Source organism: Nyctereutes procyonoides, unplaced genomic scaffold (assembly GCF_905146905.1).
Source record: "Nyctereutes procyonoides isolate TBG_1078 unplaced genomic scaffold, NYPRO_anot_genome, whole genome shotgun sequence".
Classification (NCBI taxonomy): domain Eukaryota; kingdom Metazoa; phylum Chordata; class Mammalia; order Carnivora; family Canidae; genus Nyctereutes; species Nyctereutes procyonoides.
The window spans coordinates 13512956-13585044 of NW_026575048.1; positions in this window are offsets into that span (position 1 = coordinate 13512956).

Below are 72089 nucleotides of genomic sequence, written 5' to 3' on the forward strand. Positions count from 1 at the left end.
TAGTGACTACACATTGGGCTTCCTGCATGGAGTCTGCTTCTCCCTCTGCTATGTCTCTGCCTCTCTCCCTGTGTCTCTCATGAATAAATAAATAAATATTTTTTTAAATGGCAACAACAGCAACAAAAGATTACCTGCAAATATATTGTGTAATAGGTCCAATTCATCGATCAGATTAATCAATCAGTATAAGTTAGAGTTGAGAAAGAGGAAGGCTAACACTTACTAAGCAACACACTATACTCTTATTTAACAATAAATGTGTGTAATAAACATTGTTATTTATAGATATGAATGATGTATATATGTGTATATGTGTATATATATGCCTATAGGCATGTGTATATATACATATATGTATGTACATAAGAATATAATATTTTAATAATCTGTCAATATATGTTTATGAATGAGGAAGTGAAAGCTAACCATTTGTTCTCAATTTTTTGTCCACCAGTCTCCATTGACCCTTCTGGGAGGCCATGACAAATGACTATAATAAACAAGACTTTTCTCAAGGTCACATTATTAGTAAAGAGATTCAGTCCCAGTTATGATTTTAAATCTCATTGCTTTTCTACATATAGAAGAGGAAATATGCCAAAAATGGAAAGGTTGCATCTGCATAGCCCAAAATAATCATGCAATTCAACCAAATTCAAAAGAAGAAAAATGCATTTTGTAGAGAATGGAGAGAGACATTACTGGAAAAGTAGTTTATTACTAGCTATATTTAGTTGCTTAAAAACACTTTGCTTTTTAACATGTGTATTTGTATATATACTGAAGCTTTATTTTCCCAAAATGACCCTAACCTAGTTTGAAACACCTCCTGAGACCAGGAAGTTATAGGTCAGAACCAGTGGAAATCTGTCTAATTCTGTTGATATACAGTCAGACTGGGGGGGGGGGTAATTTCTGGAATGGGGTTATATCTTTGGTACTATGTAAGGAGTTTCTTGTCCTCAAGATTGAACTTTTAATAGGAAAATGAAAATGATCCAAACTAAACTCTGAATTTACATGGAAAAAATGAGGACAGTGTTTTGGAGTGAATGAAAAATAAATACAATAGTTAGATAATGTACACAATTGACTCTAGGGTAAGCCCCTCAAAATAATTACACCTAAGTTCTCATGAAACAAATAAAGGCTTTGTAAGAATGTTGCTAGCATGCCTGATTAATATCTTTGGAAGTTAAATAATAGGTGTTAGGAAATTTGGTGATAGTTTATACAAATTTCATGAAGCCATATCTCCATATGTAAACACGTGCACATATTGAGGAATGAGCAACCAGCAAAGCCCTCACTTCCTCATTAATAGTAGTGCAAATCCGACCCCCAGATGCCCTCGGTGTTTCTTCAATATGCTATTCCTCAAATTTATTTTCCTATGGAAAATCCTACTCAACCTTTGAGGCCTTAGGTATAGCCTTGTTTGTGGTTGGCAGACTGGTTATTATTGATATAAACAGAAAAATAAAATGTATGAATTTTGCACATTTCTAGTACTATCAATAAATACTTAGCTTTAGGATTATCAAATTTTATGAACTGTAACAGAGATCTTCAATGTAAAAAAAAAAAAAAAAAAAAAAAAAAAAAAAAAAAAAGCTCCAAAGCCATCTGTTAAAGATATACAGAACATTAGCTCTGTGTGGAGTAATACATAGAGTACTAGCTTGGCAGCTTGGAGATACAGATCTTTGCCCTGACCCATCATCTCTGTGCGGCTTTGGGTTAAGGATGTTACCTTTCTGATTTACACAATAGAAACTTAGTAAATTAGTTACTACATAGGACATTTGGCTACTTGTCTTTCCAACTAGACCATGGTCATAGGCATTCTTATGTTCCTTTCTATCCCAGAAGGTACTAAGATATTTAATTTTAATTGACTTAAATAAGTTGAGTTTGATTTTTCTTTATGTGTGGAATATGAATAATAATCCTCTTTTTGGGTGCTTTGTCCTGTGGGTAAATCAGTGCGTGGGAAGGTATTTTTAGGAAAAACATCCCTTATGCAAATAGAGAGATTTGTACCATAGTTTCATCCCAAGAGAAGCAGATCTGACTTACATGGCCTAAGTGTGACTAAGAAACTGAAGGAAAATAAATCCCTTGTAATTTGAATAATAGCAACTAGAATACCAATTCTAGAATCTGAATGCTAAAACTTCACATGCTTCAACAATTTCCCTGCAGCAATATTGTAGAAGAAAATTCTCATCTATTTCTCTGCCTTCATCTATAGGTGCCTACAATTGATTTATAAATATGGAAAATTGATACACTTATTTAGAATCAGGACCATATCATTGTATGTCATACAATATATCACAGGGGTTCAATATTTTTACTCATATTGTTGCTTGAGTTCACAAAAATAAAGCAATAATATGTTTCACTACTTTGGAAGACTGAGACCCCAAAAATAAATGTTTGCCAGCATCAAAGAGCTTCTTGATATCAGAACCAAGGTAAAAATTCTGGTGGCTCAATCCCCAACCCCCCTCATAATTTCTTCCCACTATGGTGTCTGGAACATGAGAGGTACTGGAAAACTTGACTCATGTAATCTTGATCCTCAAGATCAGAACTCATCTCTGGTGTCCATGTTCGGCTTCGTATCACTGACCTGTGACTAAATCTGTTTAATCATTTTCTTAGTCTCCTGAGATCCTGTGTGATGTCTTGGTTACTTCCAGAAAAGCACACAAGATAGATGATTAGTCATTTAAAGGAATATACTCTTCCAACCCCGAAAACAGCTGTTCAACATGAAATAAATCATCAATCAGCAAGGTCTTAGCTATGCGATTATCACTCTAAGACTTCCAAAGATCATATTCTCAAGGCCATCCTCACATGGAAAATTTGAACTGTAATTCAAATTTTGGAACTTAGAAATGTAGGTCTATTTTATATGGGATGGGTTGGGATATTAGGAGACTGTGTTGAAAATATCTTCCTAGGAAAGACTCCAATCATGTACTTTCCATTTGACAGCTCTTTTTTTTTTTTTTTGGTCTTTCTGTAAAGTCTTAAAATTATTATGCTAGTATCAGCAATAAAATCCCTTCCTTGTTCCTTTCCACAAAATAACAGATGGTGAATAAGTCAATATTTTGGATATTTTACACTCTGTGACTATTTTCAGGCCAAGTATAGCTTTATCCAGATGTTCACAACCATGATCTAGAATGGATTTAGCATTTATCTAGCATTTATCAAATCTTCCACTCTCTTCTAACCACCAGCTCTTGCATATGACCATGGCATGAATAAAAACTTTAAAGTGAAATTGTTGTTGCCTATCTTGAAATACACAAAATAGTTTATTTGCATGTATTCATTGTAGGCATTGGTTGATATGTAATCTAGATATAGCACATACTATCTTGCATGTCACTGTTTACCAGTATTTTAAGACTAAGTATTTGTAATAGACCTATTCAGAAACATAAAACTCATAGAGTGTATGAAATAAAACCATCTGCTTTCTAGCAGTTAAGATTGCATTGCTTTTGTGATATCAATGTAATAAATTTATGGAGGCATGCCTATGATTCTCTTACTCCTTTTTATTTCTTAGCTGGGTAATATGCAGAAAAATGGGTTTTGATGTTTCATAATCTTTTTAATAAATATGTAATACCATATATATGTAAATCAGCATTCTAGGTTCTTCATTAGCAGGTATTAATAATATAGAATGTATTTAACTTTATAAATAATTCAATATGCAGATGTAATTATGCCTCATGTTTTTACTGTGTTGTGTGTTTCAGCTTCTGCCATTTTATTTAACTATAAGATCTTAAGGAAGCATGTGTTAAGAGGCTGGGTGCTGATTGGCATTTTATGTTCTGGAAATGGCTCAGGAAGAGAGTATGGTTTGATGCCTACTTTTGAGGTACTCACCATTTATATGTGGTGATTAAGCAAATAGATCAATGCCCTTTGGAGTTTCGGGCCTTACAATGAGGAGGAGCTTTATGCAAGGGGCTTTCATCTTTTAGGCCTCCAAACGTTGGTTCCTGTCAAAGGAAAACCTCTTTATCATCAACTAACGTAGAGTGAAAGCTGAGGGAGAGAGAGAAGCTGCACTCCTGAGATGAGTCAGCTAAGAACAAGGCCAACAATCTGTCCTGGAATCTTTTGGTCCCCAGCCTCCACAGATCCTCTGGGAGGCCATGATGATTGAACTGAAACAAGTCTAGGATCTCACTTACATTCCCATGAAATATGTTACTGATAATGTGATGAAATATGTAGTTTCTGTGCCATATGATTCCTTGTCAGGAACAGTCACACAAATGTTTCTTTTGCTAAGCACCAGAGTACCTTCCCTGGAGGAGTCAGGCTCTCTGCTCCTTTTCTTCATTCATCTCAGCCCTGGGGCAGCCTCTTTCTCTCATTCATTGGTTGCTCACCCCTCTCTATTTAGGATGAAAGGATTTTCACTTCTCGGAAATGTGAGCCCCTACTTTGGCTTTTTCTTGCTGCCCAAACTTATATAAAGCATTAGGAATTTCATTCCAAGGGCTTACTCCTATGGGAAAGCGTGAGTAAAGAATTATAAACACAGGGAAGTGTAAGTTCATACCAAGGGTTTACCAAGTTCTGTCAGTCCCTTTCTCTGACCTGGCTCCTTTGGAAAGCTCAGCGTTTGCTTTTATTCTCTCAGTGGTGTGAGATTTACTACTCCCTTCCCCAGATTCTATGTTTCTTTTATCCTACCCTGTGGGAAGCCTATGTTTAGGATCCTTTATGTCTTAGTGACCCTTTATCCAAATCTTGAGATAAGGCCTAGGCAACTCAATGTCAATGAACCTTATTTTATGAAAGATGAGATCAAAGGAGAGGCACCCAGTTACTGAGAAGATATAAAGAAATTATGCTGAAGGACATTTACTGAAGGTCTACTATATGATAGCTGGATGGATAGGAAAGGACTGAACTCTCTAAGAATTTTAGCATTGTGGGGAATATATGAAAAAATATCCATTGAAATAAGCAACTGGAGTTATTCAAGCTGGAGAACAGAAGCTTGGGAATGGGGAAGGGAAGGGGATCGTGGTGGCTGTCTGTTTTTAAATAACAACAGAGCAGTCTTAGACAAAATGGCAGTTGTCAGTGATACCAAGGGCTCAGACTAGGACCTGTGATTAAAAGGAACAGGTTTTTTTTGTTTTGTTTTGTTTTGTTTTTTGCTGCTTAATATAATGAAGAGTTTTCTGGTAATCAGAGCCATCTGACTTTGGATTTGGCTCCAGTGTGATGTGGTAAACTTCATTTCTGGAAGAGAGATTATCATTCACACATTGAGAGGATCTAGAGGTCATGTGGATATCATGGGGAGCTCAAGACACTCTAAATCTACTTGGGTTGTGTGCTCCACAATGTATTGGCCTGGATTTTCAGAACTACAAGGGCCTGAGTTGGAAGCTATTGAACCTCAATGCTAATTTCTTACCTATGATTTCTATCCAGGTTTGTTCACCTTAATGCCTGCCTTTTGAAAGCAGCACTTTCATTAAGCAAAGTAAAAACATTTCAGGAAATGAATTTTTTTCTTAAATTTATTTGTCCAGACTCCCTTTGGTAAACAACCTTGTTTCTTTCAGTTTTCTGACATTTGACCTTTAGTTTACTCAGTGTATTTTGCAATGCTCTAATCATTATTTCTTTGCTACTGCTAAATTACTTCCAGCCCCAAGATTTTGCTGGATAGAAGATTGATAAATATTTGTATTGCAAAGCTATATTCTCTAAACTTCAATGTCTTTGCAATGCAAGTTTCATCAGAAGTGGGGTTTTTGAATTTTTAGTAAATATGAATGCTCACTCTCTCAGTGCTGCTTAGAATTTTACTGATTACACTTTGGAACTGCATAATTGTGTAATTAATCTTGAGGATGTCAAAATGCATATTTTTAAAAGTAATTTTCTTAGGGAAATAATACATATCTCATTATTTTTTATTGTAATTGGTATTCATACTCTCTTAGTTTATAGGTATAAGCTTTGCCAGAGATGGCCAATATCGGTGCCATATATTATTAAAATGGATTAATTTTTCAAACACATCTTCCATTCAATTTCTCATTAAACGAGGCATTGTAAATTCTGCTGTCAAGGAATACAAATAACATGATTATGCAATACTTGCATTATACAAAGTCTTCTCGGCTAGGATGGTTATCTGCTATAAACACTGATTCATTCTTTATGGAAAAGACCTTTAAGACACAGTTATCCAAACTGACCAGGAGCCTTCAGTCCCAACCTTTGATAATCTCATTGCTTTCACAAGTAATGATCTTGTGATCATTCATCTAAGAAGTGCATCCAAGGGCAGACCTAAAGATAGAGTCAAATTTGCTCTATGTATAGTTTTTGAAAAAATGCATTGTTTATTTCAAGGACCACCACCCTCATCTAACACAAATGTGAACACATGAATGGATGAATGAATGAATGAATGAGAACAAGTAAAAGAAGAATGATATATACCAGCACTGACATGGGTAAATTGCAACAAAGAGATGAATGTCATATGAGTATCTTATGCTGCCTATGTACTCATAGACACATCAGGATGCTGATCTTTCTGAAGGCATTTAGCTTCCCAATGATGAAAGGGTTTGGTGGAAATCTTGAGGCTTTAGCCCTAAATAAGTGACAGATGTTGGGCTATGCAAAGAAGAATGACAAGGTCTTGCTATTAAGGAGCTCATGATCTCATGGGAGAACTACATAACTGGGCATAATGATATCAATACAACATTCCACAAGTGCCAGAAAAATACTTTGTCCACCTAAGGAAGCCATCACCTCACTCTGCAGGATATGGGGGATTAATAGGCAAAGATTCTAAGAGGAAGAGAGATCTAAACTTTGGCTTGAAGGGTAGAGAGGAGTGTGTCTTCAGGAGTGGGGGAAAGGCACTCTGTCAGGGCTAAGAGACCAGCAAATACACAGGCATGAGGTTGGCATGGGTCTGGTGTTGGGGGAATCACTATTAAGCTCTACTTGTCCAGAACAAGCATTGGTCCTACCCTGGAATAGTGGAATATACCTGGAGGCTATGATGCAGGGAGAAGCATAATGAGATTGTTTATTGGAAGGCCTCTCTGGAGACAAGGTAGAGGGCAGTATGGAGGATAAAAAGGCTAAAGAATCGGGGATACCTGGGTGGCTGAGTGGTTCAGCGCCTGCCTTCAGCCCAGGGCTTGATCCTGGAGTCCTGGGATCGAGTCCCACGTCAGGCTCCTTGCATGGAGCCTGCTTCTCCCTCTGCCTGTGTCTCTGCCTCTCTCTCTCTCTCTCTCTCTCTCTCTCTCTCTGTCTATCATGAATAAATAAAATCTTAAAAAAAAGGCTAAAGAATCTTTGCAGTATAGTGCTGGGGAGATGGAAAAAGGGAGGTGGATTTGAAAGAGATATGCATGATTGAATTCAACAGAATATTGTGACTGATAGATTTGAGGCACAAAGCAGGAGTGGAAAATTAATATTGGACCTTAGATAGATTATTAGACCATCAATGAAACTCAGAAATGCAGAAGGGGCAAGACTGATGAGGGTGTTTCAGCTGATACCTTCAGTTTGGAGCATGTCGCAGTTGAATTGCTTATGGTGCTCAGGCAGAATATTGACCTGAAAGTACAGTGAGTTCCCATATCCGACCCTCCCCACCCTCCCCATTATCAACATCTCCCACCAGAGGGGTACATTTGTTGCCATCACTGAACATACACTGACACAGTATTATCCAAAGTCCATTGTTGATATTAGTATGTATGAATGTACTTGGTGCTGTGAATTCTATGGATTTTGAAAAGAGAATAATGACATCTGTCTACTACTACAGCATCACACAGAATATTCACCACCCTAAAAATCCTCCGTGCATCCCTGCCCCCTGAAGCCTTTGGTGACCCTTGATCTCTGCTCTATTCATTGAGCACAAGTTGCTAAGTCCTGCCCCCATCAGGAGAGGAAAATTAAGTCCCATTCACCTGATTTATTTATTTGCTTGCTTGTTTGTTTATTTATTTTTAGAGCGAGAGAGTACATGAGTGGGAGGGGAGGGACTGAGGGAGAGAAAGAATCTGAAGCAGGCTCCATGCTCAGTGCAGAGCCCAAAGTGGAGTTCAATGCAAGGTTCAACTTCATGACCCTGAGATTTTGACCTGAGCTGAAATTAAGAGTCAGATGCCTAACAGACTGAGCCACCCAGGCACCCCTCCACTCACAATAATTTTTTGAAGCTGTGAACAGTAGAGGACAGTACAGTTGTTAATAATAATAATAATTACAATGATTCTATTGTTGTTGTTGTTATTACTGCTTTTTCTTCAATGAAAATCTAATAGAAGTTATTGGTCACTAAGAAAGCACTATAAAGAAAAAACATCTTAATGGGTTTGGGAACTCAGACCAAGATATACTTTTCTTCCAAAGCTTGAAACTCCCCAGGAATAACCTGTTCTTGGACATTTGATGTTATTTTGTAGATTGTACATCAATTAGGGGACATCCTACAAAATGATAATTTTATATTGAGCTATTTGAGCTCAGTCCAGAGCTAGACATTTTGACTGTGTCCACATCTTTCCAAAATCACCAATTAGGCATCAAAGTGTCTGCTAAAGGGCTAACTTAGATTACATACTTGAAGGAGCACCTTCGCTCAGAGATGCTAAAACCTGATAATAAATGAAGGCAAACAAATAAAACCCTCTGGTGAGGGCTGCTTAGACTAACTGGATTCTGATCTGAATGTTTATTCACTTCCATGAGAGTACTATATGTTCACAGAGTAAATATTTTATGATCCACGGCATATGTTCAGACCAAGAATTAGAGTAATAAAAATCTAATTTCAAGCTGGATGCAAATACAACTATGTGCAAGTTTCTAGAAAGAATAATAAGCATCCATATGGCTGTTATGCACCATGTATGATTTATAATGTTTAAGTATCTGAAAGGCTTCTCTCTGTGTGTAAGTACTAGTTTTTTTCCTCCTAGTTCTTCCTTCTCTTTCTTCCTTAACAACATTTGACATGTTGCAATATGCTGAGATTCCACTGAAGGAGCAGCCAAATTTCCCAAGTAAACCTGTGCGTGCTGTGATTCACTGTTCACACGGATTACTGGGAGTAGTGGCGGGGAAACGTGTGGTAAGAGCACCTATGGAGAGGGGGCTGCATTTGGCTACTCTTTGTACATTAAGCCTCCCCTCCCAAAGCATCTATGGCTAGCAGCTTCCTACATGAAAGCAGACAGTCCAACTTGAGCTGAAGAGCTGCCATCCAGAGGCAAATCCTCCTCCTTGGCATTCTCTGATTCCCAGTCAGTCAAGTAGAACAGCCAACCCTTCTACCTTAGTTTGCTTGTTACACCTTTTTAGCTAAATAGTAATAAAATGTTTCCCTCCACACAAAAGGATTCAATCCTAAATATGGCATTTGCTCATCTGATCCAGACTTAAAAAAAAATGCATCTTTAGAAAAAAATGAATTTCTTTACTGAGATCCACGTTTTACTACTATAAGTCACTGCTGAGAAATTATTATGGAATTGTAAAAGAATACAAGATTTGAAATGAAATAACATGGTTTGAGTCATGACTTCTCAATTTACAAGTTGCATGAAAATTAAAAATGAAGCTACATGGGAGGTGGGGTTTGCCTTGGACCTGGCAGAGTGAGGTGGGCAGTCAGCTGGGACTGAACACAAAAGGTATGAGCATAAAAATGCTGGAAAATGCCTATAGAGGGAGGTGGTAGGAGTAAACAAAAATTAGGGTATTGCTTTGTTTAAAAGAATGCTAGATGCCATGTTAAAAAGGTCAGACTTTAACTGTAGGGCGTGGGAGGTCATCATAGGTTTCTGGGTAGGACAGAGCCTGACCATGTTTATGCTCTGGAAGGGTGGCCCTGGAGAACGTTGCTCTTCCTCATTCTCTGGGGGAGGAAAAGTCTGGTCCAGCTCATCTCTCTGGTACTTTCTGGCTTTAGCATTGAGATCTTGTGTTTTCTTGAGAGGTTCTATGACCTTACTTGTTCTCTGAGGCACTTGAGGGCTACGAGAACTTTCTGCTGCTACTAGATGACTTTGAACTCAGTTACAAGCTCCCACAAGTGTTTTTTGAGGCCAAAGATTTTCATTGACTGAAAAAAAAATTCTCCATAAGGGGAAACCACCTCCCACTTTGAGGAATGTAATGAGGAAAGTTGAACATTTCCAGCTAACAGCTTTTTATGGGCTATGAATAAGTAAATACAGAGCTAAATAGGAGAGAACAAACAAGTCTTTCACTGAAGAAAAATTTGTTTAGTGAACCAGTTGATATCAGCCCCCTTATCCCTCAGAAGGGCTACGGTGGCCATGCTCACCTCTGTGCTCAGGCATGACACATACACTAGGTCTTCCGTTCATTCATGTGTTCACATACCAAACATTTTCTGGATATCTGCATTATTCCAGACTCACTGCAAGGTCCTAGGACACAGAATCCCCAATTTAGTGGGTGAGGCAGGCTTATATGTAACTAATTAAAATGTTATTTGGTGGGTCTGATATTGACACTAGAATATACTTCATATTCTCAGCTATTGTTTTACTGGCATTTATCATATAAGAGTGACTGAGCATTCCTCTTCCATGGGAAGAGTGACTGAGCATTCCTCTTCCATATTCCTGGGCTGGAGAATAATATAAAACATCTGAAATGTTTCGTGTACCTATAGTACGTTTGCTTTGCAACAATCCTGTAAATAAACCTTTTACAACTGAGTGGTTAATAGAGAAAGAGGTTAGGTGATTTTCCTCAGATCATAATAAGTGATGTAACCTTGATGTAACTTGATGTCTGGCTCCAAAGCCCATGGCGTTGAGGTGTGTTCTGAGGCTCCTACTACACCCAGCCCATGGAGAGGGGTGGGTGCGGGATCCAAAATGGTGAGGATCTGCTCAGACATCTCCTGTTTATCCCTTGGTTTCTCCTATATAGCCTTTCATGTCCACCTGGTAAACCTGTCATCCATACAAGAGTGTCACTCTGCAACATGTTTCTAATTGGGCAATGTATATCTATCAGGACTGTTTCACTGGATGACCTTGGCTCTCTGAAGATATTTCTAGGACCAGAAATGCAAGAAAATTCAGCCCAGAGGGTCACGAGGCCAGAGAAGACACTCGGGAGTAGTTCCCCTGCTTTTGCTGAGCATTCCTGTCAATCTAGGCACTTTGTGATGGAGCAGGACATTTTCCCTGTGCCCTGCATGAGATACTTTTCTGGCACAGACTCATAAAGGAAACACCAGGAATGGAGAATGCCTGGATGTAGAGTACTTCCCTAAGAAAACAGTGAACTCATTGCAATTTTGATTCAAAATCCCACCTCCTGTGTCGGAGTCTTCTCCCCCCACTACTTCCTGTGGGTCTTTGTCTTCTCTTTTCCTTCCCTGTCCCCATGTGTCTAGGGAAGCCTCTGTAGAACATCTTGCAGCATGGTTCAGTGGAAAAGATCATGGGCTTTGGGGGTAACCATGCCTGGACTTGCAGTATAACTTTGGATGGGGGCTGAATCTCCCTGAGCCTCATTTCCTCACCTGTTAAAATGAGGTCATGACACTTATCTTGAGGAATATAGTGTGATTGCAGAAGATGAGCTTGGTATATTGCTTGGCATAGTCTTGTGGTATTATAGTTTGGTTTATAGACAGCAGTCCTTCCAACAAGCATTGCTATTACTATGAATTAAAAAGCAATTGAATTGGTTCTCACATTATATATATATATATATATATATATATATATATATATATATATCTTTACTTTTCATCTTTGTAAGGGATGTTTTGTTCTGTGTTAGGGTTATTTTCATCATCATGGGAAGGTATAGGAGCAATTTTTGGGGCCAGGTGTCCCTTCCTCTTGTTTCTGAAATAAGGAGATACTCAAGGAAGGGATTACTTGTTCCCGGAACAAGTAGCCAGCCAGCAAAATACTTGGAGCTCATCTCCCAAGTACCCTCAAAGCAGTCAGACTCCAAGCTATTTATCCTTCTACTCTTTCCCTCTGCCTCCCTCAGTGGCAAGATCATTGCTTGCTGCCTGATTCTCTTCCGATGGGCATCCCTCTAGGTATAGGACAGACAGTGGGGAGGCCTAGAAAAGTCCCCTTTAAGGTCGTCATCACAATCACGTGATGATAAAAGAGGGTGTGGCCTCTCAAGTATTCGGTGATTTGAAGGCAAATATATAAACCACATTTACTCCACTTATACAATAAACATTACTTGGCAGCTGCTTGGTGCCAGGCTAACACAGTTAAGAACTGGGTTAGAGAAGTAAGTTAGATATAGTTCTGTCTCTGAGAAGCTCAGAGTCATTTTTTTTAAAGATTTATTTATTTATTTATTTGGGAGAGAGATGCTATTATCTCCTTTCAAAATGAAAAAGATAAACTCCCATGGCTTGTCATGATGTCCCATCAAGGACTGAGCCAAAGTTAGACTCTCCTTCTCCTCATTACTATCCCACTTATTCCCAAATCCCTGAAAGCAGTTTTATGTGCACGTATCTTATTTTAGAATCACACACACATATACATTGATGCAGGCATTGATAACTATGCACAGGGAGACCCTGATGCTGGAATAATTCTCCTTCACATTTTCTATGCAGGTGATCATGTTTTACTGTTTTACAGAACATCTCAGATGAACGTGTATTATTTGTGTACAGTTCCAAGATCTCACATCCTAGAGCAGTAGAATAAGACTAATTAATGGCCAAAAGATGACAACATTTTAGGAATGGAGACTTAACTATTGCCATGAATGCTGCTTTGGAAATTCCTCTACTTGCTAGCCAAGAAGTTTTCGGCTTGGGCTTCTATAAAGCCATTTTTGGGATTATGGCCTTGATAGTTGAGTGAGGGCTAAAGCTGACTGACATAAAATATTCAGTAAAAGCCAAGAAGGTCAGTGAGCTACTTTGCAAACATACCCCTAGAGCGAGAAAGTTAATGTCAACCAAATCCATGAGGCCTGCATGTGTTTGAAAGTCTCTACAGAGATAGCCTAACCACTAGTCTTAGAATTCCTAATCAGATCCTAATATAACATAATACTAATATGCCAAAATATCATAATGTGCTTCTGCCTTAATCTACAAACTATCACAGGAGGCTACCTGCCCTATCATCCCAATGGAGGGTATGGCATTTTTATGTCTTTCCTTATTGTAAAGCACAGTTGATATTCCAGACTTCTTTGCTTAATTTGTTGAAAACACAGAAACTGCCTTTTGGCAACAAAGATGAAGAAAATATATTTGCTTTTACTCATCAAAAAATATTAATTTTCTCACATCTATAATGTTTCCCTGAATGGTCTGAGATACTCAGGAGTAAAGTGATTACATTTGAATTTGCATTCCAATGTCTTAAAATAGTTCTTGGAGTATCCCACAAACATTCAGATAATTTGATTTGTCTTTAATTATGACTAGTTTGGTTAGGATTTATAAATCTGTAATACTCCTAGGAAGCCAGTAGCTTCTCAAAGGAAATAGAAGTTAGACCTTAAAATGTTTTGATTAAAAAAATTACTTTCTTAGTGACATCTGGGCAATTGTCAGGTGAAGTAGGAAAGCTATGTGCTGCGTCCTGCAGTGTGGATATGAGCTGAGGTGGAAGATAGTACATAAGAGCATCTCAGGGCAGCTCAAGGTGTCATGTGAGGTATGGCATGGCTCTCACATGGGCCACTTTGCCAACAGACAGATCAATTAGCAAAGTGGCAGGTAATAGCTGCTCACATGTTCAGCTTACTTTGATATTTAGAGTTACCAGAAATAAGTGGGAGGCTGGAGAGGGTGTTGGCTAAGAACACAGACTCTAGTTCAACAGCTTGGGCTCAAAGCACAGCCCAGCCATCCAGTAGCTGGGAAAACATAGATAAGTTATGTGTTTTCTCTTTGCTCAGTTTACGCATTGTGGAATGATGATGATAGTGGCTATTATATGGATTAAATGAGAGAATACATTTAAACACTTAAAAACCAAAAAAAAAAAAAAATAAATAAATAAACACTTAAAAACCTAGAGGAGAACACAGGCAACACCCTTTTTGAACTTGGCCACAGTAACTTCTTGCAAGATGCATCCATGAAGGCAAGAGAAACAAAAGCAAAAATGAACTATTGGGACTTCAAGATAAGAAGCTTCTGCACAGCAAAAGAAACAGTCAACAAAACTAAAAGACAACCTACAGAATGGGAGAAGATATTTGCAAATGACGTATCAGATAAAGGGCTAGTTTCCAAGATCTATAAAGAACTTCTTAAACTCAACAGCAAAGAAACAAACAACCCAATCATGAAATGGGCAAAAGACATGAACAGAAATCTCACAGAGGAAGACATAGACATGGCCAACATGCACATGAGAAAATGCTCTGCATCACTGGCCATCAGGGAAATACAAATCAAAACCACAATGAGATACCACCTCACACCAGTGAGAATGGGGAAAATTAACAAGGCAGGAAACCACAAATGTTGGAGAGGATGCGGAGAAAGGGGACCCCTCCTGCACTGTTGGTGGGAATGTGAACTGGTGCAGCCACTCTGGAAAACTATGTGGAAGTTCCTCAAAGAGTTAAAAATAGACCTGCCCTAAGACCCAGCAATTGCACTGCTGGGGATTTACCCCAAAGATACAGATGCGATGAAACGCCGGGACACCTGCACCCCGATGTTTCTAGCAGCAATGTCCATAATAGCCAAACTGTGAAAGGAGCCTCAGTGTCCATCGAAAGATGAATGGATAAAGAAGATGTGGTCTATGTATACAATGGAATATTCCTCAGCCATTAGAAATGACAAATACCCACCATTTGCTTCGACGTAGATGGACCTGGAGGGTATTGTGCTGAGTGAAATAAGTCAATCGGAGAAGGACAAACATTATATGGTCTCATTTATTTGGGGAATATAAAAATTAGTGAAAGAGAATAAAGGGGAAAGGAGAAAAAATGAGTGGGAAATATCAGAAAGGGAGAAAGAACATGAGAGACTCCTAACTCTGGGAAACGAACTAGGGGTGGTAGAAAGGGAGGTGGGTGGGGGGTTGTGGGTGACTGGGTGATGGGTACTGAGGGGGGCACTTGATGGGATGAGCACTGGGTGTTATTCTATATGTTGGCAAATTGAACACCAATAAAAAATAAGTTTATAAATAAACAAATAAAAAAACACTTTAAAAAGTTTCGGGAACATAGGATGCATTGAGCAAATGTTAGCTATTATAATAAAATTTGTTTTATTTATTTACTCTTTATTCAAATTCCAATTAGTTAACATACAGTGTAATATTAAGTTTCAGGTATACAATTTCGTGATTCAACTCTTACATTCAACACCCCAGGCTCATCCAACAAATGCCCTCCCTAATAACCCTCACCCACTTATCCCATCCCCCACCCACTTCCCCTCTGGTGACCATCAGTTTGTTCTCTATGGTTAAGAATCTGTTTCTTGGTTTGCCTCTCTCTTTCTCTTTTCTTTTTCCCTATGCTTGTTTGTTTTGTTTCTTAAATTCTATGTATAAGTGAAATCATATCCTATTTGTCTTTCTCTGATTAACTTGTTTCACTTAGCATTATATTCTCTAGCTCTATCCATGTCCTTGCAAATGGTAATATTTCATTCTTTTTGATGGCTGAATAATATTTCATTGTCTGTGTGTGTGTGTGTGTGTGTGTGTGTGTGTGTGTGTATCACATCTTCTTTATCCATGTCAGTTGATGAATACTTGGGCTTTTCCCATAATTTTAGATAATGTTGCTATAAACATCCAGGTATGTGTATCTCCTTGAATTACAATTTTTGTATTGTTTGGCTATATACCTAGGATTGCAATTGCTGGATCATATGGCATAAAATTCATTTGAAACATATAACTACAATCTTAAATTGTGTGGTTCAAGAGTTACTGGAACTCAGGCCTCCCATTTCATTGATGAGGAAATGGAAACCTAGAAAAGAATGAGCCTTGTTTAATGTAACGTAATGTAACCAATGCCCAGTGGGAAGTCTGCTGACTGGCTCCATTATACAATTGTTTTTACATTGCGAGGTTTTCCTTCTACTTATTCAGAGCAGGAATACAGAGAAAAGAAAAAACAAGTTAACATAAGTGTCTTTGATTTTTAGATTTCATGAAAGTTTTTAAAAAGTGAATTTAATTGCTCTTTTAAGTTACCATCTGTTCTTCCATATAGGTGAGTTAAAAATTAAGTGAATTGTTTTAAACTTACTGTTTTAGAATTCATTAAAAGTGTCTTTTAATTAATTTTGTTATACGTAGGGCCCTGGAGCCAGCTTTTTTGTGGTGCTTCTGCTGAACCATCTGCCAACTTGATAAATGATCTCATTCTGCACAGGGCCCTGTGTTCCTGCAAGTGGAGACCCCCTCCATGGGGTGAAGTATCACCAGTGTTATATCTGGGAAATGGACAACGGTGCTGCCTGGTGATTGACTCCAGCTAATGGTCCCTTTGTCAGCAATCCATCAGTGACAACAGCTTGCCCACTGTTTTGGGTCTGAGCAGCACCTGTGCTGAGGACTGGCCACCGTGCAGAGTAGAAATCAGCATGTGGCAGTTCTGGATTAAGGTAAGCAAATTCAGGCTTTTGCAAATTTTTATTTATATGATATATTTCTCTCTACCTACAAATGTCTTGGTATTTGTATCATTTAAGCTTTCAGAAACTCCTATAGTTTTTAACTTTTAGCTGTCATGTTGTTAATCTTTCAAGCAGATGTAAATATTGATCTTAGAAATCTTTTCAACCTGGTGGAGGTGGAAGAGCTAGGGATACCACAGGATAGAGAAAAAAAAAACCCACCGGAATTCAAGATAAGCCTTGATTTCTGATTTTGGTCAATAAAATAGTTCAATAAGTATTTATTGAGCACCTGTGTGCCAGGTGATTGTTCATCTCTGTAAGTGGGGACTCCTTTGGACAGCACCTACATGTCTCTGGAGATGCTATCACCCTGCCTCCTATGATTTACAGATAACTAAACATCTGCTTCCATGTTAACTGTCCAGACTCTGGGAGAATGTGTGGCTCAAATGCTTCTTCTGACGTTCTCACCTTTCTCCATGTGGCTTCTCTAGCCAAGACCACAGATTCTTCTCTAATAAGATCATCTCAGACTGAAGTTCCTTTTCTGAGCTCCTAAAATCATGTGTATATAGCACATGGCTAAGATATTAATGTATGTCTTCCCTAGTTATCTAAGGCATAGGCTTCTGCAGGAAATGGAGAATCTCATCCATCTTCTTCTGCGGTACTTACAACATCTGGAGTGGACTCAAATTCAGAGTAACTGCTAAGAATTACTTATTGGCTGATTCTTAAGACTTATTGTACAGACAAATAATATATTGAAACAGGCTACTTTCTCTTCTAAAATTGATAGAACCTACTATTACTCATTGATCTTGCAAACTTAAGTATGTTTGCTTGCATTTCTAATGGGAGGTTGGGCCCAACAAAATAAATTGGAAACCACATATAAAAATGAATCATCTATTTTTTATTGAATACACATTTTCACATTAAACATCTTGAATACTTAACATGCATTCCTGCTAGCTTTAGAAATCAAACATGGTTTATGGATTCAATTTAAAACCTTTCATTGAAAGGGAATCTATTTTTAATTTTCATTTTAATCATTTAAATATTTAAAGATGTTGCCTTTGTTCTCCAAACTTCTTTAATCATATTGGCTATGTTTACATAGGGACTTCTGAGACAATGCATATTTTTATTAATAGGCTATTCTAAAGCAAATGCATTTTTCAACCTGAAATGCATTTTCCAGCCTCTAGATTGGCTTTTGAGTTCCATCAAAGTGTGAGTCCTTTGTTACTATGCATAAAGAATTCTTATTGATGGAGTAGATGGTGAGTCAAAAATGGCCTGATGCTTATCATTCAGTGGTATTAGTGAGGCTCCTGTTTCAGCTTCCTGCTCTTGCTCAAACCATCTCCGTTGTCTGCATTCACTACTCTCACAGGTGATGAAGTTAAAAGGCAGGAATTCAGTTGGAAGATATTGGGCTCTGGAGGTCTGTCTATCTGTGGAATCTATCACGTATTTTCACTTCTAGCCTGATGAGGAGTCTAGGTTGACATGGCATGGGCTTCATGTAGACTGAGATTCCAAATTTGGCTCTCTTACCTCTTAGATTTGTGACTTGAGCAGTTTATTTAACTTCTTTAAGATTCAATTTCCTCACATAAAGTAATGTCTACTCTGTAGAGTTGATGCACAGATCAGGGATAATATGTCTGGCTCATAAAAGTTCTTTGGTAAATGGTCACTGTGAAAAGATTTCCAGTTTCCCATGAGAATGAGAACCCTGAAGTAAGAGACACTAAGTGGACACCCAAGGGGACCTCAATTTTTCCTTTACATATCTCCTGACCCTATTTTTAAGTCTGAAGTGCCCATTCTGTACCTAAGGGGACAGCTCTGTAACAACTTCAGTGCTTAAAGCACAGATATATTGTGATTCTGAAAGCAGAGGATGCTGATTTGCCTATGAACAATGAATGAGATATACACTCTCCTTTCTGCTAACATGGACTCAACTTTGTTTTACCAAGAGAGAAGATCCTGTTTGAAGAAATCCTGGGCCATGGATATTGCTGTGGCCTCTTTTCAGCCCCTGGGTAGACCAAACATGGCCTACGCTATTTATATCCTCATCAGGCCAGCCTTGTATTTGGCGATGAGGTGGAGATGAGATGTATATGCAGATCATGACTTAAAGGATGCTGGGAGGGGTGCCTGGGTGGCTCAGTCAGTTAAATGTCTGACTCCTTGTTTCAGCTCAGGTCATGATCTCAGGATGGTGGGATCCAGCCTGATGTTGGGCTCCATGTTCAATGTGGAGTCGGCTTGTCCTTCTTCCTCTTCTCCTCCCCCACCCCCACCCCCAACTCTCTCTCTCTCTCTCTCTCTCTCTCTCTCTCTCTCAGAAATAAATAAATGAATCTTAAAAAAAATGAAGGGTGCTGAGAAAGGTCCTCTGTCACATTTAAAACTACCCTATCTCCTCTTCTATTACTTTTAAAAGGAAGGACAGGCCTTTTCATTCCTTTTCTAGTTAGAAGGATGCACATGGCTCACCCAGTATGGAATTTAGCCCTACTAGGCCTTGTTCCTATTATGCTGGTTGTTCTTCTAAGGAGCAAGATTGTTACTTAGAAGATATTTCTCCCTCCACCTCTGTCAGCATTCCTTCTGGTACAAACCATTTTCATTTTCCCTTATTTTATAAAATGACCTCATTCAAGGAATGGGAATTTATTCAGCACTCACTACACCTGCTATTGCATTAGGCAGGTTATATGCCTAATCTCACTCGCTCTCCATCACAATCCTCTTGGGTAAAGGGGAATAGTCTACATTTTTATACATGAGAAAATGTTCACTATAAGGGTTTGAAAAGCACAGCCAAGACTATACAGTGAGAGAAGGAGAAAGCTGAGGTTTCAGAACAATTCTGTGTAACTGCAAAGTCTATGTTCTTTACATTATATAATGATACTATTTGCTTTAAAGAAAAAATGAGATCCTCCAGCACAACTTTATAATGACTTGCACTTTTGAAAATTGGCCAAGTGACCAAAGTATCTCAAAATACAACGCTTCATTGCTTGTTATACTTTTTTAGTTGAAGCATTGGAGTCACTGATTTAATGTATGTTTACCACTGTATCTAATTTATATGGTTTTTATTTATCAGTATCCATGAAAAGTTTGGAAATATATATAGCATTACAAAAGAGATCTCAGATCTCAGAAGCACAGTGTATTGGGAAGAATTAAGACTTTAGAATTAGATATGCATCCATTCTAATCATTAGATGGTTGATCATGAGCAGTTTGCTTAAGCTACATCTTGGTTTCCTCATGTATCAAATATGTGCTAATATCTCATATGGTTATTATGAGAATGAAGCAAGATAAGAAACATAATGTCACAGAATCTGATACATTGAGACATGCATTAAATAAGAGACTGTATTTTTAGGACTACTACCATCTCAATAATGTAGTAGCTTCAACATGTATAATGTGTATAGATATATAATATTCAAATACTATCTGAAATACCCCTATTTCCCATTTGGCTGTATCTTGTCTCCCCTGTATCCTCAGTCTTGAGCACAGTACCTAGCACACAATAGGTTCTGAGTAAATATTGGTTGAATTGGGGATAAAACAGTAATTTAAGAGACCTAGGTTCAGAACCTAGGATTTTACTAGGCCATCATCAATTTCAAATGTATAAAATAAAAATCTGGGGCTAGAAAATCCATAAAGTCGTTAACATTTCAAGATGATACATTTGGAAGTCCCCGAAATGAAATTTACAGGCTAGTTTTGGTTAAGCATCAATTAAGTAGCATTAAAGTCAGGTAAGAGACATTCAGAATATCAGGTAAAACCAATTTTCCTTCCTCTGATTAATCTATTTCATGGCAAGGGAAAACATGATAGCTTTTCAGGAGTGAATTTGAGGTCACCAACTATATTGAAATCACAAAGCCAACTACTTGATGGATGCATGAAGAAAAGCAGATAATGTATGCTGCTGGAAGCAATGATCCAAGATGTTGAAGAGGGGCATTCCAATTCATTAGGCATCTCTAATGAGATGTGGGGAGGATAAGTTAGTTGGTCAGCACTGCTGAACAGAGTGCAGACCCATGTTTGCTTGACAGGTCTGAGCTGGGGTTTTTGTAACTCAGGAACGAATGAAGATCTATAGTACCTTCATGTCTATTGTCCTCCATTTATGTTTTATGCTTCAGAATTTTATGGTGTTGTACTTTTTAAGAATCCCATACGTATGTATCTTTTCCTTATCTTGTATGATATAATAAGGAAAAGATACGTACATGTTCTTTGAGATCAGGGACACTGTGAACAATTTCATATATTCTCCACATTTCTAGTACAGTCATAATGAGTCTGAAAGCTGTAACGTGGGTATACTCTTTCCTGTCTTGTAGAATTTTTCTGAGGGCTGACTAAGCCTGAAGTGCAAAACAGTTAGCTCAGTGTCTGGAAGTTCGTGAATAAACTTCCTGTCATCATATTACTATTACTGAGATTATTGGTGTGCCAAGTAGATATTGAGGGTTTGCATCCTTCACTAAGTCATTCTTTTTAAAGAGTTTTAATAGAACAGCAGAAATTAGGGAGGCATAAAATGAGAGTAATCATAAAGCATTATCTCCATAAATGGTATTCTCCTATTTTTTTCTCCTCCCGAATATTTTAAGCCCTGGTGCTATCTCAGCTTTAAACAAATTTAAGAATTAAAAGCCCTTAGTTTATCTTCTCCCACAGGAAGTTTTTTACTTTTTAATTTGAAGCACTGAACTATTTCCTATATTATTTCTTGATGAGAAAGATATTTTCTTGTGAATGAAACTTCTGTTGAAAGAGAGGGATAATTATCCTTCTCTCATCTTACCAGTGTCCCTCACATGGTAGAAATGAGATGGCAGTGAGCTCTTTCTGACCAGGAGATGTTCCCTGAAATCTTTTACTGGATTGTTTCACCTCTGAGTATTTGAAATCTAGGTATTATCAAAAGAACTTTGCCACAAGCAGTGACATATTTAGTACAGGCATGGTGGTAACTCACTTTAATTAAACTCTAACTCAACTCTAATAGAGAATGTGGTGATGCAATGTTGTGGACCTTTTTTTGTTTTGTTTTGTTTTTCTTTAAATTTTAGAATCCACACAGTTAAGGACTTAGAACTACTTAAAAGAGATATGCTTAAAAAAAGAGAGGAAAAAAACAGACCATGCAAACAGGTTATTTTATTGAAAAAAAAATGCACACGGGGAAATGAAGGAAAATTATGAGAAGAGAATGCTTTCCCTTCCATTACTTTTCCTCATTTTATTGTAAATTGATATTTATGGTGCACAAAGGATTTGGGGACATTTGTTTCCCATGAAGGTGTTGTATCTATTAGAAAGCAGGTATTCCTTTCTTTCTCTAGTGCTTTTGATTCCACAGCAACCGAGTGTCATTCTCTTGTCTAGAGAGTCTCTAGATTCTTATGGGAGAATGCACTACTCTTTCAATATGGTGCAGTTTTGTTTAGGGACCAGTCCAGTCTTGAGAAAACCAATCCGTGTGTCAGCCAGACTGGCTGTGTTATAGTCTAACACTCAGCTGTCAAATCCTCTCTCACCTCCATCCCTTACATATGCCTGGGGAGCAAGGACACTTCCAGCTGACTCTTCCCTGGGGTGAGTACCTGTAAATGGAACGGAGGAAGAAGTAAGCCATGTTGAGCTCTAATGGAAAAATTTCCCCTTCCACAATGTAGAACTGGGGCTGTGGCATATAAATGATTCAGTTGAGGTTAATAACCTGAATCATCGATGCCTTTTAGACTTGCAGTCCTTTTGGTAACAGTTGGCTCCCACCCTTCTACAATGTCACCCTCTGAGCGATTTCAGTTTGTTCTTTTGGCATAGCCTCAAGCTTCATGTGCCTCCAGTAAAACTCCATTAAAAAGCAGAATGTGGGGAGAAGGGCCTGTGGATACTCTTGGTGTTTGGTGTTTTTGAATTACAGATGGGATACCAAGCCTTGTTTATTGCAACATTTCTTTTGAAATATTCATTTGTTGCTTCATGGAGAATTTAGTCTACACTTCCCAAGTTAAGATCTAGTAGAATCTTGTTATAAACATTAATTCTTGTCACATAGAACCACTGGAGGCAGTGTTTGCAAAGTTGTTGCAACTCAAAAATTACTTGCTTGGTTCCCTTTTCTGGATGCTTCTGGAGCTAAGACTCCCTACTCCATATCTGTTTACCTAGGCCATGACAGGCTCTTCTGTCAATACTATTCACTAAGATGGGTAATAGGTGTGGGGTTGGAGGACAAAATCTTTATTAATAACACTACTATTTATTGTTTCCATGCCCAATGTTCCATCTTGTAGCCCAGAGTTCTAATCGAGTTGGCTGAGTTGTAAGGAGCAGTAATCTCCTTCAAACACCCCAAACACCCAGTGAATTATCCAAAAACATGTCATCAGAAATAAGCCACAGAGACTTCAGGGGTCACCTGCTGTGTCTTTCTAACTGCATCTATGCTTCTGTTTTCTTCTCTGTATAGACTGGTGTCCTCCACTTACTCATATTTTTTCGTTTCCTTATAATTTCTTCTTGCAAAGGGCTTGTTTTCATCTTAAGTTTATTCTTGGCATCCTTTCTGCTTCTGACTCCATCATGAGCTAAATATTTTTCAGTGATTTATTTTGTCAGTTTCAGAAAAGACCTCACTTGTATTACCTGCACCAGCCCCAGGTTTCCAAGTAGTAGATTCATTGCCATCTTTGAGTTGGATGACTTTTTCTCGCAATAGATTAGTTTGAATTTTCCAGAGTTTTATAAAAATGCAACAGTATACTATGCATTCTTTATTTCTCTGGCTCACACAACCCTCCTCAGGATGATTATTTTGAGTTTCATCCATATTGTTTTGTGCACCTATAGATTACTCTTTTTATTGCTGAGCATCCATTGTCTGGATATGTAAGTGTTTGTTTATGCATTCAACTGTTGATGGGTTTGGGCTATTACAAATAAAATTACTATGAATTTTCATGCATGAGTCTTTGAATGGACATATGCTTTCAATTTTTTTTTTCTTTCAGTGAATTCCTCGGAGTGAAAGGTCTAGATCATGTAGCAGGTAGATATTTGTTTTTAAGAAACTACTACTATTTTCCAACTGTTTATTACTTTTTACATTCCTATCAGTGTAAGAAAACTCCATTTCCTCTCGTCAACATTCAATATGGTAAACTTAATCACAGCCATTCTAATAGATGTGTAGTAGACTCTCACTGTGGTTTTAATTTTACTTTCCCTAATGACTAGTGAAGTTGAACATCTTTTAATGTGCTAACTTTGCATTCATATGTCATATTTAGTAAAATGTTACTCAAATCTTTTGTCTATTTTTTTACAGATATAATACATTTTATTTATCCATTCAACAGTAGACAGGCATTTGTGTTGTTTCTGCTTTTTGGCCATTATAAATAATAATACTAATACTACTACTAATAATAATGATGATGTTTTTGGCTATTATGAACACCTGTGTATAAATTTTGTGTGGACATATATTTTCAAACCTCTTGAGTATATACTTGAGTGGGATTGCCAGATCATACAATAACTCTATGTTTAATCACTTGAGGAATTGCCAGTCCGATTTCTTTTTTTTTTTAAGATTTTATTTATTTATTCATGAGAGAGAGAGAGAGAGAGAGAGAGAGAGAAAGGCAGAGACACAAGCAGAGGGAGAAGCAGGCTGCATGCAGGGAGCTCGACGTGGACTTGATCCCAGGTCTCCAGGATCAGACCCTGGGCTGAAGGCGGTGCTAAAACGCTGAGCCACGACTGCCCGCCAATCCTATTTCTTAAGTGGCTGCACCATATTCCTTTAATTTTTTGTAATTGGGCTATTTGACTTATTATCATTAAATTTCAAAAGTTCTTTATATATGCTGGACACAAATCATTTATCAGATACATGCTTTGCAAACGTTTTCTCCTTTTAATCTTCCTAACAGTGTCTTTTCAAAAGCAGAATTTCCTATTTTTTCATTTTAAACTCTCATTGCTTTATGGCCACTGTCCAAAAATGTATTTCTTCATATATTATTCTGGTCATTTGGTTGTTTCAGGCAAGAAGATGAATCCACCCTAGGTTCCTCCATCTTGGTGAGAAGCAGTTCTTGATCATAAGCTTGCTTAAGATAGAGAATGGATTTTTTATTATCTAGTCCTCCTCCATATGTAGTTAAATTATCTTTTATACGGCAAATGTCCAAAATAAATGTTTGTTGAATGATTGGAATTTGTTAAAGAAGTGAAGACTAAAATATATCCCCTGTCTCAGCTGGATTTTGTATCTGCTTTCTCCTGAAAGTAGAGTGCAGTGGAATGAAAAGTCAGTTTGGTTTAAAACCCAGAGTAATTGGGATTTAATTAATTAAGGCTTCGGTTATTTCCCTCAAAGCAGATTTTTGTAGCTACAGAGCATTTTATTTTTTGTTATGTAATTAATGGATAAACATTATTTTTTCACTGCATAAATATCAATGACAAACATAGCCTCCATGGAAGTTTGTATCGCTGGTAATAAATAAACAGCTCTTAAATATGTCTGGGTATACTTTCTAATTTTCTTTTGTCAGTAGTATTCTTTTTCTAATTTAGTAACTCTTCACTGGGAGAAATAAAATAAGAGTTTCAAGCTTTTTACTTGTCAAAACTCATGAAGTTTCAACTACATTGACCTATTTGCTGAATTGAATTAGTTTGTTGTCATATGACACATTTAAGATCCTGCAGAGCATAATCTAAACCAAACTTTTACTTTCATTATTGGAATTAGGGACAGAAACTATAACTCTGATTTTGAAACTCTGATTTATAATTTGTCACAATAGCATTTAAAGAGTATTATTTTTGCTCTTTTAAATTTCAGAAAGTTTAATAACTTTGAAATATTTGTTCACTTTCACAATTTCTACCTTCTGTTAATTCATTTATCATATGGCTCACACTTAAGACCCTGGAGAGCACATTCTAAACCCAATTTTCCTCTTCCTGCTCCTCTTCCTTCTTCTCTTTTTCAACAGAATTATAGTAAGAGATCTTACCTTAAATTGAATTTAGTTTTTCTAAATTTTATTTCTAAGTTTTATTTTGGAGAAAATGAAATAGAGCACAGGGTGGGCTTAAACAGCATTAGGTAAGTACCAGAAGTTCGGAAAAAAACTTAAGATGAAATTGTGCTGGTCAACGGAAGCTAGCAAAATTACTTGGCACTTTTATTTTTTTGCTTGTGGGTTAATATTCATTTATGAGTAGTATTTTAGCTGTTAATCTAAGTCAAACATGATACAAGATGTTTAAAATTAACAAAGTGAAAAAATTCTACCTTTTAAAGCTCACAGTCTAGTTTGGATGTGGTTAACTTGGAATCAATGGTATGTCTCCAGAGGGAAGGTGGTGGAGGGATGGGGATGGCCATTATCAGAAAGATAAGAGATAACAATTGTTGAAAGGATGTGAAAAAAGAGAACCTTAGTACACTCTTGTTTGAAATGTAAATTGTTATATCTGTTGTGGGAAACAGTGGATATTCCTTAGGAAATTAAAAATAGAACTATCATATGATCTAGCTATTTCATTTCTGAATACATCCCCAAAGGAATGGAATCAGGATCTCAAGGAGATATCTGCATTCCCATGGTTATTGAAGCATTATTCATAATAGCCATGTCTGTCAATAGGTGAATGGATAAAGAAAATGTGGTATATACAAACAGTGGAATATTATTTGGTCTTAGAAAAGGAGGAAATCCTGCCATTTGTGACAAAACAGATGAATCTGGAAGACATGTTAAAGTGAGAGTAGTCAGACTTGATAAGACAATTACTTCATATTCTTACTTACATGTGGAATCTAAAAAAGTGGAATATATGGAAGCAAGCTATAGAATGGTGGCTGCCATGGGCCAGGGTGATGTAGGACATAGGAAGATGTTGGTAAAAAAAAAATACCAAGTTTCAGTGTTGCAGGATGGATACAACTCTAGAGATCTAATGTACAGTATAGTAACTATAGCCAATAATACTCTATTATGTACTTGAAGTTTGCTGAAAGTAAATCTTCAGTGTTCTCACCACAAACATTTTTTAAAAATATTTAATTTATTTATTCATGAGAGACACACAGAGAGAGGCAGAGACATAGGCAGAGGGAGAAGCAGGTTCCCCACAGGGAGCCCAATATGAGACTTGATCCTGGAACCCTGGGATCTCGCCCAGAGCTGAAGGCAGACACTCAACCACGGAGCCACCCAGGCATCCTACCACAAATTTTTTTAAAGGTAGCTATGTGAAGAATAAGTTACTTAGCTTGATTGTGGTAATCATTTTGCAATGTTTATGCACATGAATATTTCATATACACTTTAGATATGTGCAATTTTTATTTGTTAATTGTACCTCAATAAAGCTGGTGGAAAAAAGAAAAGAAAAGAAAAGAAGAAAAGAAGGCTAGAGAGGTAGACCGTGGACACAATTTGTTTAAGATGGGATGGATCATGTTGAGAGTCATTAAAATTATTTTATCTTAGATATGGTGGAGAGCCAATTGTGGGGTGATTAAAATAATGGTGTTTTATAAAAAAATAATAATAGCTGAAGTTTAATAAGCATGTACAAATTTCCATGCTAGAAGATTTACTTGCAGATCTCCTGCAATCCAACAACATTCCTATATCTGTATAAAGCTAATTTTTATAACTATTTATATTTTGCAGACGGAGACACTGAGATTTCAAAATATTAAGTAACTTTTTAAATTCACAACCAGTTGATGGCCGAGCTTAGAGCTTAATTCGGTGTTACACATTGCAAAAACTAATCACCTCAAATTCCATTCTCTATCAAACAATGTAATGAAAGGAAGAAATATATTTCACTTGTATTCTGATAATCTAAATATTGTGGAACTTCCAGAGTAGCAGGTTACCTTGTTTCTTGATTTTACTTTTTAGTTTTTGGAAGAAAGTACAGATGCAAATTTCCATCAGACAAGTCTTCACAAAATTTACAGAGATAGTTATGTCATAAATGGCCACATAAAGTTAATAAAAAAGTTTTTTGTCATTTTGGAGATTACTTAAGATGTCCAAACTGGTTATGAGCAAATAAACAAGCATAGGCATTAGGCCTTGTGTTCCTTTCAGCACTGTTCAGCAAAATCAGCGATAATTTGTGAAAATTGAAAGATGTTGCCCACACTGTATTACTAAAACAAAATGGAAAGTGTACAGATATTCATATGAATTGATTAAATAAGTTTGCTATTTGATGAAAATATCCACGACTATTGAAAGATTGTTGAAAACCTATAAATGTTGACTTTCAAAAAGTTAAAAATGTATTAAGTCTGAATGTGTTAACCATAAATTGTGTCCAAATGTTTATATTTTGGTATTTACATAAAATGTCTGGAAAGTGGCTATTTCTAATAAGACTGAGGTTGGGGCAGGGAGGATGGACTATGTTTATTTCATACCATTCTCTACTCTTTCCCTTCTTACAACAAACACATATCTTTTTTGTAATAACTTAAAACCTTTATTTTCCTCTAAAACTGTGGAAATTCCATTGGCATTTTCTGCATTCTCAGATAAAGAATAGAAAAAAGCTGAGGAGCACATATCTTTTTTGTAATAACTTAAAACCTTTATTTTCCTCTAAAACTGTGGAAATTCCATTGGCATTTTCTGCATTCTCAGATAAAGAATAGAAAGAAGCTGAGGAGATCGCTGTAAACACAGCCAAAGTGTTTACAGATTTTATTAGAGACAAAAGCAATATAAATATTTACCAGCAAAGCGCTTATGGTAATAATATGGGGGAAAGAAGCCCTACTTTTATATGATTCAGATTGAATTGTCTAAAACACAAAATAAAAATGAAAGCCTTGTGTATAACTCACAAAGAAATGAAAGAGCCATGGGAATGTATCTTTTTTGTGATTTTGGAAAAACAGTACTATAGTGGGAAATCACAAAATATTCTACAGCAGCTGTTAAATTTCCTTCAATTTTATGTAATGATGTGTAATGTAATACATCACATTAATGTAACAATAAAGTTCTCTAAGAAATTTGGTAGATACTTTTAAGTTTAAACCTCATATAGAATTTTACTGACTTACTGAGGTAGCCATAAGATTCATTCAAAATGAAGAGGAAAGCTTTTCCTATTTTTTAATGGTAATTCATTCTACTTATGATTACTAAAACAGAGTTAGTGAATATCCACTTTCTTCAATTAAAAAGAACTGTTCTAAATTTGAGTCTGGATAATTGAAACTTTGGAAGCTGTTTTGAAGGGAAATTTGATTCAGTGTCTTTTTTTATTTTTATATTTTTATTTGTTTATTTATAAATTTATTTTTTATTGGTGTTCAATTTGCCAACATATAGAATAACACCCAGTGCTCATCCCATCAAGTGCCCCCCTCAGTGCCCATCACCCAGTCACCCCACCCACCCACCTCCCCTTCCACCACCCCTAGTTCCTTTCCCAGAGTTCGGAGTCTCTCATGTTCTGTCTCCCTTTCTGATATTTCCCACTCATTTTTTCTCCTTTCCCCTTTATTCTCTTTCACTATTTTTTATATTCCCCAAATAAATGAGACCATAAAATGTTTGTCCTTCTCCAATTGACTTATTTCACTCAACATAATACCCTCCAGTTCCATCCACGTCGAAGCAAATGGTGGGTATTTGTCATTTCTCATGGCTGAGGAATATTCCATTGTATACATAGACCACATCTTTATCCATTCATTTTGCGATGGACACCGAGGCTCCTTCCACAGCTTGGCTCTTGTGGACATTGCTGCTATAAACATGGGGGTGCAGGTGTCCCGGCGTTTCATTGCATCTGTATCTTTGGGGGAAATCCCCAGCAGTGTAATTGCTGAGTCGTAGAGCAGATCATTTTTTAACCCTTTGAGGAACCTCCACACAGTTTTCCAGAGTGGCTGCACCAGTTCACATTCCCACCAACAGTGCAGGAGGGTTGCCCTTTCTCCATATCCTCTCCAACATTTGTGGTTTCCTGCTTTGTTAATTTCCCCCATTCTCACTGGTGTGAGGTGGTATCTCATTGTGGTTTTGATTTGTATTTCCCCGAGGGCAAGTGATGCAGAGCATTTCCTCATGTGCTTGTTGGCCATGTCTATGTCTTCCTCTGTGAGATTTCTGTTCATGTCTTTTGCCCATTTTATGATTGGATTGTTTGTGTCTTTGCTGTTGAGTTTAATAAGTTCTTTATAGATCTTGGAAACTAGTCTTTTATCTGATATGTCATTTGCAAATATTTTCTCCCATTCTGTAGGTTGTCTTTGAGTTTTGTTGACTGTATCTTTTGCTGTGCAGAAGCTTCTTATCTTGATGAAGTCCCAATAGTTCATTTTTGCTTTTGTTTCTTTTGCCTTCGTGAATGTATCTTGCAAGAAGTTACTGTGGCTGAGTTCAGAAAGGGGGTTGCCTGTGTTCTCCTCTAGGATTTTGATGGAATCTTGTCTCACATTTAGATTTTTCATCCATTTTTAGTTTATCTTTGTGGATGGTGAAAGAGAGTGGTCTAGTTTCATTCTTCTGCATGTGGATGTCCAATTTTCCCAAAACCATCTATTGAAGAGACTGTCTTTCTTCCAGTGGATAGTCTTTCCTCCTTTATTGAATATTAGTTGGCCATAAAGTTGAGGGTCCACTTCTGGGTTCTCTATTCTGTTCCATTGATCTATGTGTCTGTTTTTGTGCCAGTACCACACTGTCTTGATGACCACAGCTTTGTAGTACAACCTGAAATCTGGCATTGTGATGCCCCCAGATATGGTTTTCTTTTTTAAAATTCCCCTGGCTATTCGGGGTCTTTTCTGATTCCACACAAATCTTAAAATAATTTGTTCCAACTCTCTGAAGAAAGTCCATGGTATTTTGATAGGGATTGCATTAAATGTGTAAGTTGCCCTGGGTGACATTGACATTTTCACAATATTAATTCTTTCAATCCTGAGCATGGAATATTTTTCCATCTCTTTGTGTCTTCCTCAATTTCCTTCAGAAGTGTTCTGTAGTTTTGAGGGTATAGATCCTTTACATCTTTGGTTAGGTTTATTCCTAGATACCTTATGCTTTTGGGTGCAATTGTAAATGGGATTGACTCCTTAATTTCTCTTTCTTCAGTCTCATTGTTAGTGTATAGAAATGCCACTGACTTCTGGGCATTGATTTTGTATCCTGCCACACTGCCAAATTGCTGTATGAGTTCTAGCAATCTTGGGGTGGAGGCTTTTGGGTTTCCTATGTAGAGTATCATGTCATCGGCAAAGAGGGAGAGTTTGACTTCTTCTTTGCCAATTTGAATGCCTTTTATTTCTTTTTGTTGTCTGATTGCTGAGGCTAGGACTTTTAGTACCATGTTGAAAAGAAGTGGTGAGACTGGACATCCCTGTCTTGTTCCTGATCTTAGGGGAAAGGCTCCCAGTGCTTCCCCATTGAGAATGATATTTGTTGTGGGCTTTTTGTAGATGGCTTTTAAGATGTTGAGGAATGTTCCCTCTATCCCTACACTCTGAAGAGTTTTGATCAGAAATGGATGCTGTATTTTGTCAAATGCTTTCTCTGCATCTAATGAGAGGATCATATGGTTCCTGTTTTTTCTCTTGCTGATATGATGAATCACATTGATTGTTTTACGAGTGTTGAACCAGCCTTGCATCCCGGGGATAAATCCTACTTGGTCATAGTGAATAATCTTCTTAATGTATTGTTGTATCCTATTGGCTAGTATCTTGTTGAGAATTTTTGCATCCATGTTCGTCAGGGATATTGGTCTATAATTCTCCTTTTTGGTGGGGTCTTTGTCTGGTTTTGGAATTAAGGTGATGCTGGCCTCATAGAACGAGTTTGGAAGTATTCCATCTCTTTGTATCTTTCCGAACAGCTTTAGTAGAATAGGTATGGTTTCTTCTTTAAACGTTTGATAGAATTCCCCAGGATCAGTGTCTATTTTTAATAAAAGATTTTATTTATTCATGAGAGACACAGAGAGACAGGCAGAGACATAGGCAGAGGGAAAATCAGGCTCTTCACAAGGAGACTAAATGATCTGGGATCATGCCCTGAGCCAAAGGCAGCCACTCAACCGCTGCCCCCCTGCCCCCCACATCCCTCAGTGTCTTAATGTTTATAGTACAAGTCTCATGATTCTCAGCTCATCACAATGTTGAAAGGGATTTAGTTTTCTCAGATTCCATATAGAATATATGAAGGTTTCCTTTGAAGATCAAATAAAAAATTCATAGTCATTGACTCTAGAAAATTATGATGGAGTTTGTTTTTTTGATGAACTCATTAATTTATTTAATAGTAATTTAAAAATGAATAACATTGCTTATCAGCTACAATTATCTTTTTTCTTGAAATTCATCTAGGTTTCAGATATGAAGAAAGCATAAATTTATTCTGCAGTCTGCTCATCATCTTCTAGTACTACCACATGACAGTCACTTCTGGAACTATGGAGAACAATGTAACAGTGAGCATTTACTTAGCCCTCATTAAGAACTTGCTCTAGGTTTAAGCAACTTTATTTATTTTCTCATTAAACCTCTATAACAAACCTATTACATATTATTATTCCCAGGGTCATCATTATAGAACCTATTCCTTTCTCCTGGGTGACAATGTACAATTAGAACTTAAAGGATAATTGCTGAAAAAAAGAATCAGTGAGTGGATGGATATTCATAATAGTCTTCTGAGTAAAATAAAAGAATCATAACTATTCTCATCTGATAGGTAAAGGAGGCAACTAGTTAAATGACCTGCCCACAGAGATTCAACTAATGATAGGGCTTAAAATCAAAATCAGATCTCCCCATTCCGAGGCCAGGCTCCTACTCATATAGCACTCTTTTTTATTTATTAATTTTATCAATAATTCACTTATTCATACAAAGTTTTGTGAACCCTCCGTGTCAAGAATTATGCCGAAATCTGAAGATATATGACAGTTATAATGACCAAACATTCTCTCCTGGTCCCAGCCACACATGCTGGATTAATGGCATAGAAACTTAGGCCTTCTAAATATTCCATATGCTCCCTTACATTATCTACTTCCTAACAGTTACGTTAGAGATTCATGGCTAGTTCTGGCCAATACACTGTGTGGAAGTGACATGTGCCACCTCCAAGCCAAGGCAATTAAAAGCTGATACATTGCCTCCAACTCAATCTTGATGTGTACCAGTGTCCACGTCCATGTATTGAGATGACATGTCACAAGATGGAGAAGCCAGGGTCCTAAACATCATATGGAGGAGAGTCCTCATTGAACTATAGTGGACTTTGTGTTAGAAAATTCTAAGCCAATAAGATTTAAGGATTTATTTGTTACTACACTATATCCTAGATTATCTGATTAAACTACTAGAAGTTAACCATTTCTTGAAAAGGTCTCTCCTTTATTGTACTTCTAGATGATGCTTGAAAAAGTATAGTTCAGTGAACATATTTTTCTGTTCATTATTTTTTTTCCAAAGTGATGCTTTATTTGTACATTTCCCCTAATTAAGAGGAACTAAAATACTAAACATATATAACATAACACAGAAAAGATTTGAGGCAGTTAATTTTTTAAAAAATTACTTTTTGCTTAAGAAAGAAGATAAAGATCTTCATTAATAAATAGATTTTGTCAAGAATGCATGGTAACATATTAAAATGAAATTTGAAAGCATTAAAATGGAATATATACCCTTCTAACTCACAGATGGAAAAGAGGAGAATAAAGAAGCTGAAAATTCAAGAAAATTCAGTAAATGAGAGGCATAGAAAATTCAGGGTAAATAGTACAATATAGGAATATACATATTCATTATATTAAAGGTAAATGGACTAAACCCATCAGTTAAAAAATAGTGGCTGCCAATTAAGAATACAAGAAAAATAACAACCTCCATGTTCTTAGAAGAGATGTATTTAGAGCACAAGGACAGAAAGATAACAAGTTAACTGATTGGGAAATCACACATACTAGGAAAATGCAAATCAAAAATTGATGTCACTGTTAATGGCATAAAATAAATGTAACAGGAAAAAATTTTATGAAGGATACACATGATTCCAACCTAATGTCCAAAAGAATCATTCACAAGAAAGATAAATTCTAACTGCAAAGTTCCTCAGTTTGATGAATTCACTATCGGCATGGGAGATTTTTAATATTCTATCTGTCTGAAAAACAAACAAAAAATTTAGGAAGGCTATAAACAAGATTTAAACCAAACATATAATAGTCATCTATAAAAACCTGTATCCAACAATTTGAGATAATACATTCTGCTCAAGCCCACGTGGGTATTAACAAAAACTGACGAGATTATAGTTCTCCTAGAAAAATGCACTAAATTTCAAAAAATCAAGATGTATCACCCTATCTTTTAAATGAAACAGGTTTTCAAATATCCAACAAATGCTAAAATTAGGAAGACTTTACATATGTAAACAGCAAAACACACTATTTTGTTTTAAAATTTTTATTTTTTCATGAGAGACACAGAGAGAGGCAGAGACATAGGCAGAGGGAGAAGCAGGCTCCTCACAGGGAGCCTGATGTGGAGCTTGATCCCCAAACTGGGATCACACCCTGAGCCAAAGGCAGACTCTCAACTGCTGAGTCACCCAAGTATCCCCAAAACATACTGTAAAATAATTTTTAGTTTAAAAAAGAAGTCATAACAGTAATTAGAAAATACTCTGATCTCAATGTTAATGAAAATACTACGTAGCAAAAGTTTCAGGATGCAACTAAAGCAGTATTTAGATGAAAACTTACAGTTTTAAATGTTTACATAAGAAAAGAATGGTTGACCTTCTCCGATTGACTTATTTCACTCAGCATAATATTATATGGTCTCATTTATTTGGGGAATATAAAAAATAGTGAAAGGGAATAAAGGGGAAAGGAGAAAAATGAGTGGGAAATATCAGAAAGGAAGACAGAACATGAAAGACTCCTAACTCTGGGAATCAACTAGGTGTGATGGAAGGGGAGGTGGGCGGGGGGTGGGGGTGACTGGGAGACGGGCACTGAGGTGGGCACTTGACGGGATGAGCACTGGGTGTTATTCTATATGTTGGCAAATTGAACACTAATAAAAAATAAATTTATTATTAAAAATACAATAAAATTAAAATTAAAATTAAAAAAGAAAAGAATGGTTGAAATTAATGCGTTAAATATGCAACTTAAAATTTTAAATTCAAATAATGAAATAGAATAAACTTAAAAAAGGAGAGGATAGGACACAGTACATAGGTACAGAAAGTATAGAAAACAAAATGTAACAGAACCAACAACAAAAACAAAAACCATGCCTCAAAAAGGCAAATAATAATGAGGCAACGCTTGGACAGAATTGGTCATGAAAAGGAAAGCACAAATGAATAAGATTAGGAATGGAAAAGGAGAACCTAATCTTAGATAGAACAAAGGCTTATTTCTGAAACAACTAGAGATTACTATTACAACTCAGTGTCATATATTTCGAATCATAGGTGAAACTTTCCAGAAATTATACCTTAAAACTAACAAAAGGGTCATTTGAAAACCTGAATTAGCCTGTGTACATTAAGTAAATTGAAGCCATTATTAGATATAATATCCAAAATACAAAACATTTAAATCCAGATAAGAGAATTATACCAAATACCGAAAGAACACAAAATATTTAGCCTGCCTCATAGTATTGTTGCAGAGAAGAAGGGGTGAAGGAGCTGGTATCATCGTGTTTCTAGAACCACAGTCATACCAGTGAGAGATTAAGGTGGAGTGACTAAGGAGGCATTAGCAGGAATGGAGACAAGTGAATATATTTCACTGATATTTAGGAGATGTAGTCAATGGTGCATGGAGAAGAGTTGGTGTTGTAGACTGGCAGGTGGAGATTAGCCTGCAGGAAGATTATGTAAATATGCTCTTGGAATCAGTATCTTCGAGGAAGGGATAACTGCAGGACTGGGAAGAGGGAAAAAGTGGACTGTGATGAAGACATAAGCATTCATTAGTGAGCTCTGAAACTGGGAGGGCCCTTTGGATTTGTCTTGAGTTGGTCCTTTAAACTCATGGACATCTCATTGGGCACCAGCTGCCCTTTTGGGTGAGGTGGTTTTCTTGGGCTGAGAGGAATCCCAGAGAGGGATGAAGGCTAGAACCTCTCAGCCATTAGCATTCCCACCCGCTGGGAAAACATACACTTATATCCTAGAGAGCAATCTGAAAGCACAGCATCATGCACACTGCAGTGTGATACTGAGGGTAAAGGAGAAGGAACAGTGAAATGGGGCATGAGAGTTTATAGCTGAGGCATTTTAGTGGATATTGGTTCTCTCCAGAGAGATAAAGAACATGAATGAAATGGTTTGGTTGGATGAGGAAGAAGAGAATAGTTCAGTTTAGGTCATGTGGAGTCGAACTCATACAGATGGAGATGGAGACTCCCACTGTTAACTGAATTTCTTAAGTTTGATATCTGCATTGAGATTTGTACTGGGTATATAAGTATATGTGTGTATTTGTGACTATAATTTAGATCAGGGCAACTGCTCACATATAGAATCCTTTTGTGTAAATTGGAAAAAGGTACTCCCCTCAGGTGAATACCAGCCCTGAGGTACTTGACCTGGCAAGCAGCTCACAGACTGGATTTCTGCCTTCACTCTCTTCTCCAACTTAGCATATGAGGGCAGTGCACAACCTGCACAACCTCACTTAGTGGCCCTGAGTAAAATAACATGTGAAGTCTTGGGAGTGAAAGATACTGTCTAAAAGGAGTAGTTAAAATGAGAAGGCGGTCTATTCTGAAAGATGGCTTAGGCCAACCGACATTCAAGAAATGAGAAAAGGAGGTGTGGCACACAAAATGATTTACAAAGGCCAGTCAGGGACATTGGAGGGAAAAAGTGAAACCAAGAAAAGCTAATAGTCAAGAAACAGTTTTGAACAGTGTCAAAAGCTGCAGGGAAGGCAAGTAAAATGAGATAGAAAAGCTTCCACTGAATATATCAACATTATACTGACAATAACTAATTAAATACATTAGCACTAAAACTCATGATCAACATTTATTACTTGTGAATTAAAAATCCCTGTTGGGTCTTAGAAGGCTAATCTTAGAGTCATCAATATGAGCACCACTTCTCAGGCAGTGGCTACATCAAAATGTACACAGTCTAATAAAGATATATTACTATAGCCATGCAAAGACTAGATGATTGTGTCTGAGTAATAGCTACCATTTTTCTGGCTTCCTCCATGTACTCGACACTCCATATATTACTTATCTCAGCCTCATAACAACCTTATGAGATAGATACCATTATACCAATTTTACAGATGAGGAAATTGAGATTTAGACTTGAGTTACTTGTTCAAAGATAAATAGTGATGAGTGCGTGAATTAAAATTTTGTTCCAGGGCAGCCCGGGTAGCTCAGTGGTTTAACGCCGCCTTCAGCCCAGGGCGTGATCCTGGAGACCCAGGATCGAGTCCCACATTGGGCTTCTTCATGGAGCCTGCTTCTCCCTCTGCCTGTGTCTTTGCCTGTCTCTCTCTCATTCTCTCTCTCTCTCTCTCTCTCTCTCTCTCTCATGAATGAATAAATAATCTTAAATAAAGTAAAATAAAATTTTGTTACAGGTCCAATGACCCCATAGCTCATGACTTTTGCTCTGTCATTTTGCCTGTAGAATCTTAAAATTCTATCTAAATTACTTCTTGCACTCTAGTATTTACTTTCTGAGTATCAAGCAGATACCCCCTAACAACTGCAGGGTTTTTTGAGAACTTATGTGGCCTCTTGCCGTGGTAGCCTAGACTGACCCCTGGTAGATGAATGCCACATTCGCCATCAATCCAAACTCAATATAAACAAAACTGGGGCTTGTTTTACAATGTAGACTCTGCCAAGCAGTATAAGTGGTAATGTTTATTTTCACAACTGCAGTGATTATTGTCCTTAAATCAAGAATGTGTTATTGGCCTATAAATCAAAGGTTAGATGTTAAATTACTGATCTACTAAGTTAGAAGTCAAGAACAAACATCACTTTAAGAAGTTGTAAATTTTCCACTACTACCAGATTCTTCATGTGATACTGGGCCTTAACTTTCCCCTCTATTCTAGAGACAAGTACTAAATTTTCCATGTATGGAGAGAGCATTTAACTCCCTAGATCCTGTTATTCTGAAAAAGGGTTCTAGCATTGACCTGAAGCTTGATTATATGAATAAATAAATTCTCTTTTATTGTTTAGGTTAATTCAAAATAGATATTTAACCAAAAAATAGTAGCCTTTTATGATAAAAGGGCTCAACAAGTTGTGTATGAAAAGAGTATATTCAAACATAATACAGGCCCTATATGACAAGCCCACAACTGACATCATACTCAATGATTAAAAGTTAAAAGCTTTTCCTCAAGTATCAGAAATAAGACAAGAGTGCCTACTCTCACCACTCTTATTCAACATAGGAGGAAGCCCTAGCCAGAGAAATCAAGGGAGAAAAAGAAATAAAAGACATCCAAATCAGAAAGAAGTAAAATTGTCTGTGTTTGCAAGTGATATTACGTATATATATATATTATTTGCAAATGATACTTTATGTATATATATACATATATATTATATATAAAATCCTAAAAAACTAGGCACACACACAGAGAGAGAACTAATCAGTGAATTCAATAAAATTGCAGGCTACAAAATCAACATAAAAATCATATGCATTCCTTTACATTAATAACAGAATACCTGAAAAAGAAATGAAGAAAAAAATACCATATACAATAGCATCAAAATTATAAAATACTTAAGATAAATTTAACCAGGGATGTGAAATATCCATACACTGAAAACTATAAGGCTGTGATGAAGAAATGGAAGACCACACAAATAAGTGGAAAGGTACTGTGCGTTTATGGATCAGAATTAATATCATTAAAATGTATATATTACCCAAAGCTATCTATAGGTTCAAAGCAATCCCTATCAAAATTCTAATGGCCTTTTTCACAGAAAAAGAAAAACAACCCTAAAATTTGTATGGAACCACAGAAAACCTCGAAAGGCCAAAGCAATCATGAGCAAGAAGCAATCAAGAAAGAACAAAGGTTGTGGGATGCCTGAATGGCTCAGTGGTTGCCTTTGGCTGAGTGTGATCCTGGGATCCGGGATAGAGTCGCACAACAAGCTCCCTGCGAGGAGCCTGCTTCTCCCTCTGCCTGTGTCTCTGCCTCTCTCTGCATCTCTCATGAATAAATAAATAAAGCTTAAAAAAAAAAAAGAACAAAGGGTGAACGACCCAGCAATTGCATCACTGGGTGTTTACCTGAAAGATACAGATACAGTAGAACGAAGCGGCACCTGCACCCCAATGTTCATAGCAGCAATGTCCTCAGTAGCCAAAACAGTGGATGGACCTGAGATGTTCTTTGACAGATGAATAGATAAGGAAGATATATATATCTATATACATATAGATATAGATCTATATAATGGAATATTACTCAACCATCAGAAAGGATGAATACCTACCATTTACATTGACATGGATGGAGCTGGAGGGTAATATGCTGAGTGAAATAAGTCAATTGGAGAACAACAGTTATCCTATGGTTTCACTCATATGAGTGAAACAAACTGAGGGTTGCTGAAGGGAGGTGGATGGGAGGATAGGGTAACTGGGTGACAGACATTAAGGAGGGCACAATGTAATGAGCACTGGGTGTTTATACTATACATTATCAAATGGAATTTAAACTTTAAAAATTGTTTAAAAAAAGAACAAAGGTTGAAGCATCATGCTTCCTGATTTCAAACTATACTAACAAAGCTATAATAATCAGAACAATATGGTACTGGCATAAAAGCAGACCTATAGACCAATGGAAAAGAATAGAGAACCTGGAAACAAGACCTTGCATGTATGGTCAACTGATCTTTGACAAGGGAACCAAGGGACTCAATGGGAAAAAGATAATATTTTGGATAAGTGGTGTTGGGAAAACTGGATAATCACATGCAAAAAAATGTAATTGGACCCCTACTTTATACCAGTCACAAAAATTGACTTGAGATGGATTAAAGAGTTAAATATAAGACCTCAAACTATAAAACTCTTAGAAAAAAAAAACTAGGCTACTGCTATGGATATAATACACAAAGTGTATACAACAAAAGCAAAAATAAACAAGCAGTACTAAGTCATATTAAAAGGCTTCTACACAGCAAAAATAACAAACTAAATGAAAAGGCAACTTATGGAATGGGAGAAGATATTTGCAAACCACCTGTCTGATAAGGTGTTGATATCCAAAGCATATGAAGAACTCCCACACCTCAATAGCAGAAGAAAATGAATAAACGATCTCATTAAAAATGAGAAAGATTTGAACAGACATTTTCCACTGAAGACATGCAAATGGCCAAAAGGTAAATAAAAATATATTCAACATCACTAATCATTACAGAAATGCAACTCCAAACCACAATGAAGCATCACCTCATACTTGTTGAAATGTCAATTGTCACAAAGACAAGGGATTAAGTGTCGACGAGGACGTGGAGAAGAGAGAACCCTCGTGCACTGTTGGCAGGAATGTAAATTGGTGCAGCTACTGTGGAAAACGGTATGGAGATTCCTCAAGAAATAAAAGCTAGAGTTACTATGTGATCCAGTAATCCACTTCTGGTTGTATATGTGAAGGAAATGGAATCACTATCTCAAAAAAATATCTGCATCTTCATGATCATTGTGGCATTATTCACAATAATCATGGGAACCAAATAGGTATCCATTAAACAGATGAATGGATAAGATGTGATATGTGATATATATATATATATATATATATATATATATATATATATATATATATAATTTATATCAAGTTTTGCCTTCATTTATGTTTTTCTTTCTATTTGATCTTGCAGCTCGTGTTTTATCGCTTCCTGTCGTATCATTATCTATTCCCTAACTTTTCTGTACTTTGCTTTGTGCTTTGTTAAATAGGAGTAATTGTTTCATTAAGTTTTCTCCCTTTTTAAATCTCTATTTATCAGTGTCTTTTGTGGCAGGAAACAGAACTATACTAGCTTGGCTAAAGCAAAATGGGTTTATGAAAGGATAGCTCACAACTCTCCTGGAGGACTAGGGACGTAGGCTTGGATACTCTACAGCCAGGAGAGTGCCCAACCACACATGGGCAATGCTCGTAATTGGTGGAACCAATTACTGCTGTCTCCCATGCTCTGGGCTTAGGACCCTGAGGAACATACACTAGAAGCTCGGCTCCACAGCATGGAACCAGTGACCTTCACCCCTGCTCTTGCCTCATGATCAGTTTCTCCACATGTGGATCCTATTATCTGCTTCCTTCTAAAAATCGTATGTGGGTATTTTTGCTTAGTGGATCGTTGTCACAGACAGAACTCTAGCTACAGAGGCGCCTGAGAAATGATCCTTTGTGTTTTCTAGCCAGCTAGAAGTGCTAGAAGGGAATTGGAGCAGACACTGCTTTAGCCAACTGAGAATATCCATCACATTATAAAGAAATGTTTGATCACAATTTTCATTTCCTCTGTGTCTATAGTTGTCTGATGTATGTTCTTTATATATCATGTATTTTCTCTGTTTCTTTCATTCTTTTGTGGGTTTTTTGTTCATTTCTTGTAGTATCTGTACAGTGCTGATTCTAGTTCTTTTTCGTTATTTGTCTTGAAAAGTTGATTTTTCCCTGGACCAGTTCTTTGGAGGACCTGCTTGCGGTGAGTGAACCAGAGAAACACTCAGAGTTAGCAGGGATTTTCTTACGGTTCAGTGTCATGTTTGTGGGTTCTTTTAGTCTTTATCCCTCTCCGTGCACTAGCTATGGGGACCTGCGGACTTCTCTAGACTGTTCAAACGTAAAGTTCCTCTTCTGCCCTGTTCTCTCATGTGATTTTTCATTCAATGCTGCCCACTGTGTTTCACGATCAGACGATATCCAGGGAGGCTCCTATTGCTGGAGGTGTACCCAGGGACCTGGCTATGCACCACCCCGTGCCTCTGAAGTGTGCTGATAGCTCTTTCTTGCTGACCCAGCCGTGGGTTTCACCTTTTTGCTCTCTCCCACATCCCTGTGCAACACTCCACTGCCTGTGGCACCCTCTGATGGTTTTGTGGTTAGAGCAGTGCTGGTTCCATTAACGATGTGGTTGACAACTTTCTTTTCATTCCCTTTGGTGGTTTTGTGTGATTTATGAGAGGAGAGGGAAAAGGCTGATTTCACACTAACATTTTTCAAACCTACCTCCTTCTTGAAATTCTTCCTCCCCTCTCCTCTGTGTCCCCCTCCGTGACTAGCTGCTGTTTCTTGGTCATCTTTGCTAGATTTTCTTTTTTTTCCTACCTCTAACTATTGAAATAGTACAGGATTCAGTCCTTAAAACTTCTCCATCTGTGCTCACATCCAGTCCCAGCACTTGATATTTACTGATAGCTTCCAAATTTCCATGTGCATTTCTAACCTTTCTACAGAGCCCCAAATTCATGTGCCTATCTGCCTACTCAACACCGCCACTTGAGTATCTATTAGGCATCTCAAATTTATCCTGTCCAAAGCGGGCACTTGATGAGATGAGCACTGGGTGTTATTCCATATGTTGGCAAATTGAACACCAATAAAAAAATAAATTTATAAAACAACAACAACAACAACAAAAAAAAAGTGGAGCTTCTTTTTTTTTTTTTTTTAATTTCCCACTCAGACTTATTGCACCACCATTTTTACCCAGTTGCTCAGGACCAACCTGAGAATTATCCTTAATTCTCCTTTTTTCTCCCACTTTATATCAATGCTATTAGAAAATGTTATTTGTTGGTTCTACCATCAACATGCATCCAGAATCCTGCCACTTCTCACTATTTCTTATGTTCTCTAGTCCAATCTACCACAATTTCTCCCTTGACTACTATAATAATCTCTCATTTGGGTTTCCCCTTTGCGTTCTATTCTGCTAATTTATTTGCCATACAGTAACCAAAATAATACATTAACATATGTCATGTCAAATCGTATGATTTTTTTCTCCAATGGCTTCCCATCACACTTAAAAAATAAATCCAAGCCACTATAAGGGCTTTTAGGATCTGGCATCTATCTCATTGGCCTGCTATACTCTTCCCCACACCTTCTGGTCCAGCCACGCTGGCCTCCTTGGTGATCCTCAAGGGACCATATATGCTGGTGCCTCAAGCCCTTTGCATCTGCTGTCCTTCGGTCTGGAAACTTCTTCCCTCAACATTTGCCTAAGTTATCTCTCTCAGTTCCATCAAGATCAAATTTCTCTTTATAGGAACCTTCCCTGTCCATCTTATATAAATTTGCAACTCTGATGAAACTTTATCCCCTTAACCTACTTTATTTCTTGCATAGAATGTGTCACTACTTGATATAATAATTTGCATACATGTTATTTCTTATGTGCTTTACTATCACTAATGTGGGCGCCAAGAGAGCAGGAACTTGGTCTGTCTTGCTCTCTGATATGCTCCTCTTACCCAGGGCCTAATATGTAGCAGGCTTTCAGTACAAGTATAATGAGTCAATAAATGAATAAACAAATGTAAGCCTCACTTTTCTTACCTATGAAATCTGATGGCAAACTGTTGTGCTAGTCTCTCTCTCTCTCTTTTTTTTTTCTTGATGTTACAGAGCTGACCACCTGGACAAAAAGTCTAGTTTTCAACTGCTCAGATGTTTGGCAGGGAGTGCAGATAGAGCATCAGAAGTCACCATTTTTCTTGGCATCTGTGAATGGCAGCACCAGGATTAGGGCCCCGGGCATAAGCAGGGTGTACATGCTTACGCACCATCTTGCCAACATCCTTGAAGTATCAGCATCTCTTGGACTGTTTCAGTAGCATAACTTAACACCCTACATCCAGCTAGCTTCTTCCAACCCATCCTACACCCAAAATAGCAATCTTTCTAACATGCAAATTGAATCATGCCACCTTCTTCCTGAAAACCTCAACTTAGAACCCATCCCATAGAGAGGGTGATCCATCCGGAGTATGGAATGCCGGTTTTACCTCCTCTCCATCACTCTGCCTTCACCCTAGGGATGTTCTGAACCTGACCAATCTCCATGCATTTTTCAGCATGTAGCATCCACACACATGCTTTTCTTCATTCTTTCTCCTCAGGGATCTGACATTTGATGTTTCTTCTGACTGTTTCTTTCTACTCTATCTGTAGCCCCTCACTCATTGGTGCTTTACCTATATATATCCCTTTCTGCCCTGAAGACTACGTTTGGGAGCCTCTCTTCTAGGAGGGCATCCATGAGTGTTCTCCTACTTCCACACACAGCCCAGATCCAGAGGGAAAATGGAGAAGGAAAGGGTGAGAACAAACCCCAAGAGACAGTAAAGAAAACTAAGAGAAGAAAGAAGGGGAGTCCAGAGAGAAAAGTGAAAAGCCAAAGAATGAAACAGAATGGAGAAAACAAGGAAACCTAGACACAGCTAATATGGTTTTGGAAACTTCCCCTGAGTTTTACACAGTTTGAGAAATGACTGATCAAGACACCTCCATGCTGCCTTATTATAGCACTTGCCATACCTCCAAGACTGTGAGCAATTTGGGGGCAGTGATCATCTCATAGCCAACTCTCCATTTACAGAGCCTGGCGTACCTTCAGCTCTATAAATACTTCTTGACTCAATGGAAAGACAAAGTCCCAACGGAAGGATCAGAGAGGGGAAAGTATGAATTCTGCTTTGGGCGAGGCAGGGGATGGTTGCAGGTGGCTCTTTAGAAAAGGAAAGATGCATGCTGGAAATGTAAAGGATCAGTAAGAGTTTGCTGAGTATGTGATGAGAGCATTTTGAAATGGAAGCAGGGAGAGGATTACGATAAATGCTAACATTTTTGAGCACAACCGTAAAACAGGCATTCTTCAAAGAACTTCATGTGAGTTTGCACAGTAAGTCCTTACAACATACCAGAGGAGTATGTTTAATCATGACTATCATTTTACAGATTAGAGAAAACAAAAAGAGGTTTCCTAACATGGTCAAGATCACACATCTAGTGAGTGGTAGAAGGAGGCTTCAGAGCCCACACTTTATGCCACGTCTTTCCCCAGGGCTTCTCAGGGAGACAAGCCTCTTCTGCAGAGCAATGACCAAAAGGTGGGATAGTTTGAGGGAACAGTGAACTCTTCATTGAAGAAATCAGACAAAGAACCCCAAATTTCTGTTTTCTAGGCCAGTGTTATTCCTATTCTCCTATGCTGCCCCTCGCAGAGAACACAATATTTAAAAATCAATCAAAGAAAAGACTCGGGCCAATAATGATTATGTGAGCAATGTGATTGATATTATTTACTCTAGCTAGATTAAAATGCTCCCTAGGAAAAAAAATCTATAAAGACAACAGGAGCCATTATATAAAGCTATGTGGAGCCTTCCAGATAGTAAAATGGGTGTCATAAATTATTTCTGCTTCTGTGGAGAGGGAAGTCTCTTTTCTTGTCAATTTAGCAAGCTCAGAAAACCCTGGAATCATGGGAGTCTTCCTATTAGAGTAAATTTACCTGGTTTCAGCTTTTTTTGTGCCCTTCCTCGTACCCTACATAAGTGTTTTCCTTCCAGAAGCCCCCAAATCAAGCCTAAATTGAGGATCTTTGGAGGAAATTTCCCGAAAGGGAGGAAAGCTAACTTCTCAACTCCTTATGGCATGTACAAGGCATATCTTGTCTTCCCTCTTGCCCCCAAGGTAGACTTCACTGCATTTGGTGATGCAGCACTAAGCTTTCTGTCCATCCATCAGGGATAATCTGTGGTGACAGACAGATCTGGGACCCAGGCTTGGACCAACGTCATGGCCTTGAAAAAGTCAATTCACCTCTCTGAGCCTCCATCTTTTCATCTACAAAAAGAAAGTAATAAGTGTTGCCCCCCTCCCACATGATAATAAGGATTGAGACTTCTCATTTATGGGTCAACACATGACAAATATGCAGTTGATATTAATCATCTTCATTAAGATATGCACATGCAATATTCATCTGACCAAATCTGTATTCACCTGATTGGGAATTGTTTCAGCGAGGAACATGAAAGGAAAGGGGATGGTAACGTTTTGTGCAAATGTGAGGATTGACTGCTATCGGTCTGGGTTCTGGGGTGTTTTATGTGTTTGTTTTGTTTTGTTTTATTCAAAGTATCCAAAAGGAAGAAAATGCATTAGAAGGAACTTTTTTTACCCATCAATAAAGCAGAAGGGGCTTAACCTATTTGCCAATGACTGCAATATTTATTCTCCACATCATTAAGTTATATTACTGAAAGTCACAATGAACTGATCCTTACCTCTGAAGCATAAAATGTCACAAAGTTCTCATAAAACTGAAAGGGACCTCTTGTCTCCTGAAAAGGGATGCATGCCCACGGCACGCGAATGTACTCTTCTGGAAGCCGCAGAAGCAGCTTCCAGTGGGCAGAGTTGAGTCATGCCTGAGCTGACACCACTCAAGGGCAGTCCTAGGTGGGCACGGGAGTGGGTAGAGGTGGGGATGCTGCAGAGGGAGGGCATCTTGCCCCCCACTCCACCCCCCTGCTCCTCTCTGAGGCAGGGCCAACCTGCGTTACTGAGTCGTTGGGACAGTGTTCCACTCTGGGGTGTTTACTTTCCCAGATGCAAAACCGTCCCCAGAACTCACACCAGAATCTGTGTGCTGTTTGCATCCAGTGGAGTAAAGACAGTCTCGAGAATGTGTCAGGGCCAGGGGAAACCTAAGAGGTTTAGCTCCTTATTGAGCTTCTTTAATTAACACATTAGCCAGAAGGTATTTCAGAGGCAAGGGCTCTTGCCTGTGCAGCGAGTTGCCTGATTTGAAGTTTGCAGTGAGGACCTCTGAGCAGCAGGTGGCTGGAGATGTTTGTCCATTGCTCGACCTGATAATAATGCTTGCCTCATGCCTCCTCCTCTGCCCTGAGTTCTTCATTACTTAAAAGGCAGCTTAGCAAGCAAAGGGACCTCGATCCCTTGATGATTAGTGGAGTAGTGGATGATTAGTAGAGTAGTGGCTCTACTTCAGCAGGCACAGCTGCGAGTGGAGACACAGGTGGCCATGGCGGAGACCTGGCCCCTGCAGGCTCTAATGCCTCCAAGGACAAAGGCACTAACCCGTGCTTTAGTTAGAGGGAAGCCTACTGTGGTCCTACCATTAGGTGCCTGCTTGCCACATCCATTTTCTGCAGTAATCATAATAATCTATGGCACAGAGGTAGGTACTGGGCCCAGTTTAGGGAGAGGAAAGCCAAGAGAGACCATTGGTAAAGAGCACAGACCTTGGAGTCCAACTGCCTGGGTTTGCTCTACTTCTTGCGAACCCCTCCTTTTGGTGGTCTAAGCTCTACATAAGATGATGAGAAAGGTCCAGTGGAAGGCTGGCCATCACCACTGCCCAGTGTCCACAGCTGTTCACTTCAGACTTGAGACTCACACTTGCTCTAGCCAGTGGCCACACCCTCACCTTCACCCTCACTGCTTGCTCCCAGTCCTGCCACGTGACCTGCACCTGCCACTGCCCACATACTGAACCTGTAGCTCCCAACCCAACTGGGTTAATGAGTGATTCAGAAGTGAAGCTCTTACTTGTTTCAGGTTTTTCTGCATTTTCAAATGCTTTTTCTACAGGAAAGCCAGAGGGCAGTGGAGGTAACTGCACAGTAAGTCCTTCTAATGGGATATTTGAGGAAAGGGTGACTCTAGAGGGCAGAGAATCTTTTTTTATTCCTTTGGCCACTCAGACAAAACCTTAAAAAGTAGTGTTAATATTAGTAGTTTCCCCAGCATACATAGTAAGGTCCTCAGACCTCAAATTCAGCATTCTAGAGTTGATCTAGCTTGGGAAGGCTGACTTACTCTAATCAAGCTTATAAGAGACTGCTATATAAGACCAAAATGACCATTTAGGGACATTTTGGAAAATATGGTCGCCAGTTGTAGAAGAATGCAGAAATTTGTTTATTTGTTTGTTTATTTGTTTTGTTTTTGGTGCTGGCCAGGTTAAAACTTTCCAGTAATCAAGGGAGGGACATAAGAAATCAAATAAAAATTATATGATTGGTTGGTATGTATGAAACTAATTCTCTTATTTAGCATATAATTGAGAGATTCCTATATGAATAGGCACTATGTTACATTCTAAAATTACAGCAGGAAAGAGGAATAATAATAACAGAAATAGTAATAATATTAATAATGTCAATCACAATATGTGATATTATTTTGTATTTTATATATGTGATTATGCATGTAAGCTGCATATATTATATATATAGTATAAGGAAGCACTCATAGAAGGTTTACTCCGTCAGAAACTGTTCTGAGTGCTTTATACATATTTGTTCTCTTGATTCTCATAACAACCCTATGAGGTCATTGCTGTAGTCCTTTCTAGTTTCCAGATAAGGAACCCGGAGCACAGGGAGTGAAGCCATAATTTCTGCATTTAAAGGGATTACAGTCCAGCTGATCATGGGTGAGGTAAGCAACTCAATCTAATGTAATAAACACGGAGGTAAGGGTAGGTCCTGGCACCTGAGAGCATATGCAGGAACCTCAGCCCAGGGCTTAGGGAGTGAGGGAAATGAAACCCACATGGAGAACTAAGGGACATGGGGGCATTGCCAGGGGAGAGAGGGAGGAGAGGATGCCATAGGACAGCAGGCATCTGTGCAGGGTGGCAGGAGATTATCTTGGGAGGGAGAGCCCGTCGTCTGAAGTGATGCTGCAGAGCTTGGCAAGAGTCAGCTTGTGAAGCTTTCTAAAACACATTAGCGTAGTTGAATTTTACACTGAACATAATAGGAGACCGTTGCAGGGTTTTAATCAGGAAAGAAACACAAAATTTATTATTTAGAAAGATCTTTCTGGCTGCACGTAAAGAATGATTGGAAGGGAGAAGGGAGTGGAGGCAGGGAGAGGTTGGGAAGCCAGCACTGTGAGAAATCTGGGTGGTGCGGACTGTGGTGGTGGCAGAGGGGGTGGTGGAAGCTGCACAGTTGAGTTACTTAGGGGGCAGAGTCAGTAGAAGATCAGATAAGTGAACTTAAAATACGGAAACTTGGGTAAATTATCCAGAAATGCAAAGACACCAAGTGTCCATGTCTGTGTTGGGCTTACCTACCTGCCACAGCCCCATCAACCACCCAGAGGCCTTTCTCCTAAAGGCAATTTCTTAGCAGTCTTCCCATCCTTTCTTAGGATGCTCTCTGGCCTCCTCAGGCCCTTCTGAAGAAATGTGGCTTCAGTGGCCAGATCCTTTACCTGGGAGACATCCTCCATCCTTAAAGTGGCTCTACATGACTCTGCTATGACCCACTTTGTGTTTGTTTTGCAGTGTAGGTCCCAGAAAGCAATCATATTTTCCTTATTGCCAAAGTATTGGGGTGTGCTCACACAAGTGCCTCCCACACATCTTCTTTTATTACCTCAGTTTCATGGACACCTTCGGGGCCACAGAATCATCCCCATTCCATGACCAATGCAGGAAGTGTCCTGGTGCAAGGTACATCCGTGCCTTCACAGGATGGTCCCCACCACAAGGTGATAAATGGAAAGCTGAGTGGGGTGGGGGAAATCTGAAAAGTCAATTCATGACAGAAGTGAAAGGTGAGTGGCAGGGCTAGGACTTGAATTTCAAAGCCTTTGCTCATTCCATTTTGCCTTATTATTTTGCTTGAGTGGAATCTTTAGAATGGTCTCCTGATACACCAGTTTTATGAAAACTTAGGAAGTACACATTGGAAGTACACTTAGGAAGCTCACATTGCTATGTGCATGAAGCACACATAATGTATGTAAATATGTGTGCACACACACATGCACAGGTGCATGCACACCCACAAACCACACTTACCCAAGTATGCGTATATTCGTCTCATTCATTGACACCCCTAACATGTAGCACAAACCTGGCACCTATATCTTGAGCAGATGGTAATGTGACAGATTAAGTTCCAAGTCTTTTTTTTGTGTGTGTGTGTGAAAGATAGTCCCTAACTTAAAGGAAATCACATACCAAACTAGTGCCATGGCCAAGACCTGTACTGATGCTGTTGTTGCTTTGCTTGGACAGTGAACCAGTGAACCCCTCAAGGGAAAGTGCGCACTTTCCCCTCTCATTCCCTTGGCTGTGCCAGCTGAGAGTAGACCTTAAAGTCACTGCCTCCCCAGGGCACCTCGGTGGCTCAGTGGTTGAGCGTCTGCTTTTGGCCCAGGTTGTGATCCCAGAGTCCTAGGATCGAGTCCCACATCGGACTCCTTGTAGGGAGCCTGCTTCTCCCTCTGCCTGTCTCTCTGCCTCCCTCTCCATGTCTCTCATGAGTAGATGGGTAAAATCTTAAAAAAAAAAAAAATCAGTGCCTCCTCAACCTACCTGACTTGGTCTGTTTCCTCTTCCAAGTTCACAGATTCCACATCCTGATCTGCTTGTTCTGAATCACAGATAATCTGATATACTCCAGTCAACTTTTTTTTTTTAAATTCTTTCTGTCTCCCTATTTTGGTGGGAAAAGGTTACAGGCCCTCAGCTGTCATTCATCCTGTGACAGTGCTCTGGCGGCCTCTGTTTGTCAGTCACCTTCCACAGCCAGTGACATTTATCAGTTTAGATTCCTAAAAGGTTAGAGAGACCAATAATAGGAAATGTCTTTTTGCCTCAGCCATAATGAGAGCTGTGCCTGGTGCAGTTAAAATTTGGGGACATGGCACAAGCCAACCCACAGAGATCCTACTTTATCTCAAGAAGCATTTCAAGCTGGAAGGAAATGAAAGGAGGCATCTGCATGGAGTAGGGTAGTCCCCTCCTGGGCTTCCCAGGATGAGGTTCATTGTCCCAAGCTCACGATCCGTGGTCTTTTTTTTTTTAGATTATTTATTTATTCATGAGTGAGAGAGAGAGAGGCAGAGACACAGGCAGAAGGAGAAACAGGCTCCATGCAGGGGCCTGATGCAGGACTCAATTCCCGGTCCCCAGGATCAAGCCTTGGGCTGAAGGCGTCGCTAAACTGCTGAGCAATTCGGACTGCCCTGGTCCATGGTCTTTTAAATGCAGGGAGAATAGGCATAGCATTAGCCTAGGGGTCAGGGCTTAATTATTCTGGTCCAATATTCACCTGTAGGTGCATTTAGCAAGGCTCTTTCTCCTCTGTGCCTCTAATTCCCTTCCTATCTATGGGTAGATCTTTGTTTCTATCTATGTATCTATGTACCTATCCATCCAATTTTTTTTTTGAAGAGAGAGAATAAGTGGGGGTAAGGGGCACAGAGAGAGGGAGACAGAGAATCCCAAGCAGGCTCCATGCTCAGCATGGAGCCCAACAAGAGGTTCAGTCTCACAACTCTGAGATCGTGACCTGAGCCAAAATCAAGAGTTGGGTGCTCAATAAACTGAGCCACCCAGGTACCCCTCCAGTTCCCTTTATTAAATGAGGGAGTTATACTAGATTCTTAGAGTCCCATCCAAATCTGGCATCCTACTTTTGATTTCAAAGGACCTACAGGTGGGATCAAAAAGAAAGTAGTCCCCTGTGGAGCAGTAGACCTCAATTAGACCCTGCAGACATAAGCTGGTATTGGGGGCCAAGAGTCTATCTCAGCACATAGTGGTGTGCGCTAAAAATATCTGGATGAATGTCTATTACCCCAAGGCCTGTATCTGGCAACAGAGAATCATGTGGAAGCCACGTTAGTCTCCCAGAGTGTGAGACTAGCCACTCGTCTCAGTGCAAGCTGCCAGCATAGGCTGGTGGATTGCTGTTCTCCTGTCTATGCTTCTGGCAAGAGCTGATAACTCGGGTTTCCAGAATAAAGGCCAGAGCAGGAGGAGGACGTGTAAAGCGTTCAAGAAGAGTTCTTTTGGGCATGGGAATCCTCCCACACCAGGCAGTGATGTCCTGGATTCCAATGGCGTAGCAGGCTGGAGCCACTTAGCCCCAGCAGTGTCCTTCTGATAGTCTTATTCCCTCTGGTCCTGCTAGCAGCCTGATGGCTTCGCAGCTGGAGAACTGTTTCCTGGGACTTGTCAAAGACATTTTTGAATTTTTGGCTGTTGTTACCTTAGAGATACTAGTAGCTTCCTATTCCCAGAATGTAGGTCCAATCCTGTAGTCCCAACTAAGATACATTAGGAGGTCTCCTTACCTCTGCCAACTCAATACCTAGATTGTATTTTGGCCCAAGTGTCCCAGAAATATGGTTGACATTTTTCTTAGACCCTTTCTACTTCTTCCAAGCTATTGATCCTGTACTTTGTCTGAGGCCCCTGCCCACTGGGGTTGCCTGCCAGCTACAGCAGCCCCATCCCTGCCAGCTTCCTCACAGTCATTTTCATCCTTCTTCAAGAACATAGTCATTGAAACTTTTCCTAATTCCACTTTCCACCTATTCTTTATTCCACTTTCCCTCTTTCTGCCTTTTTTAAGATTGTGCATATCTTACAATTTTATGTAAACTTCTATGCTAGATAGTAGCTATAACTCTTTGTTGTTGTGCCAGTGGTTGTTTTAGGGTAAATTATACACATCTTTAACTTGTGACTACCTCCAAGTGATATTATACTGCTTCTCTGATGCTGAGAGAACCTTAGGACAGCATACTTGCATTTCTCTCCTAATGATCTTTATGTTATTGCCATCACACAGTTCACTTATGCATAGATTAAAAATTCAGAAGCACAGTCACCAGTTTTGCTTTCAGTGGTCTGTTATCTCCTACAGATGTCAAAATAATAAGAAAAAATAGTATTTATATGTACCCATTTTGTTACTATTTCAGATGCTTTTCACTCCCCTGTGCAGAACCATATATTTCCATACAATTTCATTTTCCTTCAGCTTGGAAGACTTTCTGTAACATTTTCTTTTGTAAGTATATGATGGTAATTAATTCTGTGAGTTCTTCTGTGTTCATAAAGTCCTTATTTTGTCTCCATATCTGAAAGATATTTCCCCCTCAGGGAAATTCTTTCTGAGGAAAGAATCCTCAGGTCTTCTTTTCTGAATTAAATGACATTGTTCAATTGTGTTCTAGCATGCGTTATTTTATTTTATTTTATTTTTAAAGACATTTCTTTTTTTTTATTTTTTTTAAATTTTTTTATTTATTTATGATAGTCACACAGAGAGAGAGAGAGGCAGAGACACAGGCAGAGGGAGAAGCAGGCTCCATGCACCGGGAGAGCCCGATATGGGATTCGATCCGGGGTCTCCAGGATCGCGCCCTGGGCCAAAGGCAGGCGCCAAACCGCTGCGTCACCTAGGGATCCCCTAGCATGCGTTATTTTAAAAGATATCTGCTGTCGTATTTATTTTGTTTCTCTAGGATGTTTTTTATCCAAGCATCACTGAAGTCAGTCAGCTTGCTGGCTAGGCTCTCCCCTGGGTTGTAGTTCCAGATACCGTCTCAGGGTAGGAGTTCAGTTAATGATCAGGCTTAACTCTAGAGTGAGAAGGGGGTGGACTCAAATCGCCAAAGAGAAGAAAGTTTTAGCCTAGAGTCCCCAGAGTTATGGTAGCAGACTTCAATTATCCAAAGCATTTCACTTAATTTCTTTGAATTTCCACCTAGTGTATTTTCTTATGGCAAATATTGGCTTCTTGATTTCCATGTGCTGGGGAAAGAGAAGAGAATGCCCCATAACATTTTGTGCAGTTGTCCCATATAATAATCTCTAACTGCTCCTTCTACCCAGCTTGTTACTCCTGAGCCCAACACATAGGCTGGCTCTGAATTCAGTAACTCTCTGAGGTCCTTTGGGGAGAACAGCTGTGATCTCCATGGTGGCTGTCTCATGGCATATTCTATGCTGTTACAATCTCCATTTCTATTTTATCTGTCAACCCACTCCTCTCTACAATTTTCTTTTAGAAGTTTTACAACTCTTTATCAGTGGGGTTTCTATTCTCCGCTTCCTTCACTTTATCACGACTGATTTATTCCTCTTTGTCCTTTTCTTTCATATTTCAGTGGGATCAAGAAGAGAGGGGCAAACTTGTATGCCTAGTCTTTCACCTTAAGTTCAAGACACCTCTGTAACCCTTCTTAAATTTTTCCTCTGCAAATGAGTATGTTTCAAAGGAATTAATGAGACAAGTTCAAAGATTCACAGTGAGTTGTTGATGGAGTATGGGCCAGAATTTTGGGCCATATCATTGTCCATCAGGATGCATATTACATTGATTAAATCAATGCATTGATACTGTTATAGCACTGCCCTGATCATTGAGGGCAGGGAACTTTCTGATTCACTACCATTTCTCTGATTCTTGCAAGATGCCTGCCACATGTTAAATTCTCATTGATAAGTTAATAATACTCATGAGGTAAATGGCCTTTGAGACCCCTTTTAGCAGTAAGGATCTGTGACCTATTGATTCTATTTGAGAACTAAATTAAGTCTATTAAGAGGATATTATCTTTCTTCTCAATCTGACTCTATGGCAGACTATTTTTGTTTGGTATACATTGGCTTAGAAAAATCTACTCTGAAAGCACCACATTTCCTTAACTTTGACTTTTTAAAATAAATAATAAGCCCTGTGATCCTTAGTGGTTATCTTTGTATATACACAGTGAAATTTAGGAAGGACAGGATAGCCAGAAATCAAAGGATGAATTGAAAGAAGTCTCTATCGTCTTGGGCACTGAAGGTATGAAGCTGTATAGGATATGTATTTCCTGTCCAAATGGAGTCCGTAGTTGAGATACATGAAATGGTTCTTACAATATAAGGTCCTTAAAAAAGAGTCAAACTTGAATTTGAACCCACAAAATTCAGAAGACATAGACAGTATAAACAAACACTCCTCTCAGATGCCTAGTTTCTGAGGAATCATCCAAGCCAATAAGAGCCTTCGGGTACATGTTACATCTATAACTTCAAACGTGAATATGATTTACCACTCTCCCTTCCCCTGACTCCTTTCTCAGGATGCATTTCCTGAGTGCAGGCAGACTGCAGGGAAAGAGCCAGAATCCTCCAGAGTAGCTGATCAGTGACACCAGACATTGTTGTCTTTGTTCAAGATTTGCTTCAGATTTGAACTAAGGTGAAGTAAGCACACCTATTTCTAAATTACCCTTTTTTTAAAGATCAGGTTTAAAATGTTGATGGAAGAATTCATAACATATTCTGGTTTTTAGGTGTTAATTTTTGGACTTTATGTAATTATAGGGAGAAGGAGAATATTTTAACAACCTATTCATGCTAACAGGAAGGGAATGAATTTTCAGATCACTCAGAGAAATCCTCCTCTTAGTTTTGACTTTCCATAATGAACCAATTACAAGAATGTATTTGTGATTGACCCACTAAACCAGGCTGCTCTGATTTCATTTACCCTCCATACCTAATCAGAAATATTTTCTATCTTGATGAGAAGCACATTCGAGAGGAATGAATTGCACTGTGCTGGGAACACTGCTGTGGGCCCTGCTCAATATCACATTACCTAGTAGTGTGCTTTTGTACAGTGAACATCACAAACATTTGCATTTTAATGTTCACAATGAATCTCAATTACATGTCTTGAGTCTGTTTAAAGACCATTTTCCCTCCACATTACGGTCTCTTTGGAAACACCAATGTTACAACAGTGATAACCTTGAAAGGGATGCTGGTGGATAATCATGACTTAATTACAGAAAAAGACAAGTTACCTCAGAGGAGCCCAGAACCAAAGACTTGAGATGAAGTCAAGTGCCCCGTGTCCTCACCTGCTGAAGTGATGGGAGGAAAAATAGAATTTGCTCTATTTTTTTTTTGAGAATTTGGGAGTCTTTGCTTTTAGTCCAACACATGTAGTGAAAGTAACTGTACACTTACAAAAAGCTCTATTATCGATCACATTGAAATGAGATAGAAAATCTCAACTATTCTACAACTAAGAACAGTCCCCTGATCTCTATAATCTCTGATATTTTTCTGTCAGATGCAACTTTATTTTTATTATATTGAGACTGACCTGATGACAACAAAGACAAATACTGCTTAACATCAAAGTTGAAATTAGTGTGGACATAAGGATAAGGATTTCTGAATGTCTCCACTAATACCTCCATGCTTGGAGGTGATAAGACTGGGGCATAAATAGGCCATATACAGGACAAAAATTTTTTGTTAATTTTAGTTCATTATAATCTATAAATTAGCAGAGCTGGTAGGGTAGGAAGAGAAATTACATGCCAGACTTTACCATTGTTTTCTCTGGTCCAGCTTCCAAACAAAACAGGTAATATTTGGACATTGCTGACTTTTCACCAGTAGCCCCAATTCAGGAAAAATGACACATCTATTCACCAAACAGGAAGAAGAAAAGATTCGTTACTACCCAACTTCTCACCAAAGTGGGCAATTGACTCATGGCCGTGTGATAAAACCCAAGCTCTAGGGGCTCCCCATTCTTGAAAGAGAAAGTATATGCTTAAACATCATGAGGATGTTCTTGTATTTACAGAGAAACTCAGAGACACAACTCCACAGCTGACTATTCCCCAAGTACCAGTAACCACTCCTCAAATAAACTTTTTACTCAACATCCAACTTTTCACTTAATATATCTAAGTGAGGAGGCTCTAGTGACATTGTGTAAGTAAGGAAGAGAGTCAAGAATATGTGTCCTATGCTATTTTGGGGGCAATAACAGCCTGCGTGGTAAATGCCCCATTGAAAGATAATTAAGAAGAAATATAGCAGCCTGTGGTCTCTGAATAATTCCAAAGCAAATATATATATAGGAAGGAGAACATAGTGCAATCCAATAATTCCATAACTGGGAACACTTTACCTTTCAGCTGTAAACAACAAGAACTTTGAAAGTACCCTTAGTTTTAGATAGGGAGAAACAGGCAGGGCAGGAATAGAATTCTTCAGAGGATTACACTTTCTGGATGATAACATAGGGAGGGCATTGCAGATGAGATATGTGTTCTCACTGAGTAAATGAGACAAAAGGTTAGAGTTTGGGGGGGGGGAAGTACTGGAGAAAAGGAAGATATAGAGATAACATGTATGTAAGGTTTTCTGGAGTATTTTATCTGAATGCTAACCACCATTTGTATAAGTTGAAACTCCAAGCGAGATAGATAAATTTGATTCCATATAAAAAATCTATTAATGTTATTTGCTTTCTATTGCTAACTGCAATAAGTTACTACAAATTATTGGATTAAAATAACACGAGTTCTTTGTTTTACAGTTGTGAAGGTCAGAAGTCTGATGCAGATCTCTCTGGGTGGCGTTCTGTTTTGGAGGCTCTAGAGGATAATTCCTTTCCTTGTTCTTTGGGGTTCTTGGCAGAATCCAGTACTCTGTGATTGAGTACTGACAACTATGTTTTCTTGCTGGGAGTAAACTGTTCCCAGCTTCTGGAGGCCGCTGCATTGGTACATGTTTTCCTTTCTCCAATTCCCAAGCCAGTAACAGTGGGTTGAGTCCTTTTAGCACCTCATCTCTGAGCCACTCTTGCCTTTCTCTTTCACTTTTAAGGATCATCTAGTTAGTTGGGCCCACCTGTATAACCTATATCATCTATCGCCTCATTTCAAGATCTTTGAGCTTCATAGTTACCACAGAATGTCTTTTGTCCTGTAGGCTTAACATCGTCACAGGTTCCAAGGATTAGAACATGGATAGTGTTGTTCCTACCATATCGTAAGAGGCTAACAGAGAAACCTATGGAATCATTTCAATAAATGTTAAAAGAATATTCAATGACATTAAACATTCTCTTATTATTTTTTAAAGATTTATTTATTTTATTTTAGAGAGAGAGTGTACATTAGTAGGGGGAAGGGCAGAGGGAGACAATCTGCAAGAGACTTCCCACAGAGGAAGGAGCCCCACATACAGCTTGATCTTATGACCTATGAGATCATGACCTGAGCTGAAACTAAGGGTCAGATGCCTAACTGACTGAGCCATTTAGGCACCCTGAAACCCTAAAAATAATTTCTATTATTGTTAATGAATCTTAGCAAGCTAGAAATAGGTCTTTTTTCACCTGATAAATGTCATCTTGCCAAAAAATCCTACAGAAAATATCATGCTCAATAATAAAACATTAAAAGTATTTCTCCAAAGACACAGGAAAGACAACGATGCTAAATGTCAACTCTTCTATTAACCATTTACTGGTCATCCTAGCCAACAAACTAATCTATGAAAAATGAAGCATAATATAAGCAAACTAATATAAGAAAAATAGGAGATTTGGAAACAAGAAATTTAACTATCATTTTTTCTAGATAACATGGTTGTTTCCACAGAGAACACAAACAGAATCATAAGAAAATTGTTAAAATTAATAATTTAGATTAATAATTCTATATAATACAGTATTAATAAATAAGTCAATAGAATTGACTTATTTATTATTTTATACCCCAGCTCACAGTTTTAAAAATGTGATTTCATAAAAACATAGCATCTGCAAGAGAAATATAGAAATATAAGATATCCAGGACTAAGTCTAACTGAATCTGTGTAAGGCACATACGGAAAAATTATAAAACATTCTTGAAAGACAATTGTTAAAATCCTAAATAAGTTGAGAGAAATATCATGTTCATGAATAGGAAGATTTAATATGATATAAAAATATAAAATCTCCCCAAGTTGATCTATAAATTCAATGCAACTCTTTTTTTTAAGATTTATTTATTTATTCATGAGAGACACACAGAGAGAGGTGGAGACATAGGCAAAGGGAGAAATAGGCTCCCTGCAGGGAGTTCAATGAGGGACTCATCCCAGATCCTGAGATCACGCCCTGAGCTGAGGCAGAGATGCTCAACCACTGAGCCACCCAGGTGTCCCAGGTTCAATGCAGTTCTAATAAAAATCCCAAGAGGTTTTGACAAAGTAATTCTAAACTTTAAATGAACAAGTAAAGGGCCAAGAGTATCTAAAAGATTCTGAAGAAGTATAAGATGGAAGAACTGATCCTATCAGGTATCAATAATTCTTAAAAGGCAATGGTGGCTATGACTGATGTTGGGAAGAACGGATAAATGGTATTGGTTCAAAGGATAGACAAATCAAACAATGGGACTGAATGAATACTCAGAAAATGGCATATACAGAAACTTCAAACATAACAGAGGTAGCTGAAGCTTACTGGGGAAGGGATGCATTTATTGGTTTTTAAAATAACTAGGGTATCAATATGAAAACATTTTAAATGGAACTCTGTCTCACACTTTACCAAAAAGTCAAGTCTAGATGGGATAAGGTCTTAAGTATGAAAAGTAAAAGATTAAAATTGTGAAGGCGTTATAAAGAATATCCCATTGGGGGCGTCTGGGTGGGTCAGTCAAACAGCTGAATCTTGATTTCTGCTCAGGTCATAATCTCAGGGTCATGAGATCAAGCTCTGAGTAGGGCTCCATGCTGTTTAGGACTCTCTGTTTCCCTCTCCCTCTGCCCTTCTCCCCTTCTAAAAAAAAAAAATCCCATCAAGATAGGAGAGAATTTCTTAAATAAGACATAAAATGCATGAACAGTATAGGAAAATATTAAGATTTTATTACCATAAAATTAAGAGTTTTCCATTTTTCAAAAGACATCATAATTAAGTGGACAATACATGGCAAAATATGCCAGGAAATATTTGCAATGCATGTAGCAGTCAGAAGAAAAATATCCGCAATATATAATGAACTACTACAAACCAATAAGACTGAAAACAGAAAAATGGGGAAATGTCAGAACAGGTGTTTCACAGAGGAGGAAACACTTTTAGTTTTTAAACTTTATGTTCAATCTCTTTAATGAACGGGCAAATCCAAATTAAAACCATAATGAAAGAGATAAAACACCAACCAGATTGACACAATTTATGAAGTTACATGATTCCAAGTGTCCGCAAGGATGTGGAACGATGGGAATACTAACTCAGGTCTTGTTTGAATGCGAATTGTTTTTACCATGCTGGGAAAGGGATGGCATTATCTAGAAAACTTGCAAATTTGTGCACTCTGCAATTCACCTCTTCTTTTCTAGGTAATTGCCCTGGAGAAGCTTTGCCACTTGAGTGCCAGCTGATATGCATAACAATGCATAAAACACCTTGCTTGTAATAGTAAGACACTGAAAGCAAACCAAATGCATGAATTATGATTTATATGAGTAAGAGAATAACATTATAGCAATGAAAATAAATAAACCAAACTTACACTGGAGGGAATACATCCTGCAGCTGCTGGTTTCTGGTTCTCTTTGTGAATGATTTACCCTTCAGTTCATTGAGACCGTTACCTCATTTGGAAAATTAGAGAGTTTGGATAAGATGATCTTAAGGAGCCCTTTAGCTTTGATGCTTATGATTCTCTTTATTTCCTTTTTTCTTCTTGGAACAGGAAGAGTTTCATATGCTATTGCTCTTTGATTGTGTCTGTTCAACTAACACATATTCTAAGACCACACTTTTGTTTTATGTGATTAATCTGCGAGGCAACTTGCCGAAATGGTGCGGACACACTTGATCACCAGTGGGCAGTAAGGCAAGATGTCTCCTTCTAATTTCTGTTCTAAGGTTATCGCACATTAGTGCATGGTACCCTAAGTCAGTGAGTTTTAGACTGTGGATTTCAATTGTTGATGGAGGCATTGAAGGCCATTTGAAGTCAGGACTCTGATCTGTCTTACTTGTTTCCTAGTGACCTTTGGCCATTTAGTGGAAGAGTTTCAAAAATAAATTGCATGGGAGGGTGACTGACATGAAGGTGACAACCTGACCTAAAGTGTGAACATCTAATTCATTGGCTCCAAGTTTTCAGAAACTTAGTCTCTGTAGGGGTAGAGTTGAAATGCATCTTCGGTTTGGTCTTTCCTTGTGTTTTGGAGTTGATTCATTTTTCTCAATATTTATGGATTTTGCCTTTGCTAATTATTTAGAATCTTCACCCCAGACTGATAACTTAATTGATTTTAGTCTTCAGCAACAAAGTTTTCTGAAATTAAGTGCCTAGAGACTGGGAAATCCCAGTGCCTCTGGGATCAGAATGTGGGCTTTGCTGCCCTCTGCTGTTGGATCGGGGCAATCCTTTACCTAGGGAGATTGCAGAAGCTGCCAGATCCCATTTCCCCACAGAGAGGCCTAGAAGAAAGAGACAGGAGGAAGAGAATGGCTCTTGTTCTGGACACTGGCCTACATGGTATAGTCTTGAACATTCTCACCATGGCATGAGGAAGAATTTCTGAAAATTTCCATGGAATTCGTGGGTGTAGATAAAACATTTTACTTAATAATTTATAGAAAAACTTGTCAGTGCCCCACCCATTTCCCCTAGGCCTACTTCTTAGATCCACCTCTGACATCACCTATCTTGATTAATTACCCTGAAACCACTTGGAAACAAATAGTTGGTTGAAGCAAGTATATTGCTGATTACTTTCAGGAGATACATCTATAAAGAAGTGAGATAGGCAGACATGAGCAGAAAGAGGTGACCAATTATGCAGATTGTTACAACTGAAGCTTCAGCCAGTGCAGTGGAAGCCCTGGAGCTGGAATCTCATTTTAGAATGTTCCAAATTGAGACGTCGAGACTAGGCCCTGTAACCATGTATTGGCAGGTCATTGGCCATGGGCTGCCCCCTGTGAGGTGCATAAGCTTGGATAAAGCAGCTTCTTACAGCCAAGGGACCATTCTCTGTCAGAGTCATGATCCTAAGTCATAAAAAAAAAAAGATGTTATTTCCAGTTGCCGAGACAAAAGTATCTCATCCCTGAAGAGGAGATCTGGGCCATATAACAGGATATCTGTTCATCCAGTATTGCCTACTTAGAGGATTATAGAATTTTAGAATTATGTAATTTGTAGTTGGAGGAGGCCCACCCTCCAATGTGAAATTTTAATATTTCTACATAGATATGATATTATTTGAGCAGAGCCTGGAGAAATGGAGATCTTGGAGATCCTGGCAAAAGGAAATCCTTGAGATGAGGAGAAGCCAACCAGAAGGTACAGCCATATAAAGGGCAAGAGACAGAATATCACAGGACAATTGCCTGCAACAAAAAGATCCTAGACTTAGAAATAACTATTGTGAAGGGTAATAGCAAGTATAACATTATCAAGATTATGTAAAATCCAAGCAACACAAAATTAGTCTTGAAGATTGTCCATGTCCCAGTCCTGTTGCTGACTAACTGTAAGGGCATTAAGTGAGTTTCTTCATCTCTGAGAGCTTCAGTTTACCCATCCATGTAAATGGGGAACAAAAATAATACTTCCCTCTTATAGTCTCAATGCAAGTTAAATAAGAGACCCACATCAAAAGCTAGAAGTCCCAAAGCCTACAGTCTCAATGTTAGAGATAAGCAATAAAGAAATCTCACTATGCATGCACATATCCACATGGATTTTTCTCTGTGTGCACATGTATATGTGGGCATGTATTTGTATGTGCATTAGATATAAATATATCTATATTCATCTACATCTGTGTCCGCATCATGAGTAGTTCTCAGTTGGAGGTGATTTTCCCCTCAGGGGGCTATTTCACAATGTCTAGAGACATATTTGATGGCCATAGTCCCTGCTGGTACTGGGGTCATACTGGTGTGTATAGAGGTAGAGACTAGGGATGCTGCCAAACATTCCACGATGCACAGAACTTCCCCTCAGGAGAAAGAAAATCACTTGGTTAAAAATGTCAATAGTGCTAAGGTTGAGAAACTGATGTTTTCACATTTTTAATATCATATCTAATTTGTCGTTGTGTGTGACCCAGAGTGAGAAAAAAATATGTGTCTATGTTTGCTATTATCCTGATGATTCCAGGCTGTGGGAGATATTTCTAGGTTCCTGATACACATCTGTTTTTCCATTCTTCCTTGATAACAGTTCCCACTATTCATAATGCAATGTGTCCAGTGCCTTTTTCAGTTTTCTTGCAGCAAACATAGTCATTTTGCACAATTCTGGCTAATTAACTGTCAGGAGTCTCTCAGGGAAGATGATATCTTTCTGATGAAAATGAAGAGATAAAATAGTTCACACTATTCCTCCCCATTGTTCTTTCCATGTCTTCCTACCTGCAGTGGTGATAAGATTCTTAGCAGAACAGCAGCAGCCCTCTTACAAGCGTGGGAGTGAAAGCCACACAATAAGACTGGCAGAGCAGAAGGAGAAAAACCATGGGGGGGTGTCTTTTTCTGGTTAATGTTATATACTAAACAAACGGACAAACCCTCCCAAGAAAAATATCTTAAGATATGCTAAAAATAAAAACTTTCTTCTTTTAAACCCGTTGTTGATTTTGCAAGAAAGAAAAGACTTTTGACTTCTCCCAGAAAGAGTGAGATGGGAGAAGGCTAAGCTTCGCTTTTCCTTCAGGGGAATCTGCCAATCATTGGTGTCCATGAACTTCCATTTCAATGGCTGCATAAGGCTCATGAGACAGGCAATAAATCCAGTCAATCCAAGGATCAATTAGGGATCACTGAACAAAAACAAAGCTCCCCCACAGAAAGAGACAACAAGAACACGTACCTATTTCATTGTTTGCATTGAGGGGAAAACATTACTTATCTTATGGGTTTGTAGTCATAAACCAGCTCTTACAAGCAAAGAATTTAAATCAAAGTGCTCCTTGACTGATAAATGTTCCCAGGGAACTGAAAGAGACAGATTCTCTTGAGAGGAACAGAGCTTCAACACAACTTTGAAGAATCCCCAAAGATGAAGTTGTAAAGAATGTGAAGTTGCAGCCAAAATAATATTTTAGGACCAAGAACCAATATCAACAACAGACAGTAGAGGCGTTTCCACAAAAGTACAATTGGCCTGCAATTGTTTAATGGAAACCTTTGGAAGTGGATACAGTCCAGAATTCAGAATTTTGGGGATATTTAGAAATATTATAGAATCCATTAATGGTAGATTCCATGCAGCCAGAATGAGGTCTGTGACAATACTACATAATCAAACATCTCAGAACAAAATACATGAAATGGTACCAACAGAAGCTTAAGATAGTCTTACAGCAATGCAGTTTGGATTTTGCTTATGAATGACTGTTGTCTACCCTCTTACTAAAAAAAAAATACATTTTCAGAAATTTTTCAAGTCAGAATTTCAGAGAGTGCAATTTCAAAACTATATTGAGATATCAGGCATACAGTGCAAAGCAAGTACGTTTCATATATTTTAGGAAACGAAAGAGATACTGGAAAAATATGAACAAGGAATAAGAGAGTATTACATCCAACTTGAAAAATAGTTTAAAAAATAGAACATCTAGAAATAAAGAAATAAATAACTGAAGTTCAAGATACAATGGATGCATTAAACCAGAATATTAGACCCATATGAAGAGTTAGTAAACCGGTTTTGCTCAGGAAGAGGGCAAACCAATTAATTAATAAGACTGTTAGGTATTCAAATTCATATCTAAAAATAGCTACAAAAATATAACTACCCAATTAATGGAGAGAAGAGAAAATGTAATGAGTAAGAAGAGAAAACAAAAGAGAAATTCGATCAGTACAAAGGAAGGCAAAAGCAAAGAGGAAAAAATCCAAACAAACCAGAAAAACTCAAAACAAATGACACAAAGCAAGATAGTAGATAAATCTGATTACAAAACTAATTGCCCCTGGTATAAATGGACCCTACTCACTTTAGTTAAAAGGAAGCTTCAGCCTGTGTTTTTAAAATTTCAACTCTGTGCTGTTTTTTAAAAACTAAAAAAGGACAGAGTTTAAATTAAAAATTTAGAAAAAAATATTCCAGATACATAATAACCTAAGTAAATCTGGTATGATGATACTCATATCAGGCAGCTTGGGACTCAGCTTCAGACCCTGATTTCCAGACTTGCTCCCACTGCAAGTAGTCAGACAACTGGATTAACTATATGAAGCCAGTGCTTTCACATATTAGACGACTTGCAGAACAGTGCCGAGACCACTGAGAGAAGGGAAGTGAATCAGGTGAGCATTGCTGGATGGACTGTTCTCCGCATGGAGGCGCTTTTTGGGCAGCAGCATGGAGGAGGGCCCAAGCAGAGCCCAGCAGTGTCCTGAGACTAAGAGACAGAGTACTGAGGTCTGAGATGCTAGGGTGGTGGGAGTCTGAGGGCAGAGAACAGGAAAGGAGGAGGCAAAGAAGGAGACCCAGAAGTCTGCAGAGGGGTTGGTTCCCTTTGGTCTTTTGCTAAATACTAAGCCATAAATGCATAGGGTCAAACCCCATGAGGTTGGGCAAGGAAGAGATACCAGGTTGCTGTGAGCTGAACAAATGACCTCACCCAGGGCTGGGAAGTGGTCAAGGTTACACTTACAGATGAAACAAGTAGACAGAAAATCACTAAGGTTCCAGATGCCCCGATGAACACATCAAACATCTTGTCTTTACCGATATCCATAGGACAGTGCATCAACAATAGTGAAATATACTTTCTTCTAAAGAGCAAAGAAGGTATTAACCAAGAAAGATGATATGCAAATATAAGCACATTTTATTTTATATATATATATATATATATATATATATATATATATATATATATATATAATTTCGATTTGCCAACATATAGTATAACACCCAGTGCTCATCCCGTCAAGTGCCCCCCTCGGTGCCCATCACCCAGTCACCCCCTCCTCGCGCCCACCTCCCCTTCCACTGCCCCCTTGTTCGTTTCCCAGAGTTAGGAGTCTCTCATGGTTTGTCACCCTCTCTAATTTCTCCCACTCATTTTTCCTCGTTTCCCCATTTCAAAGGTTCAAAAGCATAAGGCGTATTTTCTCTGACTTGTTTTCATTGTTCTGATTTAATCTTTGCAGCAGCTCTGTGTTTAAATGAGTAAACCAAAAGTCTGAGAGTTAAGAAATTTATCTGGACTCAAATGGAAGAGCTACGAGGGTGGGTGGGTCGGTGGGTGGGAGAGAATTTTTGGGGTCCCTGGGGTCTCCTTTGAGTTCTCAGTGGTGCACCCGGGGAACAGGTACATGCAATGACTAGCAAGTGCCGCTAGAGGGAAGTATTTGTTCATGAAGCCAGCAACCTAAACAGTACCAGAGGAGGATCTGGGGTGTACCCCCGGATTACTGCAAGAAACTCGAATTGAAATATGTCGATGGAGTGTAAACTGAAAGACGCCCTGCTGGATCTTTCTGTGGCAGGATTCCAGTTCAGTCACAGGGTGACTACAACAGTCGACTCTCACCTGCCCCTCTCGTCTAGCTGTGACCCTGCCTGCCCATGTGGTCCTGGGTGCCTGGCTGGTGCTCAAGGGCCTGGTCTCTGCACCCCCTGCTTTAGTCCCTGGCGCAGGGGATCTCTTCTTGCTTCCCAGCTGGAGGGGCAGCCCTATCCAGCTGCTGTTAGGGAAGTCTCAAAGGAAACAAACCTCCAGCCCAGCTGCCACCTTTTGCACAGTTTTATAAAATGAATCTCGGGGCACCTGGGTGGCTCACTGGTTGAGCATCTGCCTTTGGCTCAGGTCATGATCCTGGGGTCATGGGATGGAGTCCCACATTGGGCTCCCCGCAGGGAGCCTGCTTCTCCCTCTGCCTGTGTCTTTGCCTTTCTCTGTGTGTCTCTCATGAATAAATAAATACAATGTATAAAATAAAATAATAAAATAGTATTTTTATTTTAATAAAATAAAATAAAATGAATTTCTGTGACTAACTTCAGATTCTGATGTAGTCTTATCTCAGTTCTTAGGAAATTGGGCAGATTTGAGTTCAAGTTTCAGCCTTTTTAACTTGGGTATTTCTTTACTCTTGGACTCCTGCCTCATTTATTTAAAACGGGGAGCAGCTGGGAATATTCAATCAGAGCAGTAAATACGGAGCCTTCAGAACCGAGTAAAGGCTCAAGAAGTGAGTTCCCTTCATTCTGTTCGCTATTTCCTTGACCAACCAGTCTTTTTTTATTGTGCCCAGCCTGGTGGTGATGTTCCTGGTCATAAAAGGATCCTAAGAGGTTTGTTCATTCCTCGTGCCACTCATGTGGAGAAGGACCTTGTCACTTTTCTTAGAGCATTGCTTCGCCAACCTCAGACATTCTGTACCAACATCATCATCTCTACCATGTTCACTACCTACCAGCACCATTATTTGTTTAGTGTTTTAAAAATCATCTCATTTCTTAAAACCCTTGAATCTACTTTAAAGGGAAATGTATATCTCTTCTGTAAACAGAAAACTAACATCACACACAGGAAATATAAGGTCAACATAAAAATAAACATTAAACTAAATCAAGCCATTAAATACTGTTATGACATAAATAATATAGAGATCACTCTATCGAAGTACTCCTGAAGGTCTATAGTAAGACCTACTAGTCCCAGGTACTTGGATAAGCCACTTTAATACATACACAGAAAGAGGTGGTATCTTTAATGATTGTAAGCACAGATATATCTGCAGTTGTAATTAAATTTGTAAAGAGAGTGTATCTTCATTATTTTATTATTCCTCAATAGCTAATTTGACCTCTTATACCTCCTCCTGTCTGGTAATTCAGTCCATTCCCCAAGACTAGATAAGTCTGTCTCTAGTAAATGATCCACATAAATCCTCAGCTATCTATCTTTCTTTTTTTTTTTTAAGTAAAAAATAAGTTTATTCTGGAATAGCAGAGGAATTGCAATTTGGGACAAGCAAACTACAGTGAACCAATGGCAAGTCTGAAGATACAAAGGGAAGTTCAACTTATGTTAGGTTTTAGGAGGAAATTGGCAAGGGTTATTTATTTATTTATTTTTATTTTTAATATATTCTATTTAAATTCAATTTGCCGACATATAGTATAACATCCAGTACTCATCTCATCAAGTGCCCTCTTTAGTGCCCATCACCCAGTTACCACCACCCCCCAACCTCCGCTTCTGCAACCCTTTGTTTCCCAGAGTTAGGAGTCTCTCATGGTTTGTCTTCCTGTCCAATTTTTCCCCACTTAACTTCCCTCCTTTCCCTTAGGGTCCCTTTCACTATTTCTTATATTCCACATATGAGTGAGACCAAATGATCATTGTCTTTCTCTGATTGACTTATTTCACTCAGCACAAAGCTTTCCAATGTCCCTCTCCCTTCCCCTGCTTCTCTTCCAGTGGGCAGCTGGGTTATGGTCGAGGGCTGTGGCTTCTGTGATCTTGTGTCAATACGTGTAGGGCATGATGTGTCCATGGGGTATGATGTTGACATTCTTCCCAGGCCTGGAGTTGGGACTGTCTGCCTCAAGCCTCAGAGGAAGGAGACATCAGCTCTGGATAATGCAAAAGAGAAAAGCCAAATAATGTATATATTTAAAAAGTACGTGTTACATACATTTTGTCTCCAGTAGCTTTAAGTGGATCAGGCATGTGTGACATTTAATATTTATTTTAGGTGATCCTGAAATAACTGCTTTTTTAGAGGAAAATCATAATTATAATAGTCACCATAATAGTATTAATGAACCTACGCTGCATATTAATTATGCTTATTACATGTAACCAATAAGGGATATATTGTCTTAAAACAATGTAGTACTAGCAAAGGGGATGTTTCAAGACTAGATACATTTGCAAATATAATACTCCGCTATATTTTAAGAGTATGTATGTATTACAGGACCCAGAAGAGTCTCCATGCTGATGAACAATTGATCTGTTGCTCCTGCTCTTTATTACCACTGCAGCAAGCCAGTCCTCCCCTAGCTGACACCCGTCCCTCAGTTCGGCCAAAAGGAAATTCTCCTTCCTCATCTGCAATGCTCTCAGTAAGCTTTGCCATGAACCCATGCTAGAAGTCAAGATTTGAGGGAGCCAAGGTTGCATGGTACATTTGGACCCGGAGTATTTCCTCTACCATGGGAGTTCTCAACTGGGGGTGGTTCTGCCCCCCAAAGAAGACATTGGCAATGTTGAGACACTTTGATGGTCATGCCTGGAAAGTTCCTACTGCCAAGTGGGGAGAAGCCAGGGGTGTAGTTACCCATCCTGCAAGGCACAGGACAGCACACAACAAAGATAATATGTCAGTATTGCCAAGGTGGAGAAACTCAAGTCTGCTCTACCAGAAAGCAGAAAGAAGTATAATGAAGACATCTTCAAGCCACTACATGATGGAAACACACTTGCTGCTTTCAATGTTTGATCTCAACTCTCTATCTACAGTGACTTTTGGAGCCTCATAAATGAAGATTTCGTCTAAAATCTGTGCCTTTGTGGATGAGAGAGTATCAATAAATAAGTCAGTGAATCCTAATAAATAATATTCCCTTTTAAGTATTTCTTCTTGAAAACTGTTGCCAGCAGGAAGGAGCTGCTGAAGACTAGGCAGGGTCAAGTGGGGGTGGTAGTGAGAAGTGAGAAAAAGAAGGAAATTTGGTTAGAACTAACATTTCCTTATTAATTATTGTATTGTTGTTATTATTTTGGTAAAATAAATAATCCCTAAGATGTTGGAACCTGATGGATTGTAGCAAATCTTGTTTTGTTCTTTTTCTCCCTTCAACGTCCCTCCCTCTCAGCTATCATCACCCTCCCTGCCTCCTGGGTACACTCATCTGACAGGTGCACACTCACCTGGCAGGTGCACACCCTTGCCACCTCTTATTAGCACTATTAATTCATTAATATCTTTACTCTCTCTCATAGCTTTTATGAGGATGAGATAGGATTTGTAAAATGCCTTTCACATTTCCTCAAACCTCAAACCTTTCACATTTCCTCAAAAATTTTTTCTAATCCACCAGGAGCATATGCAAGTTGGATGATATCATTCTGAGGTTCAATCACTGGATTTTTTTTAAAGGATGAGAAGATAGACACCCAAATGGTCCCATCTATCCCATCACTGATAATTAGGAAGCCACCTTCCATCAGAACACTATTGGTTTTATGTTTCCAAAGACCTAAATAGAAGAATTTGCTAAATTATATATACATTAAGACTTGTATATGATGTCTTTTTTTTTCACTTGTTTCTTTGAATGATTCAGAACATTGGGTATTGCTTGAGGATGAGAGTATGTTTATCCTCTGATGTGACATAGTGTGAAACATCTTTGGGAATATTTTTGAAACTATTGAGTGAATGAAGAAACATCTATGATCTTGAGAGAAGGGCTAGAGGTCTCTAGTACCTATTGACAATCAGTTAGCCTATGGAGAAGCCTGGGTGCTCCTCTCTGGGGGACCCACTTTACGTCAGTCAGCCTTGTGGAGAGAAAACTTTATTTCATGTAGTTATATGGGAAATATTTGGTTTTCAATCCATCTTAATTTCATCAAACAGGGCCTTCTAGGAAGACCATAATTCAATTGTGCTAAAACCAACTAATAGTTGACCCTGAGTGGAAAATATAAGCCATATAGAATGTGTTACCGTAAATCAAAATTCATTCTTCATCTGAAGCCTACAGATTATAAATCAAGAATTAAACTCAGGTCGGTAAATCCAAGCAAATGCACACAAACCTGAGAGTTTGCACAACTGAAACAGAAGCTTGGACGGTAAACCTGCATAAATCAAATCTCTAAATCAAAAGGGGAAACAACGATTTTTCTTGTCCTACAGAGCAAGAGAAACGAACCCTCTAAACCCCTCAATGCAGATAAAAGTTCTGGCTTGTATATAGCTTGATATATTTATGTATGGAGGAAGCACTGCTTGAAATTAAGCAAGAAGAATGAAATATTGTAATGACCGTGCCAGAGAAGCTGCCCTGCAAGCAGTTTCACAGCTGGGTCATTAACAAGAATGTTTGAGAAAACACTCAGCTAGCATTCAGCCATTCTTGGCCAAGGGATGGCAGGGGGTGAAACATTTTCAGAATCTGTCAAAGGTGTTAGTTCAAGCAGCTGCCCCGTGGTCGAGAAGGGAAAGGTCTCCTGCAGCTTCAGGCTGAAGCCACTATTCCTGACATATTGCACCTTCCACGTCACAAGAGCGAATCTGAGTGTTGTGTTCTGCATTGATCCCCACTTGGCTCAGGAGCTCTGCAGTCCTGAGGTTTCAGGACTTTGGAATGTTAATGTCACTTTTATAATGTAATTTTCCCTCATTTTAGAAAATTTCTTAAATCTAATTTACTGCCCTGTGTTTTCACAATCCCCTTATTAAGACAGCCAGACCCTCAAATCATTCCAGTTTATTGATTAAATGTTAAGAACCACGTGCACAAGGAACTCTATTTTGTTTTGGTAAAAGGGCACAGGGATAAGCCAACAATATTGCTTAGCTTATTTGCTTTAATTGGAAAGACATTAAAGAAAAGGCTTTAGTATTTCATGTAATACACAGTAGGAAGTGGGGTCCCTTACAATGCTTCCCATGTTGCATTTAATTTCAGATTCTGAACTGATGTGCACACAGAAGGGTTTCTTATTTAAAATAGAAAGCATTTTGGTGAACCCATACACCACACAGAGCATACCAGTGGATGTAGGGTTCTTTGCACAACTATTCAAAGGACACGGTTGGGTGTATATCTCCTGTGTACATGTATGTTTGCACATACAGGTAGAAATCCCTTGCAGTGCCTGAAAACCAGTTACAACTGTTCATGATTATTCTTTGATAAATGGCTCATTTGAGGCAAGATACTTAAGTGCTGCAAAAGCTTCCTCCAGTTGCCTGCACTTAGGCCCATTCTAGAGACCTCTAAATTATTGAGAGTCTATGAAGGAGACGTCTATTTGTTAAAATTCATTCAGTCATCCCACAGATATTTAATGAATGCCAGCCACCTCTAGTGCTAGTCACTGTTCCAGGAGCTGGAGACCAAGAAATGGTGGAAACAGACAAAAGTTGAACCCTGGATCAATTTAATGAATCAAATTAACTAGTCAAGTTAATTTCCTAATGAAATCACGTTGGGCTGAGTGCTTCCTTAATAAGCTTCCTTTCTCATACAAGGGCGAAGTAATTCTTACCATGGTTTTTAGGGTAATGTCTCATCACAAATTCTGAAAGTTCATTTTATTTGGTGAAATTTTATCTTAGCATTATGCTAACCCTACTAATGTAGGGAGATAGACCCTATCATGAGCAGGAGATAGACCCTTTATAATTGAGAAGAATAAATGAAACGCAAACATTTCATATACAATAGATAATATCAATATAAAAAGATGACATTATGTAGACAAAGTCTTGGAAAAAATAAACTAAAAAAGGGAAGTGCTAGGATAAGCGAAGACTCAATAGTGTGACCAGTGCCATCTGCATCACCTGGAGAC